Source organism: Quercus suber, unplaced genomic scaffold (genome assembly GCF_002906115.3).
Source record: "Quercus suber isolate HL8 unplaced genomic scaffold, Cork oak 2.0 scaffold_224, whole genome shotgun sequence".
Classification (NCBI taxonomy): domain Eukaryota; kingdom Viridiplantae; phylum Streptophyta; class Magnoliopsida; order Fagales; family Fagaceae; genus Quercus; species Quercus suber.
In genome coordinates, this window is record NW_027069682.1 from 886,219 (window position 1) to 958,307 (window position 72,089).

Genomic DNA, 72,089 nt, shown 5'->3' on the forward strand with positions numbered 1-72,089 from the left:
TTTTATATGCCCATGTATGGTATGCTAAAATAAAAGAAAATATGCAAAGAAAATAAAAAGAAAAAAGACTAAAAATGCTTTAAATATGGTTACAAGCGTGTATTCTAGGAGATGTGGGAGTTATAGGATGTATCTCGAAGGTGATAGTCCCCATCAAACAGTTATGATTGTGTGTGAGTTAAAGTTATTTTCTCATATCTCAGATCATCATAACATGTATACACATATGCAATCTTGCGATGTTTTTCACACACAACACGTAATATTCTTTACTACTCTTGATACATGTGCAGGTACAATGTGATTTGACCATCACAAAGATGTTACATGTGCTAATGTATACTCACTAAACTGTCTTGATTTGTTTTTGAAATATAAAATTGGTTAGACTTGTTTAGTGTGTGCGTGTGTTTTGGGATCTATGTATTTAACATATTTCTTGTTGAGAGATGTGTTTTTTACATGTTTTGCATCCTTCTTTTATCTTGTCATCCATAGCATTTTGTTTCATTACATTCATGCATTTATATGGATTCTTTGTGCCTCATTGATCATCTTTGATCATCTTTATATCTCTCGGGTGAAGCTTTCTAGCTTCTTGTACCCTTTGTCAATCATGACAAAAAGGGGGAGAATTTGTGGAGATATGTGGTTTCTTTTTAAAGATTCTACATGTTAGGGGGAGAAATACATTCCTTTGTAAGGGGGAGATGTGTTTCATCTTGTTAGGGGGAGTGCTTACTTCCTTCTTCTTGTACCTTGGGTCTTGTGACCATTGTTTACATACATTGTGCTTATCTTCTTTATATGCTGATGTATGTCTTTTTCACCTACCTCTATATGTGTTGTTTCTTTTCTATCTTTATACACATGTTTCTTATTCTTGTATGCAATCTATTATTTCTATTTCACACTAAGATGTCTTGATGAATTTTGTTTAAAGTGTTTCAGAAATACAGGTTGTCAAAGTCTACTTGTCGTAAACTTTTTTCTTGCAAAGTTTTTCAAGAGTTTGTGTTAGGATAGATTTTATTGTATTCAACAAGTGAATATGAGTTAAGTAATTTATGACTTCTCTCATATGGTCATTTGTTAGCTGTGGTTTTGTCACGGATTACTAAAGGGGGAGATTGTTAGGACATATATGGTTCACTTGTTAAGAATATATGTCACAATTTTATGTAGTTGGCTAATCTTTTGACAAAACGCACTTTACTTGTATTTGAGTAAATCTAAGATGTTTTTAATACTTCAAGAAACATTGTCTCAAGTTCAAATGTTAAAGCCATGCAAGTCTGTTCAAGAATCAAGTGAGAAAGTGCTGAATTTTAAAGCTCGATAGCTTCACGACACCTCCTCGACACTTGGCTATCTGTCGAGCTCTTCAGCTGATTCTTATCGCAATCTCGATAGCTTCTCGATTGCTGGTCGATCGATCGAGAAAGCTTCTATCCCCTCGACACCTTCTCGACACCTTCTCGATAGCTGTATCTGTTAAGATTCATTAAACCTCGACACCTGCTCGACACCTCTTCGATAGCTGTTATCTATTGAGGTTACGTGAATTCAGATTTCTATTTTTGGGCCAGGCTTTTGTATTTTTGTAGGGTTTCTTTTCTCACAACCCTAGACCTATATAAAGCTTATTTTAAAGGCCGTCACATAAGAGAATACAAGGAGAATATATGCAAAAAGTGACTGATGCCTTATTCTCTCTGAAAGAAGCTATTGCGTCTTTGCGCCTTAGAGTTTTGTAACCAAGTGCTTCTTGATCTTCATTGTTGATGAAGTGAAGAACTTTGCAGCCAACATTCTTCTTCCTTAAGTTGGTGAATGAGTCACATACTGGGATCCGTGCATCATAAAAGGATGGCGTTCGTATATTGAAGAGTTTAGAGGTTCTGAAGCGGTAGAAGGTTTCTGCTGTGAGTTCATCTACGGGGATTGTAGAGTCTAGGGACAAAGGTTTTGTACTAGATCTGAAATTTCTCTTGACTATAGTGGATTGCTTTTCGGGAAGGTTTCCCCCCAGGTTTTTACTGTGAAACTGTTGATTTCATTGGTTTTCCTAAGTCATCATATCTTGTCTTATTTATTTTTTTCTGCTGCATATGATTTTGACATGAGAGTGATGTTTGTTTGTTTTTAACAAGTTTTATTCATAATAAATCTAATTAATAACTTTGGTTTAAAACTTGTTAATTCTATTATCCGAGGTCTAAATTTTTCAACAACATGCAAACACGTGGTAGCACAAACAAATCACCAATAAAGTAATTATGCAGTGGAAAATAAATAACATAGTGATTTGTTTACGAATAGGGAAAACCTAATGGCAAAAATCCCACCGGGTGATTTTTAGGTCATCACTCTCGAAATTCCACTATTATCATAACAAGCGGTTACAAGTAAAAGAATCTCAATACCTTATACCAACCTACAATTGAACCCTTATTCCAATATCCAATTGGACTTGTTCTGTAGTGACAATTTCTCCTTTTGATGCACGGCTCCCAAGTACGTGACTAACCAATGCGCGGATCCTAGTATGCGACTTCAATCACCAACTAGAGAGAGTTGTTGGCTGCAAAGTTCTTCAGTTCATCCACGATGAAAATCAAGAAGATGCTTGATCACAAAACCCAAAGGTGCACATACACAGTAACTTCTTCAAGAATGATGAACTAGGGTGAAACTTTGTCTCTAGTCACAAATTGCTTGAACAGACTTTGCTCAATGCTTATACAACTTGTATATCCTTTGACAACCCTTAAAACAATCATTTTATATGTTTAAGGTTAGGAGAAAAAAAGGCCCAAACACATAAACATGGATCCCAAGAAAACAGAACAGAAAAATTTGTTTTTCTTAAATCTCAACAGATAGGAGGTGTCGAGCACACGGGCTTGAGCAGCTTTCTAAACCTCGACACATGCTAGCTGTCGAGCTTTAATGAACTTGCACTTCTACAGCTTGTTTCTTGGACAGACTTGATGACTTCAACACTTGATCTTGAAACACAATTTCTTGAAGTATTAAAAACATCTAGAACTATCCAATTACAAATAAAGTGCATTTTGTCAAAGGATTAGCCAATTACATAAAAGAATGACATATGTTCTTAACAAGTAAACCACATATATCCTAACACTAAAGTCATGGGTTTGAGTCATGGGAGTGTCATTATAAGGGAGGGATTGTTGGAGGGACCACAATTTGACTCTCTACAACCGCTTTAAAAACAAGCTTGTGTGGTGTGATGTCGAAAAGCATAAAAGATTTTAGTGTGTCTTCCTCATCACCAATTAGTTTTGAAGTGAAATGACAGCTCACGGTCCGACAGCTTGGACAACTTCTAGAAGCATGTATCTAACCTTCTCAATTGTTTTTTTTCTTGAAATAATGCATAGTTATAATCATTCCCTCTAATTTCTCTAACCATTAATATGGTTATTTTAAGCTTCTCAGCACAATCTACCAAACATTAAAAAAAATAAAAAAATAAATAAAAACATAGATAATAAATTTAACTTTGTATTATATGCCTAATTTGAATGACCTATCCCTGCAAAATTCTTCCCACATCAAAAAACCAATGCTTCTTGATGCAAGTAGGGGGAACAAAGGGAACTCATCTGTTAGAGTTGTAAAATTATAGAACATAATAAATAACTTTCATTATAATATAACTTTGTCAATAATATTGGTTAATAAGGTGGGTTCGAGGATCTGAATTCTAACAAATGAAATCAAGTCAAACAAAGAAATTAAATTAACTTGCACTTTGTAACTTTAAAAAATTCAAAAAAAAAAAAAAATCATGCTTAGCCCTAAAACACAGAACAAATGATGAGGATTTTTCTAAACATGCATGTAGTATATATAAACTTATAAAGTTATAGTAAGCAATGAGCAAAGAAGAAGCAGCAATTTAATTAACCCCCCACCCCCACTCACATTTTATATGATAATGATGATATAATAGGTACTAATAGGTACATTCAAAACAGGATTGGCAGTGAAAAATTCATAAGTTACAGATATCTCATTCAAACATGGTTTCTTCATGTGGGCTTGGCAGCAACAAAAGAAGGAAACCATTTAGGCAATAAACATAAAGATAAAAGAAGTTAAAAAAATAAATAAATAAAAAAGTAGGGAAACTATGAACATTAATCTCATGAGCTACTCCTTTCTCCAGATACCAAGGTACTGTAAACCTATAAGGATGATGAACACTGTACACCATGGCGCTTGACTACTCGTAGCACCAGTTACTAGAATGCTCTTTCCATATAGTTATTGCATATATAGAGAACAAAACTAAAAATTAATGAAAGTCGCCTTTCTGAGAGAAATTTGTAAAAGAAATAAGAATTTTGCAACCAAAAAAGATTTTTATAACATAAAGGAGTGTTAGAAAATGTAGTGAGTTTCTCCCTTTTACAAAAGGAAGTCTTTTCCAATGACCTAGAGGGTTTCTATAGGAATATTTTAGGAGTAATGGAGCACCCCAAACTCCCCCAAAATTCCCTTGGAAAGCTATGGTCTCGTTTTAAAGAATAGTAATTTAAAGATCAATTTTTTTCCGTCAGGTGCGTACATTTCCACGAAGAATGGGTACGTATACATGTATTGGAAGCCTATCTTTTTTGAAAGGTCTCTTGCATCATGAATGCTTTGGGTTCACCAAGAGTGATTCCAGCTGGTTCAACAACATTCTAACTATCTCGTTTAAATTTTATCATGGTTCAAAACAAAATAATAATAATAGTAAAACTATTATTAAAAGCAGCACATGTGGCAATTAGATAGATATCCACTTTGCATAACAATAATTTTTAAGACTCAATTTTAATTATAAAAAATATGATTATAGAAAACTTCTGATAATAAAGTCTGAGTAGGCGCCAAATGAAATTACACATACAAACAAGTTAACAAAAATATATATTTTTTTACACTAATTCTATCTATCTTAATATGATAGAAAATCTTTGACAACATACAATTATTTTCCCAAAACTAATGAAATAAAAATATTTGTAGCTTATACCCTATCTATGCATGATATATGTATAAAAAAAAAATTGATTTTTTTGCTGATTTCATAATATTGTACTACATAAATTTTTGAGATTTCACAAATTTACAATTCATTATTGTAATATAATTATTTTGACTAAATTTAAATTCTATTGTATCCTAGTATTATGTATATTCAATGAATGGATTGATATAGAATTTTGTGTAAAAGTAAAAAAATATTTTTTATAAATAATATCAAAATTATCATAATAATTCATAAGTCAATTGAAACTCTAAAGCAACTAAAGTATAGTACATACGTTTATTGAGTCATTATGAAGTATATAAGTTTTATTATATTTATATAATATATATATTATTAAAACAAATATAAAAATTTTAATTTTAATTTTCTTTGAAATCTTTTTTTTTTTTGAAATTTTTTAAGATAATATTTTAGTTGGAGTAGAATATTAAAATTCTTAAAACTTAGTATAATAAAGTTTTACATAAGTTAAAGTATTCTAACAATTTGTAAGACAATATAAATAGAATATTTAATTTCTTAAAATGTAGGTAATAGTATTTTAGTTAAATTAAACTATCACAATAGTTAATAAGATAAACTTATTTAATAATTAATGAGAGTGTAACCTGATAGCCAACTTGACACAATCATGACTTTTATGGCCCAACTTTTATTATTATAACAATTAATAAAATAAATGAAATTTTAGTTGAAATCTATTATTTAATTATTTCTTGAAACTTAGATAATGCAATTTTAGCTTAATTAAACTATTCTAACACTTAAATATAGCCAACAACCTTGTAATTGATAAACTAGTTGGCATCTTTTAATCTTTTCAAGAGATCCAAGATTCAGATCCCCCCTCCCCCAACTATCAATGTGTAAAAAATGTAAATAAAATAAATATAAAATAGTTAAATAAAAAATTAATTTAGTAATTAATAATAGTGTAGCCACTTGTCATAAAACAAAGATAGCCACTAGATACAACCACAATTTTTAAGACCCAACTTTTATTACATAGAATATAATTTAAAAACTGTATTAAAATTTTGCTACATGATATTTTATTTATATGGTAAAATGGAATGCTTCCTTAAAATAAAATAAAAAAGAAGAAAGTAATAGAATTTTTTTAATAAAAAATACAATATGTTTTAGGCTATATTGTATAAATCCACATTAGATATGGGTATTTTTGTACTTTGGACCCGAAACTATTAGAACTTGCAATCACCATCCCAACTTTGAAAAAGCTTGCAAATTAGTTACGGTTTAATCAATTTTAGGCTAAACACAATCAAAGTGTGAATTTACATAATTATCTAATTAATTAACCAAACACCCAACAATTGCATGGACAAACATAATAGAGCAAAGCAATAAAAATCACTCTACAGCTCTTCCCTCTCACAAATTTCATATCCATGAAAGGAGATTCTATCGTTCACCTTAGATACAATATGTGATCTAGAAACTGAACTAGCTTTTTGAATTTGGCAACGCCACCCAATTGCACCATTAAGCCTTCATGGCTAAAAATAGTTAAGCTCCAATGCTTCCCAAATGCCCAAAAAACAATCAAAACTCAATATGGTGAAGAAGGTGAACGATAGAATCTCCTTTCATGGATATGAAATTTGTGAGAGGGAAGAGCTGTAGAGTGATTTTTATTGCTTTGCTCTATTATGTTTGTCCATGCAATTGTTGGGTGTTTGGTTAATTAATTAGATAATTATGTAAATTCACACTTTGATTGTGTTTAGCCTAAAATTGATTAAACCGTAACTAATTTGCAAGCTTTTTCAAAGTTGGGATGGTGATTGCAAGTTCTAATAGTTTCGGGTCCAAAGTACAAAAATACCCATATCTAATGTGGATTTATACAATATAGCCTAAAACATATTGTATTTTTTATTAAAAAAATTCTATTACTTTCTTCTTTTTTATTTTATTTTAAGGAAGCATTCCATTTTACCATATAAATAAAATATCATGTAGCAAAATTTTAANTGATCATCTCAGCCTTAAAATATAAATAAATAAATAAGGCCCATCCGCTCATAATGTCGGCTGGTCAGTTAAGTGGGGTTCACCAAAAGTTGGGCCTAAATCCTGGTCCATTGGCTCATTATTAGGTTTAGCAGCCAACTTAATTTTTAGGGCCCCATCCCATCCAACAAATTAATTTTGGGGTCCAATTTATGAATTGGAATGTTGATTTCATGTTGTGATAGCCTGGGGTGCATGGTGCAATTATGTGTATAGAACCCAAATATGTTTAAGAGAAATGATACGGTCATATATTTTCACATTAATTTTATAACAAATCCTAAATGTTATCCAAAATTAAAAAAAAAAAAAAAAAAATTCTAAATAGTTGATTGTTGCTGATTTACTAGTGGGTAAAAAAGCAATTTTAGTGATAAGTTTAAATTAGAACTAATAATAACTTACCATCTAAAATTTGTTGTGAAAATGTTATAGAGTAAATACTTTTTTAAAAGTAAAAGTGAATTTTTTTTTTTTATTTTATATTTGGGATAAAATACTAAAACTATCCATAAGGTTTGGGCAAATTCCAAGTACTACTAAAAGTTTTAGAAAATATCCTCTCTTTTTTTTTTTTTTTTGAGGAAAAAAAAGGGGACTCGCGTGTGGCAGTCATTGCCCCACGCCCCATGATACAATTGGGTAAGCCCATGGGTACCACCAATTCGAGCTGGAACTTGGAAACTCCGAACCCACACACACCCCAGGCTCTATTGATTTCTGGGACTTCCAGAAATTGCAATTACAGTCCTCGTGAGAACTTGAACCTAGGATGTGGTGAAGCCTCAGCAGTCACCTACCAGTTGTACCACACCCACTGGTGGTTGTTTTAGAAAATATCTAATTTGCTACCTAAGCACAAATATCATTTACCAATTTTTGATAGTTCACTACTCCAACGTCCTTCTATATTTTGGTTGCTATTTATTTAACATTGTTGGTGTAAACACAATAATAATGGAGATAACACAAAGAGAAACTGAATAATACTTTCGAATATTATTAATTTAAAGAGAGAAATTACACAATACTATTTGAACTGAGGCGCGGCACTCGCTCTGTTTAAGGAGATTCAAGCCCTTGGTTGGCTAATCTTTGTAACCGGTGCAGACCTTCTCTGACTTGTTTCACCCAGGATACAACAGCCCAACAAATGTTGTATGGCTAGAACAGCTTCTGCACAGAGTGTTCAAGCCCAAAGCTCCACCAGAAGAACACCTTTCTTTGGCCCGAAATCTCTCAAGTATTTAGGAATATTATTGAATCCACTCTCTCACACAGTATTCTTTGCTTTTAACTATTTCTCTTCATTCACTCTTGATATGAAATTAGTCCATAGCATAGCCGTATATATAGTCTTCCAACCCTTCACATAACCTACATGTTATTTATTAATTTAGAAAACTTCTCTTAATTTATTTAATCTAACTTACATACAAGTAACTCTTTCTTTAACAAATTATAACTCATCTCTTTATTCATCTTCAGTTATTTTGAGTTTCAACATATTTAATTTAAAATGTACTAACAGATAACGATATGTTAAATAACTATTCTAAATTCAAATACATGATTTCATACTACTTTAAAAAAATAAAATATATATATATCTTAAATTTTCTCACTCAAGGAGCAACACGTGCCTTGCACGTGAAACCCTTACCATTCCTAGTAAAAAAAGAGGTCACTTTTAGACCTTAGCAAACTTATATTATATGGTCGCTTTTAGTTCCTAATTTGTCTAGTAAAAAGATAATTTCTTGGCCATGTCACCTAAAAGACCAAAGGTAAACATTTTAAACTTCAAGAATTAAAATTGCTTTATTCTAAAATTTTGAGACCAACCATATATTTTATCATTTTTTTTATTACTAAGTTTGAGATAGAAATTAAACAGTAGGTAACATGATAAAGGTATAAGGAAGCTCCAATGATGTTCGGTGTCAATACTTATTTTATGTATCGGATACCTTTCACAATTTGTAGGTATTCCTTGTGTGGGATCACATGTTGTAAGAATGAAAATCCATGCATCAAGGATTATAAAGACCAAAACGTCAAAGGGTAACAAACATATATGGACAGATTATACAAAATAAACTTTGATGGAGCAGTTTTTAAGGAGCCGTGTACATTAGGCATCGTTAACATCATACAAATGAGCAAAGAAACTTGCTCGCATTGTTAAATTCTAAGAGCCAAGCAATATTTGATGGGGAAGAAGCTGAGATCTACGCAGCAAGGAGAACAATGGAGTTTGCTCTGGAAATGGGATACAAGGTGTGATTTTAGAAGGGGATGCTAGCTCAATCATCTCGGCATTGCAGTAACGGGCAACACACCCGTCCAAGATTGGCTGCCTAATAGAGGAGGTGAAGGAGAAATGGCACGGATCAGAATTAGTTCTGTTAGACTTGGTTATAATGAAAATCAAGTATCACATAATTTAACAAAGAATGCAAGACATATGATTAAAATACCCAGTACTGGTGAATCAACTTCAGTCTAATGTAATGCTTTTTCAACTTCTATGAAATATAACTCCTCCCCTTAGAAAAAGAAGATGAGATATCCATATGCTAACTGCCATCCAAAATATCCTAAGGGCACCCCGAATGAAATTCTTTCTATTTTGGGTTTTTGTGCCATTTATAGTCAAAGTCCAGAGCTTAATACAACAAAATACTCATTTATGTGGTATTTTAACCATCTTCCCACCTTGCTACCAGAGATAGAGAGAGAGTATTAAGGCTCAATATCATGGAGATCAACATTCCATACATAAACACCTCACAAAAATGCTTGCCAAATTGCATGTCCGAAAATTTTGAACTCACATTGTTGTCTCATTGGTGGATCTATATCTAAACTCGAACAACGAAATCCATGTATCTTTTAAGCTTTTAAGCTTTTAAGGCATTTGTTGAATATCTAGTGATATGCCACAACTTTAATTACATCCCTAAGACCTAATCAAAAGATAATTACAACCCAAAAACTAGTAAAAAAAAATCTTCAAAGGTCTTTCCTTGAGGTGTGAAGACACTCATCATTGTGAAGATTCTTCGGCATCTTCAAAGGAAAAAATTCAAGCTATAGGTTTGTACTGCCATGAAAATGAGCCAGTTTGTTTGAAATAGCTAATTCTTGACTAACAACTCTCTTTCTGCCATGGCTTCAATCTTCATATTAGTTGAATTGTGTCTGTCTGTCTGTCTTACTTCATCACCTTGAAGAATTTTCTCAAAAATTTGATTAATGGCATTTCCTTTAGCCTGTATTTAATGAGAGATAAGCAAAGTATATAATTTTGATAAGAATAAGGAATATAATAAGAAAAGAAAATATATATATATATATCCTCTATCTAGTGACATCCATACCTTTACTCCAATAGCGATTGCAGTTTTGAGCTTAACAAGTTCACCCAACCTTAAAGAACCTCCTTTCATATCTTTGACAAAGATAAGTGGAACCCTCCTTGATGAGGCCAAGCTTGGCAGATGCTTTGTCAGCCACCGGGGGTTGCAATCAGAAGCTAACAGTACAGCCTACAAACTCAAAAAGAGAAATTTTGTACTTTTTGGACCCAAAAAAAAGTACTGAGTTTGGTGAACTAAGAAGAGGATAAAAATGGTTATAAATCCTAATAATATATGTATCAAGATTCAGCCACCAATAAGTTGAAAATGACTATTGTTCACTTGTCCATTATTTAACCTTTTTCTCTTGTTATAATCACATATATCCATGAACTTGTTTGGCAACCTTACTACCTTTTTCCTAAGGGGCTTTGATTGATTCACATCCAACTGTGTCCACACTCTTTAACATCATATCCACATTCTTTCAAATCATGTGTAAAATTTAGATATTTGGTGTGAGAATGTGGACATTGTGTGAAACATTTCACATTTGCAAGTGTGAAACAACAATTATCCATTGCCAAGTTCTCGTCGAAAGCTAATTATCAAAAAATCTGCAGGACAATTAATTTAGCAATGACAACTTTGGAAATAAGTTTCGACCAACAATGTGCCTTAGTTAGAACATTGTACACTGTGATTGCCCACTTCATATTAAATGTTAAACAAGACAATAATTGAATACCTTAGAAAAGAAAAAGGACAATACTTGAATATCTACTCACATAATAGTATTTGCAGGACTACTGTACAAACACTCAATAAGAGAATTACATTCACTTCAGAGGACAGTATATCAAACAAAAGCAATTTTGACTGCCACCTAATTTGATATGGAACATATTGTTCAGTCACAGTAATCTAGAGTCCACACTACCAAATCTGCCATCCACAGACTCATAAAATCTAATGACTTGAAACTGGAGTTGAGAACATGAGAAAGATCTAGGATAACTAAGTGCTCCATCAAATTCTTTTGTCAACTACGGAACAGAAACATGCATTGGCAAATGAAATAGCAAAATATGAGATTTATGTAACGAGCGTGTGAGTGAGAATAAGTTGTTATGACAGCAGGTTTCTCAGTTCAATTGAAGAAATTATCTCACAGAAAAATACAACATAACAATGAGGCAACTTACTTGAAGCTGAACCAAAGGCGCTTTACAATTGTTCCTGATTGAAGAGGGCCGTTGAGGAGAGCTTCCCACTTGAGCACTTGGCGCCATGCGTTCAAGGACGCGAGTGACATCATTGACCCCAATAGAGAATTGTTGCTAAAAAAGAGAGAAACCGACATGCATAAGATTTCTTCAATTTAAAACAATAATCATATCAAGAAACACCAAATGGAAAACATAAAAGAAAGAAAACCTTTAACCATATTTTTTCAGGCAAGGAGTTTCCATCCAAGAGTCTCGCTGACTCTATCTCCCTGTTCAACATTACAATCACATTATTAAAAATTCAGCGAATGAGAATCTGAGTTCACAACTCAATGACAAAGTAACTAGTCCAACAAGTTAGTCAGCCATAACTCACATACATTTTGCACAGCCTAACTAGTCAGAACAGCATAAGAGTCAAACCCAATTGGCAACTTTTAGAATGCAACAAAATCATGAAAGTGTATATTGCAGCATCGGCATGAGAATATAATTCCATTAACACAAGTCAAATCAAACACCACCAATAAAAAATAATCGATAACGGATTGAAGTTTCACCTATGCATAGATTTGAGTAGACAAGCGAGACGTTCCCCTTCGTAGCAACTACATATATCAACCCCAACAAAAAGTCATAAATTCATTCAAAACAAAAATACTAATATTGTTGACAACCCCCAAAAAAAAAAAAGTAAACCCATAACAGAAAAGCTCACGTACTCTTGCTCTTGAGGAGGAAGGAAGCTTGCTTTTGAGATTTCTATGTCGTTTTTTGAAGCTTTCTTTCTACTTGGCATGGTTGGCCTTCGGTCTTTGCTTTGCACACCAGGTGTTTGACGAAAAGTCGAAAAAGCTCCCAAGAGATTATAGAAAATTAAAAATAAAATCAAATACTTTAGCCCAATGCTACAATCAAATCCGCCGTTCACATCCTCCAAAAAATTACAATGCTATTGCTTGGAATGAAAACCCAAAACATGACCAAGAACCCAACCGATTTGGAAGATTTGAGTTAATACCCACAATCGTTGACAAACACAAGAGTCCAATCTTCTTCCCTTAATTGTGTTCTGTAATGAGGCCTTGGTGGGTTTGGGTGTATTGTGGCTTTGTGTGATTGGACTTTTTGTGCAACTTTAGGTGAGGTGGTGGAGGTTTTAACTGAGTGTCTTCTGTTTGGGCCTTGGTGGGTGTGGGCTGTGTGGCTACGGCATAGGACTGAGAAAGTCTATTGGTTTTCTCACGGGAAATTAAAGAAAAGGGTTCAAGTGTCCAAGGAAGTGAAAGCCTATTGGGTTCCATATATGGCATAGCATTTTCACGGGCCTTCAATGACTAATTAACTTTCATGTTGTTGAGTCTTAATTATTCCACGTTAGCATTATTTAAATAAAAAAACAAAAATTCTGATTTTATATAGAAAAAAAAAAAACAAAAATTCTGATCCACAATATTAAAAAAAAAAAAAAAAAAAAACACTCAAACACTCTCATGCATATAAACTGTCATAATATAGTCACCGTATGACTTGTGCAATCAAGATAAACAGTTGAAAGGAAGCAAAAGACTTAGAATAGTAAGGAATTTTCAAATGATGTTAGATGACGTTTGTGTTTGTAAAGAGAATTAGATATTTTTGAAAAATCTTGGTAATACCCAGTTTTACCCCAAACCTCACGAGTGGTTATTTGTATTTTACCATTATATTTAAATCCTCTATGAATCTTGTCACGCCATATTTAAGAAAAAAATAAAAGACTTAATTTTGATATGCAAATGAAATCATAATAAAAATTTGTTAATAAATACTATCATTATCAAAATCAAATATATATATATATATATATAAAAGATCAATTTACATTTCACAGCGACTAGATTCTTATCTTCGGTTCACTTATAAACACAATCCAACCTACGCCAATTTCAAAACACGCAAGGGTGTCAACTTGTGATTGGATTAAAACACTTACAAATATGAGCACCACCATACTTGCTAAAAAAAGTGAAATTAGGTATACCAATTACAAAGTAACACTTAAACATGTTGTAAATTTGAAGGAAAATAACAAAAGAACTACAAGTTTGACTACATAAAACTTACAAATTGATATAATAATGAACATGATTGGTGGGTTTCAATGACCTCATATATGAATATTTGAATTCTCTTTTTATGATTTGTGACACATCAGTTTATAAGCTCAATTTAGTACAATTTCTACAGATGAAGTTTTTCTCCAAATTAGTTTAGAAAGAAACCCATAAAACACCTCTTATATCTTTTTATTGGATGAGAATTTAAAAAATCTAACCATTAGATTGCATGTTCTTTATCTTTTTAATATGCATGCCAAATTTCGTTCAAAAAAGATGTTATTTACTATTCGATCAATTAACTTATTTTTTATGAATAATTTTAGATCACAAAAACTTAAAATTTAAATATCTTATTTATGGTTGTAGAGACCAGAAAAACTAGCAGCCCAAGCCCACTTACAACAGTGGCTGGATCAGTCTAATCGTGGCCCAAAACAATGAATTTGTAAGAGAGGGAAGCGAACAACTAAGGGGGGCTCCGCCTAAGGAGGAAAATAAGAAAGAAAAGGAAAATTTTATTAAATGGATAAACCATTTCTCAATACAAGCTGGCCCGAGGAGGCCATAATTGCATAGGAAATGTTACTGTTCACTCTCTTTTTTCTCAGTGTTCTTCTTGTTTCTTTTCTATTTCTTAGTACTTGTGTCTTGAACCCTTTTTCTGTAAACTCTCCTCTTCTTATATACTTCTCCTTCTCTCATATCTCAACCATCCATCCTTACCTAACATACCTCCTCTCATGACACTTGTCTATTTCAGCATCTGAAGAAGGTGGTGGAAGAAGTCTGTTTAGCTGTGAGTTACACTATTCAGGTCACTTCCTCATCAATACAGTTGATAAAACTGTTGCCCACCATTTAATATGGAGGCAACTAGCTACTCCAAACTAAAAACTTCCCTTATGATCATTGATTCTCTCTCTTCATATCCTTCTTTCCTCCTAGAACACCTCTGAGTCCTATGATTCATCCCTTCCTCTCCTCGGGTGACTTCCCTCCTCGGGCCCATGGACCACGACATCCCCACACTTATACTGCAACTCTTTAACTTCATCATCAGTCCTTGGGCACCCACAATGGCATATGTGGGCATAAGCGCCTGCAAATGAGTGGTTTCCTCAACGGGAAGTATGCCTCAGCCTAGAGTGGACTAGGCAGAGGGTGAAAATGGAGTCACTACCTAGATTAAGCCTAAGAACCATATATATAGCCCTTGTGGAAGGATTAATATTTACCATAGCATATGTCCAGAGTTCAGGTATGGGGATGGGAAGGTGTTAGGCACCTAATCCCACCCAACCCATTGGTCGGCCTCCACCCATTGTGTTCCATATCATAATCCCATCAAAGGGTCATCTAATATGTTTATTCTAAACTCACACACACTTTAACATGCATCTAAAGCAAACAACATGGCATATCATCTCCAAACCTTAGCATTCATCCATCAATAACATCATTCATATCTATCCAAGGGCAACAAGTATATCATAAGGTAGTAACATTGATAAGACAACATCGAGCATAATCACTATCCAAACATCATGGCACTCAGCCAAGCATATTATCATAATTAATCAACTCATGTTCAAGCAAATTAAGTGCATGTTCATGTGGCTTATGCATGACTTACCTCACTGCATCACAACACCTATGCATCAATACATGTTCATGAAACCCTAATCACTCATCTAACAAATAAAGAAAACAAAACATGTTATTCTACTAACTCTAAGACTTAAACATGTGAAACTAGACTAAACGGAAGCTAAACATGTGAAAGAAAACAAATAAAAAAGAAAGAAACCTGAATCTGAGTTTTTGGGCACGAGTATGCGTGCGCATGTGCATGAAGCATGCATATGCATACATGCCCAAAACTCAAAACCAGAAACACTAGAATAAACAAATCAAAACAAGAAATCTATCAACATATCATGCTTCTAAAATGGACACAAAGTAAACCTAGGTTAACAACAAGTATATCAAAGAATTAAAACACAAAGGGAAGAAAATAAATAAACAAAGAAGTGAAGAGACAAATTTGAACCTTTACCTCAACATAAGAACTCTCTAGATTTTTTATTTAACCATTCCCCTCAATCAATCTAATCAAGAACAAAACCAAGAAGGTTAGTAAGTTTTAGAACTTAAAGGCCAAGACCAAAATAGTTCCCAACCAAGTAAAATTTTACTTGAGGATGTTTTAGTGTTAAAACTCCATCTTTGATTCACTATTTTTTAGTGAGTCTTGTATATCTTCGTCCTATCCATTGTAAAAGTGCCTTTTAAGGCTTTTATAGTGGTCATAGATGGGTGTAGGACGGCTCCCAAATGATGTGGGATTCACTCTACACGAATTTATATCTAAAAACTTTCCTTGCAGGTATTTTGGAACCCTAGATGTGTGCGCATACTCAGGGCATGCATGTGCATGCCTTAAGTATGCATGCTTAGGGTTTTTCCTGTGCTTTTATTTTCCAAAAATATCTCTCAAGTCAAGATTTTACAAGATTGGGCCCTAAATCAACCTTTGGCCTCTGAGTGATGTCGTTATTAAGGAATGTGTGCTCGGGTCGTAAAGGGTTTAAAATAAGGTGTCTACGACATAGCTATTGATATTTGATCTTCTTGAAATTTTGTAAGTATGGAAGATATAATAAACATGCAATCCAATAGTTAAATTTTCAAAATTCACATTCAATAAAAAGATAAATGAAGAGTTTAAAAGGTCTCTCCAAACTAGCTTAGAGATAAATATTTTCCAATTTCTATTGCCTCTACCATTGCTCAAATTTGAATGTGTATTTTGGGTCTAGATCTTCTTACTCCTCATTCCTTTTGTCTCGCCATGGGAACCACTACTATTTCTACAACTTTTTCCAGCAAACCATTTTCCCACCACGGAAACTGTAAGGTTGAAATTTATCAACCATCTTGTTGGCTTTATTCCGTGCCAATTTGCTTATAATTTAAGTACTTAGTAACCCTATATTTAGGTGGGATTATTGTAAGGGTAGTGTGTGAGAAGTTGTAAAAAAAAGCTCAAGTATGTACAAAGAAGCAGAGCTTCGCGGCTAGGACTTGCGAGTGGCTCGCAGTTGCAAGTCGCCAACTTCAGGCATGTGAGATGCATGCAGGGAAGCTGAAGGGTCGCGCCAGCTGTCACACTACAGGACAAAAGTTCCAGGCTGGCTAGGCCGTTACATCGCGACTTGATTTTGCGACTTGGACAAGCCGCGAGACCAAGCCACCAATTTACCCTGTTTGGCAAAAATCTGTCTCTTCGTATTCTCATATCACCTCACTATATATAGACCCTTATACCCACTAAATGTAGAGAGCTTTCGGAGAGAATTTTGTGAGAGAAAACCCTAGAGAAAAACCAGATTGCCTCATCCCCAATCTTTATCTAAGAAACTCTACAAATTTCTCTACTCTCTTCCTCTCCATTGTCATACCCTTAAGAGGTCTTTTACCAAATCCTTATCTCACCACACCCAAGTCTGTGAGAAGGTTTATTTGGTGCTGAGGGAAGCAGTTTGGAAGGAACCAATATACATTAGTTGATGCTATGGTCAAGTAGCGGAATCCGGGAAGTTAAAGAAGAAATATGTTCGGCGTAACCTAGTTGGAACAAGAAGCTTAAAGGGCTTAGGTACCTGGGTAAATTAGGATTGGAAGGTCTTCTGCTGTTCATGTATCCCAACTACATTCTTTAGTGGATTTTATCACTGCTTGGAGGGCGGCGGAGAGGTTTTATGTTGAGGACTTCAATTTCCTCTTCGATAACACATCGTGTGTTGTCCGTGTGTTTGAATCGTTCTTCCCTTTATCTTTGCCTTATATTTACTGTTGTGGATGTGTTTATATTTGGCTTAAATTTTCTATCAATTTTGTTATTGGCTTATTATCATGTTCCGCATATTAATTGTTTGACATAAAGCTTGAATTGGTATTTTTATTATTTGGGGTCTAAACATTCAAGGGTGTTTCATACCCATATTGAACTTTCAATTGGTATCAGAGCTGGTACACTTGTTGTGGTTTTAATACCTGAGTGTGATTCTTGACCACTTGTTGAGATGGATAGGTCTCAATCTCTCATTGTTCCACCATTTTTTGATGGTAATAATTATGCATTTTGGAAAGTCCGAATGAGAGCATTTTTATGCTCTATAGATGATATTGTTTGGGATGCAGTTGAGATTGGTTGGACCAAGCCGATGGATCCTAAGTCCACTTGGGATATGGCAGCTCTCGCAGCAGCCAATGCTAATAGTAAAGCGTTAAATGCTATTTTTTGTGGTGTGTCTCCTGATGAATTCCACAGGATCTCTCATATGACGGTAGCTAAGGAAGCTTGGGAGATTTTGGAGATGACATATGAGGGTACAAAGAAAGTTAAGGACACAAAACTTCAGATGCTTACCACCAAATTTGAAGAGCTCAAGATGGGGGATGATGAATCATTCGATTCATTCTATGGGAAGCTCAATGAAATTATAATTGCTAAATTCAATCTTGGGGAGAAGATTGAAGATAATAAGGTGGTGAGAAAAATTTTGAGGTCCTTACCGGAGAGCTTTCGGGCAAAAGTCATAGCCATAGAGGAAAGCAAGGATTTGGATGAAATTAATATCCAAGAGCTCATTGGGTCACTTCAAACATATGAGCTTGGACTACCTTCCCACAAGACGAGTAAATCGCTTGCTCTTAAAACCATCACCGAAAGAATGGATAATCCTTCTGAAGAAGATGGAGTAGATAAAGATGTAGCGTATCTTGTGAAAAACTTCCGAAAATTCTTGAAATTCAAGAATGGTGGAAAATTTGGTGACAAAGGAAAATTTCAGAGTTCCGGGAGGGAGAAGAAAGAATTCCGAAGGAAGGATGATAGAGATTCCCAATCACCTCAAAGAATCATTTGCTTTGAGTGTAATGGACACAGACACTTCAAAAAGGAATGTCCCAACTATTTGAAGTCCAAAGGAAAGGTCTATGCCACTACTCTGAGTGACTCAGATTCATCAAACTCTAACTCGGAAGAGAGTTGTGACGGAGAAGGAAATTACTTTGCGTTCATGACCATTGCTCATGTGGAGACCTCAGAGGATTTGGATATTCTTGTGAAGGAGCTTGGTGAGCTTTCTGATTTGGAGTCTATTGGAATAGTCGAGGAGTCTGAAGATGAGGAAGTTGGAGAAGCAGTGGGATTGCAAGAGACTTACAACTCACTCCTTGAGAAGACCGGTGAATATGCTAAGGTGGCTAATGCAACCATTAAGAAGATGAAGAGAGCTGAGGAAGATTACAAAAGTCTCCTGGCATGATACAAGGAGGCAAAATATGAGATTGAAGCACTTAATGGTGAGCTGTCAAAAGCTTACACAAAAGTGAGATTCCTTGAGCAAGAGGTAGTAGAAGCTCATGCCAAGATAGATAGGGTCTCCTCCAGGAAGTTAGATGATGTTATTTCATCTCAAATACATGCCTCAGACAAATCCGAATTGGGATATGCCGGAGGAAGTAGCTCATCAGCAAATGTCATCAAAGAAGTGAAGTTTGTAAAGGCTAAGGAGACGACTGTGGATAGGTCTAATCCTGAGAAAATTAAAGCTGAGAAGAAGAAGAATGTGGCTGATCAACGGGTGTTACATAAGTCCAGTAATCAATCAGAATCCAGATATGGAGCTAGAGGAAGATCACTCCCAAGACAGCAGCAAGGTCCTAGAATGGAGTCTGTTTGTCATTATTGCGGATTGCAAGGACATACCAGACCCAACTGTCAAAGGCTGAGAGCAGACAACAATGCAAGTGCTTCTCGATCACGAGGAAGAAGAAATGATATAAGGACTTGGGGTGGTGAGCAACCAAGAAGCCAAAAACGTGATCCAGGAATGATGGACGTGATGAAGATGATCTGTGCATTCACAAATTGCTTGGAAAGCTTCACACGAAGGTTTGACAGCCCTAACTCTCGTACTCGATCCGTTAAGGATATCACCCCAAACGCACATGACGTGTGGGTGACGAAGGGTACTCATGCATAAGCATTACAATGTGTCCATGCATCAATACTTCCCATGTTTGCGTATATGCTTGGTTGTGTGCATATTGCTAGTTTTTAGATTATTTTTGTTTGTCTTTGGTTCAAATGTTTTACATTGTTCTTTATGTTTTGTTTTTGATCAATCTTTTACTGTTTTTGTGTCAAAAAATCCAAAAACACATAAAAAGTAGAAAATCCAAAAAGTTTGATCACTTTGTTGAGTTTTTGTCTTAAATCATGTTTTGCCTTGTACCTTTGTACTTATAGCTTTGTTCATTTAACGAGCTTAGTTTGTCTCTCATGCACTCATATCATTGTGGAAAAAATTCTGAAATCTATGTGACTGTTGTAAATAGATCTTCAACCTTGTCATGAATGAGTAGTGAATGGTTTTGTTGATCTTGAGACGTGCATAGACTCATGGCTATATATCTTCCCACCTTTTATTTTTTGCTTAAAAGAGCTCTCTAAATGTAAATCTCCAAATGAAAAAGATATAGAGCTGCAAAAGCCTGTCTTACAAACTAGTATTCGACTAGGAAAAAAGAAAAGCGACCAAAATAAAATGTATGAATGATGCCCAAAAAGCCAAAGGCTAACACATCAATTGAAATATCAAAAATTTCAGGCATCTATCTCTCAATGAGATTTTCTTTGCTCAAATGTTGCAAATGATATGTTAAATATGGAGCCAAATGTAAAGCTTCAAAGAATTGTTATCAAGTACTTGTGGGAGGTCATATATGCATGTTTCTATAATTGAGATAGATCACACTATCTAGTGCTAGTTGTGTATGCCTTGATTGAATTGATCATTGAAGCTTCACATTGGACTAAGGACTATCTCATTTTTGATATCCACACACAACACACAAGTCTATGTTCAATGAATGTCATATTCATTTGTGTGATTGTACTTGATTAAATGTGTTTTCACATGCTCAATCTTTGTTGGTCAAACACAAAAAGATTTTTGAGTGTTTTGGTTTGTTTTTGGAAAGTACTTTATTTTTACAAAAATTTCAAAAACAGTGTTGCCCTGTTTTGGCGACTAAGTCACAGGTTAGCCCAGTCGCATGTTCCAGTCGCGAGAAGTACTCAAAGAATTTCGCGGCTAACTGGCGAGTAAATGCTCTAATCGCGAAAAAGACTTAGAAATTTTTTCCAAAATTTGAGTTTTCTTGTTTTCGTGGGTCAATGTGGCGACTGGTTCGCGGGTGGAAGGTCCAGTCGCAAGAAGTACTCAGAGAATTTCGCGGCTCATATCGCGACTATCTCGCGGGTAGACCTTCCAGTCGCGAAAAACACTTAGAGAAATTTCTCAAGTTTCTTCTCTTCACAGTGTTTCACGGCTTAACCTGACGACTTACTGGCGACTTGATCCAGTCGCGAAAAATGCGTGTTTTGCGTTTTAAAGACAAATTTTAAAACTGTTTTTCAATTTTTCCCTCGAAGTTCAGTGTCTGTTCATCTTCTTCTCAAAATTTCTTTCTCAACACTCCGTGGTTCTTTGAAAAAACTCTCATTTTCTACATCATGTCTTCATCAAACATCAAGAATAAGGTATGGGTTTTCTTTCCCTCATTTCATTTTTACTATGTTGACCATTACCTTCTTGTTTTGAACACTGCTCATGTGTTATGCGATATACTGTGTTCATATATGGGTTCGCCTAATATGGTGAATATGTTTGTTTGAGGTTATTGGCTTTGGTTGCTGAGTTTATTTTGTATCTTGTCTGTGCTTCAGTATGCTTGTCTCTTATCTGAACATTATTCGTTTGATAGAGTTTCTCTTTACTCTTTAGACATATGGGTTTGGGGTTTATGTGGTGCATTCGGTATGTGGCCTTGGGTCATTTGTCTATGGTTCTATAGTCTTTAGAGAGTTTGTGCTCCATGGGATGTTTCTGCGCTTTAGTGTGGAGTGTATCATTTTAACCATTTGTTCTCTTAATGTTAATCTGATTCTTGTGTTTGTGATTAAGTGAAATTTTTCCCCACATTCTTAACTGAATCTAATCAAGTTGATGTTAGTTCCCTGTAGTATTGCATCTGGTACTTTGTTGTGTGTTTGCTCTCTTACAGATGTCTCGACAATCCTCTAAAGGAAAAGAGGTTATGACAGAAGAGGACACATTACCTGTTGCAAAAAAAACACGGTTTTCCTCACAGCCATCTACTGAACTCAATATTGAGTTGTTTAGAACTCCTCAACACCGAGATGCTTACTCAAGTATTTTTGACCGGGGAACTATAGTGGAACGGGAGGTCAAATTTGACACTTTGGACACCACTTTTGTCCCTCAGATCTTCGAGGCAAAAGATTGGGCAGCATTATTTGGAAATTTTGTTGATCCGATGATTGAACTAGTGAAGGAGTGTTTTGCGAACACAGTTGATCTTGAGACTGAACTACATTGTCTGGTTAAAGGAATAGAGTTCATCGTTAGTCCAGACACCATAGCTGACCTTCTCAAAATCACACAACCTGCGGATACCGATCTTACTCCGTATGATGATCCTACTCCAATGATTCAGGACATTCTCCAAGTTCTTGGTCCTGACCATGACATTTCCAGTGCTGGCACATCCATTAGTACTACCAAGTTTTCACCTGATTTGACAACATTGAAGCTGATCATGTTTTCAAACCTCTATCCATTGACCAACACGGTGTATATAAACCTTGGAAGGGCACAATTTCTATGTGATCTCATCACAAGCACCACCATTGACATCTGTGCCCATATTTTTCACATCATAAGAAAGACAGCAACCCGAACAGTAGCACGAGGGTGCCTTCCATTCTGTAGTCTTATTATGAAGTTCGTTCTAAGAGAAGGTGTTACTCCTCCCTCAATTGGGAACATGATTGCTTATCCTCGACCAATCTCTATGTTCACTCTACAAGCTAGCAGGAGTCATTCATCCAAAACTCCAAAGAGTGCACATATATTTTCTGCTACTTCTTCTACTCCTGAGCCAGATTCACCTGTCCATGCCATCCATACTTCACAGCAACCAAGCACTACACAACCACAGTCTGCTCTTCAGCCTGACAAGTTGAAAATGTTCTTTGATAACCTCCACAAACATCTTGAGGAAGTGGAGAAGACCCTCAGTGATGAGCAAAGAAAGCAGTCAAAGAGATTGGCCGCTGTGCAAGACCAAATTGATGTCTTGGCAGCTCAAGTTGATGGCATTTTCACAAAATTGCAGCACTGACCTTTTGGCCATTCGTGTCAAAAAGGGGGGATAACTTTTGGGGCAGCTCTTGAGGGGGAGATTTCTTCATCATTTCTTCTTCACTTGTTTTTTTTATATATAAAACTTTGATAACTCAAAATACTGTGGTGGTAGTTGTTTATTTCAGCATTTATATAGTATGATGTTTTCCAGCTTCAGTTTTTTTTTTTTTTATGTTTTTGATTTGTACCCATGTTGCTTATGTAAGTTTGAAGGGTTTGTTTATGCACGTTTATAGGCCTTTGTGGTTTGTGCTATGCTTTATGCAGCCTTTGTGCTTTGTTAAATCAGTACTTCCAACTAAATGTCTTGCATTTTCTTCTAAGTACTGTCACTCTTGTGCTCGTTGTAGGATTGTTCCTAGATGCACATACTTCATGTACTGTGCATTAGTTGAGTGTTGGTCATTCAAGCAATTTACCTTGTGTTTATTGTCTTGAATGTCTGGATGTTCATTCCAAGTGTGAATGGCTATAGTGATTACCTGTTTTGGTCTTGCCATGGTTTATTGCTTTATTCCATTGTGCATGATCGCATTGTGCTTGCTCCATATGCATTACAAGTTTCTGTATACAATGAACTTATTGTGTTGTTGTGTTTCAGGGATTACTTGTTCTTATGGTACTAAAGCTTCGCAGATTCTAGAGTTAGGTGTGAGTAAGTTTTCCAATTGTTCCCAACTTACGCGTTAAGTCTAGAGTTTGTTTTAGGGTTTTGTCACTGAATAGCCAAAGGGGGAGATTGTAAGGTTGAAATTTATCAACCATCTTCTTGGCTTTATTCCGTGCCAATTTGCTTGTAATTTAAGTACTTAGTAACCCTGTATTTAGGTGGGATTATTGTAAGGGTAGTATGTGAGAAGTTGTGAAGAAAAGCACAAGTATGTGCAAAGAAGCAGAGCTTCGCGACTAGGACTCGCGAGTGGCTCGCGGCTGCAAGTCGCCAACTTCAGGCACGTGAGATGCATGCAGGGAAGCTAAAGGGTCACGCCAGCTGTTGCACTACAGGACAAAAGTTCCAGGCTGGCCAGGCCGTTACGTCGCGACTTGATTTCGCGACTTGGACAAGCCGCGAGACCAAGCTGCCAATTTACCCTGTTTGGCAAAAATCTGTCTCTTCGTACTCTCATATCACCTCACTATATATAGACCCTTATACCCACTAAATGTAGAGAGCTTTCGGAGAGAATTTTGTGAGAGAAAACCTTAGAGAAAAACAAGATTACCCCATCCCCAATCTTCATCTTAGAAACTCTACAAATTCCTCTACTCTCTTCCTCTCCATTGTCATACCCTTGAGAGGTCTTTTACCAAATCCTTATCTCACCACACCCACGTCTGTGAGAAAGTTTATTTGGTATTGAGAGAAGCATTTGGAAGGAAGCAATATACATTGGTTGATGCTATGGTCAAGTAGCGGAATCCGGGAAGTTAAAGAAGAAATAGGTTCGGCATAACCTCGTTGGAGCAAGAAGCTTAGAGGGCTTAGGTACCTGGATAGATTAGGCTTGGAGGGTCTTCTGCTGTTCATGTATCCCAACTACATTCTTTAGTGGATTTTATCACCGCTTGGAGGGCGGCGGAGAGGTTTTATGCCGAGGACTTCGGTTTCCTCTTCGATAACACATTGTGTGTTGTCTGTGTGTTTGCATCGTTCTTCCCTTTATCTTTACCTTATATTTATTGTTGTGGATGTGTTTATATTTGGCTTAGATTGTCTATCAATTCTGTTATTAGCTTATTATCATGTTCCGCACATTCGCATTGTTTGTCTTAGTTTTGATATCACTTTTATAAAAAAAATTGTCGAAAAAATTGGTTGCTCCTTTACTTTTCTATGAAAAATTTTTAAAAAGTATTTCCTAAATGAATGCCCCTTAAAGAATTTGTTAATAAAATGCATCTTTATTCAATCATGCCGCTATTTTAGTCAATCTAGTTGCACCATATGCACGTCTACATCATCTTCTTGTTAAAAGCTGCTAATCATACAATATGCTATGTTCACAATATTTTCACAACATTTTTACAACAAATCATAGGTGGTTAGTTGTTATTGGTTCAAATTTGAACATACTACTGATATTACTTTTTTGCCCCAAAAATAACAATCAGTAACAACCTGTCACCTATGATTTGTTGTGAAAATATTGTAAACATAGTATTTCTCATATAATTATATATCACCAGCTTGAATTAAGAAACTATTATACCTAACACAATAGTTTTGGATGGTTGACATTGAGAGCAGAGAAAAAGTAACATTCAATCTCAATCATTAAATAAATAAAAACCAAAAAAATTTATTAAAAAGTAAGATATTAAAAAAATTTGTGAGAGAAAAAAAAAAGGGATAGTTGCAATAGCTTTGAATGGTTGACATTGAAAGTGAAAAAAAGTAACTTTCAATCTCAATTATTAAATAAAAAATCTAATTTATTTATTTATTTTAAAAGTGAGGTATTAAAAAAAAATTGTGAGAGAAAAAAAAAAAGCGATAGTTGCAATTTAGATATTCCACCAAATCCAAATTAATCTCACCAACATTTCTTTTAAAGAGAATTTTAATTTATAACGTCCGCTCCTGATAATAGTTCTTTATTATCAAATTAAGACACCAATTAATTTTTGGTGTAAGTAAAAATTTAATCCTAAATCTCTTATACAACTATCAAAATTTTTACTAATTAAACTAATTAAAACTTACAATTAAGCCCACCAACTTAATTAGCTGTAAGTACGTAGCTTAATTAGCTGTAAGTACGTAGCTTTACATTTTTATGAAAAAGAGGTACGAATAAGTTATTACTTCACCACGGCTCCTAACGACCATGAAAAATTGCAAGTACATAGACTTTTCGAGTGGGCGATAAGCTAGCTACGTAGCTTACTTTTATTTTTATGGCTTTTATTTATTTATTCAGCTAAGGAGTAATGGCGGCATTAAAGCTGTATTTAATAGCATCCCCGGTGGCCCTAGCTTTTAAGTATTTATTTGATATGATTAATTTTGTCAATTTATTTTATTATTCAGTTTAATTTTATTATTATTTATGGATTTCATTACATTTTTTAGTACTATTCATAAATCTCCTTATACTATTTCAGCTAATTTTTACCTTTATCTATAATACTTTTACCAAAAAAAATTTCAATTTCAACAAAATAAACAAATCTCAAACAAACCCTTACTATAAATGGGCAATGGGCTCCTTCAAATTTAGTGAGAAATTATTAGCTCTACCTAATCAACTCTTTCACGGTGCGGATGCGGTATTACATGCAGGTGGGTGCATGGATTTCATTAATGTGAGTGGATACATGTATTTTATTGTGAAACTCATGGCTAATGTCGCCCAACTAACAACCAAAATATTTGACTTTTTGTTGAAAAATGCTAAAAACACAAACTTTTTTATAAATTATTGATGTGGTGAGTAGCTTAGTAAGAAAAAAAAAAAAAAATCTCAAACAAACCCTTACTATAAATGGGCAATGGGCTCCTTCAAATTTAGTGAGAAATTATTAGCTCTACCTAATCAACTCTTTCACGGTGCGGATGCGGTATTACATGCAGGTGGGTGCATGGATTTCATTAATGTGAGTGGATACATGTATTTTATTGTGAAACTCATGGCTAATGTCGCCCAACTAACAACCAAAATATTTGACTTTTTGTTGAAAAATGCTAAAAACACAAACTTTTTTATAAATTATTGATGTGGTGAGTAGCTTAGTAAGAAAAAAAAAAAAAATTTAGTAGCGGGCTCAAATGAGAACTAGTGAAAACCACCCACATCAATAGATTGTGAAAATATTGTAAAATAATTTATGGACCTAACATTACTCTTTGTTATTTTTTCATTCTCTTCGTGTCACGTAGGAAAACAACATTTTAAGTTTTTAACCTTAAATGTACTATTTCAAAAAGTTTAGAAAAACTACTCTTAATAATCAAAGATCTCTAGGAATTTAATAGAAATTTTGAGTATTATTTATTTTAATCGTATATTAGCATAAGTAATGTTGTTATAATAATAAAAGTTGGCTAATAAACGTGCTTGTACTACATAGCTCAATGTTTTACACGTTCGTAATACTATTAAAAATATAACTTATTTTTTAGAAATCATTTTTCACTAAAATTTCTAGAAAACAATTTTATTTCACGCCACTCTAAATAAAGAAAGTTAAGAGGCAATATAGAAATTATTTAAAAAAAAAAAAAAAAAACTCTATTTCATTTTTAAGGACATTACCAAACAAAGGAAAATGAAATAGTTTTCCAAAAATATATATAATAAATGACTCATTTTTTAGAAAACGTTAATTTCTTTGATGTTATATTATTTTAATGTGTTGTATGCTAAAATAAAACTTTTGATACTATGTATATTGTAAAGAGAGATAGTAAAATAAATAAAAAATAACTCTTTGTATTTTTAAAAGCTAAAATTCTAACACCATCACTGTGAATGTTCATAACATATACTTTTCTTTTATTAATTGCAACTTATTTAGTATATGCTTAATCAGTTATTTCTTATACTTATCATTCAATTTTTTATATTAAAAGAATTCCGGTTCAATTAAGAAGTTTTTTTTTTTTTTTTTTTTTTTTTTTTTTTTTTTTTTTTTTTTTTTTTTTTTTTTTATGTGTACGGAGTATTGATTATTCGTAGAAGACCATTATGGGTATTACTAGGGGTGACAAAATTAGACACAACCTGTGACACGATATGACATGAAATTAACAGGTTATGTGTTAAGGCTTAACGAGTTAGTATTTTATTCGAGTAAACATGACTGACCCATTTAATAAATGGGTTGAATTAATGTCTAATCCATGGAAACCGTTTGATATGTCTAACCTGTTTAATTAAATAACAATTTACCAATATACCCTTCAAATCCTAGGTATATAAACTTATTATTTGTTATGTTTTATTTTCTTTGACATATTATGATTGATTATTTGTGATATTGAGATATTCCTTAATTTTGAATTATTATTTGTGATGCAGTTACTCATCAGTTCTAAATTTTATATTAAAAATATTTTTTTATTTTTCATAATTCAATTTGGTTAATACTATTTTTTTATTTTTTCATTTTGATAAAATTTGATAAATAGGTCAACTTGATTGACCCGTTTAATAAATAAGTCGTATTAGGATTGAGGAATCTTAACCGGTTTAATAAACATGTCAGGTTAGTGTTGACTTATACAGTCGGATACTCATAAGTTGACACAACATGAATTCGACATTTGAACACGAATTGCCACCCCTAAGTATTACCGTGTCTTTCAAAAAAATAAAAAAGCAACTTGGGTGGGATTCTTGAAAAAAATTCATAGTTTCCATTTTGTTTCTTTCTAGCTAAAACTTCTAAATTATTTTTGTGGTTCTTGTTTATAAAATAGCAATTTAATTATTGTAACTTAAGTTTTGTTCTAAACTCATTCAAAAATATTATACCAGCTATAATTGTGCTTTGTTTTTTGTTAGGGACATATTTGATGTAATTGGTTAATCTTTTGACAAAACACACTTTACTTGTAATTGGGTAGATCTAGGACGGGTTTAGTACTTTAAGAAACAAGTGTTCAAGTTTAGTATTGAAACCATGCAAGTCTGATCAAGAAATAAGTGAATAAAGTGATGTTCATTAAAATTCGACAGCAGTCTCGACAGAAAGACTTCTATCGCGAAATCTAATGTTCAAGCTTGGCAGAAGCTCAACACAAGTTGTATCTGTCAAGAATTGCGAAATCAGGTTTTCTAGATCTGATTACACGCATATCCTTAAGTATTTGTGTAGGGTTTCTTTTCTCACAACCCTAGACATATATAAGGATTATTTTAAAAGCCGTCACAAATGATACAATGCATTGCAAAAGAATAATCCATGCATATTGTGACCGGAAGCAGAAATTGATTTGCAGTCAACAATCTTTCTCAAGTTGGTGTGTTAGTCACATACTGGGATCCGTGCATCATTAGTTAGTCACATACTGGGAGTTGTGCATTGAATTGATAGATTGCCACTACAATACAAGTCCAATTGGATATTGGGGTAAGGGTTCAATTGTAGGTTGGTATTAGGTAATGGGATTCCTTTTACTTGTAACCGCTTGTTTTGATAATAGTGGATTCCCGGGAGTTGTGACCTTAAATTCACCCAGTGGGGTTTTATCTCGGTGGTTTTCCCCATTCGTAAACAAATCACTTATGTCAAATTTATTTTCCGCTGCATTTACTTATTTAGTGATTTGTTTGTGCTACCACGCTATTGCATGTTAAATTGACTTAATTAATTAACTTGGATAATTAATTGATTATTTACCAAAGGAGTCAATACATTTTTGGCCTATCATTTTTTATTCCCAAGTCTAATTGTGCTAATTATATGCAACTATTGCAATACTTTTACTTTTGCAATAAATATATTGTTCCAATGGGAGTGTGCTCCCTGTTTAATGTGAAAAGTCATTGTAAATTGTATTAGTATATAATCTATAATTTGGGTTTTTATTAGTTCAATTGGTAAAGTTGCTTGTCATCGAATAAGAAATTTTAAAGCTCGCTTTCCATTTATATTAAAACCAATTGGTGTCTTGATTTGTTTATAAAGAGCAATCATCAGAAGTACTAGATGTCATAAATGAAAAATTATCTCTTAAAAAAACAATAATCTATAATTTATATAAAAACAAATTTCATATTTAGATAAAAAAAAATTAAGAAATCTTGTGTTGAACTTTTCAATGCAATGCATGGTTTCTCACTAATTTATAATTTAAATGCATCCATGAACATTATTACTTTTTTATTTAATAATTTATTTGTTGGCCTTTTTATTGACTATTTTCTTGGATGGTATTTGAAACATGACAACTTGGTAATATCCATATATGATATATAGTGAGTGAGTGAGTCATTCATTATCCACCTACTCAGGTAAATAAATCAGGGGAGTTAATTTCATACTAGATGCCATATTGGTTTAGCCATGAAAAAATATATTTTGGTGGACCGGTTAATACTAGTATGTTTTGGAATTATCGTTAATTCTATATTAATAACAATATCAATAATAAGAATACAATTTTTTTTAAGTTAATATTATTGTACTAGTACAATATGTGTAGTTTATTATAATATAATATTTATATATAGAAAAGTGTTTAAAAATTGTCGTAAAAATAGTGATTTAGAAATTATTTTTAAAAATATTTTTTTGTGAAATTGCTATATATACTATATTGTACCTTTTTTTAAAAAAAATTCTAAAGATCAGAATGGTACAATTACCCAGTTAAAGGGAAAAAAAAAAAAAAAGCACCACAGGCCACGTGAGTCGGTGACCATTTGAATGGGTGAAAACTGAACGTAAAGCCTTGTCTTTTACCCTTCCATCACCGAGTCACTGACCACAAGTTTCAAAATTTGTATTGAGATTCACAGACGGATTAAATAAGGAAAAGAGGGGAAAGAGCAAAAAGTGAGGCAGTAGGTAGAAAAAAAAACTTAAGAAAGAAGTAAAAGAAAGAGAAGAAGTTAGAAGGTCAGGAGGCGACGTCAGTCGCGGTTCTAAAACTTGTATTTTTTATTTTTATGAAATTTAAATTATATAAAATTTAATAAAAATAGAAACTTCATAGATTGATAATAAATAAATAAATAAAATGCAAATATATAAAATCTTGAAATCATTACATGATAATCTCGCTATCAATGTTGTCAGCTACATCTTTTTCAAAATTTTAGTTTTATAATTTTTTTGTTGAGCTTTTCCTTTTTGTTTATAAGGGGCTAATATATTATTAAGAGGACCAAAGTTTAAGGACAAATTTTAACTACAAATTTAGCATAAAGCTACAATTCTCACTAAACAAATTCACATATCTATATATTTTAAAAATAAACATGTTGAATTGCATGTTTTTATGTTTTTAAAAAAACATTATATCAAATTTCATACTAATCAGATGTTATTTACTATTCATTTATAAACTAATTTTTTATGTGTAATTTTAGACTACAAAAACTCGAAATTTAAACATTTAACTGATGACATAGCTATTGATTTTTTTATCTTATTGAAATTTTGAAGCATGAAGGATGTAAGAAGAAAATGTAATCCAATTGTAGATTTGTCAAAATTCACATCCAATAAAAAAAAAAAATTAAGTGGAGTTATAGCCTTAGTCTACAACCAAGTCTACAACTAAATTTGTTGTCAAATTTTGTCCAAAGTTTAATTATGTTGGGCCTAAAGAAATTAAAGCTGGTCACAAATTTTTTTTAAGGTAAAAAATTCATAAAATTTTTAAAATTTATATATAATAATTATTTCTTTTCTAGGTCAGAGGGGTCCTATGACCATCCTAACTTCAATGTGAAATTGACTCCATTAAAACAAATACTTTATTTTGTGTATATATGGTCCTAATTGTTAAGACATATGTGGATATTGTTAGAGACATATGTTATGTAAATTGGTTAATTCTTTGACAAAATGCACTTTAATTGTAATTGGGTAGGTCTAGGATGAGTTTAGTACTTCACGGAACAAGAGTTCAAGTTTAGTATTAAAGCCATGCAAATTTGTCTAAGAAACAAGTAAAGAAGTGCTATTCATTAAAGCTCGATAGATATCTCGACAGATCCATATCCATCGAGGTTTAATGCTAATGCTCGACAATAGCTCGACAGAAGCTGTATCTATCGAGAATTACGAAATTCAGATTTTCAAATCTAATTTCATGCATATCCATTTGTATTTTTGTAAGGTTTCTTTTCTCACAACTCTAGACATATATAAGGATTATTTTAAGGGCCGTGAAAGGTGATGCAAAGTGATGCAACTCAATGCAAATTGATTGTGCATGTAAATTATGACCGGAGAAGAATTTGTCCTAGTTCATCATATTCCTTGTAGAAGCTGCTGCGTCTTTGCGCCAAGGGTTTTGTAACCAAGGAGTTTCTTGATCTTCATCGTTGGATGAACTGAAGAAATTTGCAGCCAACATCTTCCTCAAGTTGGTGTGTTAGTCAAGTACTTGGATATGTGCATCAATTAGTTAATCATATACTGGGAGTCGTGCATTGAAAGGAGAGATTGTCACTACTTACAAGTCCAATTGGGTATTGGGGTAAATGTTCAAATGTAGGTTGGTATTAGGTATTGGGATTCCTTTTACTTATAACCGCTTGTTTTGATAATAGTAAATTCTCAAGAGTGGTGACCTTAAATTCACCTGGTGGGGTTTTGCTTTGGAGTTTTTTCCTATTCGTAAACAAATTATCTGTGTCAAATTTACTTTCCACTGCATTTATCTTAGTTGGTGATTTGTTTGTGCTACCACTCTTATTGCATGTAATTGAATCTAATTAATTCACTTAGCTAATTAATTGAATAATTTACCAAAGGGGACAATACATTCTTGGCATATCAAGTGGTATCAGAGCAGGCACACTCTGATTAGGGTTAATCTTTATTGTGTAATCCATTGACCCTTGTTTGTCATGGATAGAGAACAAACCCTTATTTGCACTCCTTTACTTGATGGCACTAACTATGCATACTAGAAAGTATACATAAGAGCTTTCTTGCAGTCTTTAGATGAGAAGGTGTAGCAAGCTATGTAGATTGGCTGGACTAAGCCAAAGGAAGCATCGACTGATTAGGATGATGCCAAGATCAAAGCAGAAAGCTTTAACAGCAAAGCATTGAATGCTTTATTTATTACAGTCACCAATAAGGATTTCAAGAAGATATCATCTACTGAAACTACTAAGGAAGCATAACTATCCTCCAGACAATCTATGAAGGGACTAAGGCTATAAAGGATTCAAACCTTCAAAGGCTTACCATGAGATTTGAAGAGATTAAGATGGAGGAGGATGAGTGGTTTGACGAGTTCTATACCAAGCTAAAAGACATACTTAACTTTACCTTTAATCTTAAAGAAACTATACCCGAACCCAAGGCTGTGAGAAAGGTGCTTAGATCTTTGCTTGAGAGATTCCATGCTACAATCACTGTTGTTGAAGAAACAAAGGACATTGAGAAAATTCCTTTGATAGAGCTAGTTGGCAACTTGCAGACCTATGAATTAGGTTTAACTAGAATAAGGAAATTGAGCAAAAGTAAGAGCATGGCACTGAAGGCCAAAAGCAATGAGACCGATGAGTCTTCTAATGATAAAGAATGCAAGATGAAATCCTACATCACCAGGAAATCCAAGAAGTTTATGAAGAATGCCAATGCAAAAGGATTTGACAAGGACCAAAAGCAATCCAATTCTTCTCATTTCAAGAGCCAAGACAGAGGAAAGAAGGATGCTAAGGAAGGCGGTCAGTATGCTGTTCCCTCCAGACCAAAGTATTTCAGATGTCAAGGTTTTGGACATATGAAACAAGAATGTCCAACATATCTCAAGACTATTGGAAAAAGCAAGGCCCTTGCTGCTACCTTGAGTGACACCGACCCTGGAGATGATTCAGATGATAATGATGACGAAGGAATCTTGAATGCCTTCATTGCCATAGTGAATCCTACTGAGGGATTGTTAAAGAGGTAGATGAAAAAGAGGATTTAGTGAAGTCTAAGTTTGAGAAAAATGGATGAACAAGATGATATCCATATAGCCTATGCTAAGTTGTACAAGGTTTCTGAGAAGCATGATAAACTTTATAGGCTGGCCACCAAGAAACTGAGTGATGTGGAGCTAGATCGAAAGGAGCTCTCTACGAAGGTTGATGAAGCAAATCAAAGCATTGGAGCTTTGTGGTTCGAGAACAACTTCCTTGCTGAAAAGACTAAGAAGCTTGAAGCAAAATTGTTACAGGTTAGAGCTCAACTGGAGAGGACTTTTAGTGCAAATCTCGATGAGATGCTTAGCTTTCAAAAATCTGCTTCTGATAGAATCAGTTTGGGGTATGGTTTCTCTTTTCCTAATATTGCCTTTTCTAATACTACTATGCTTGTCTTACCTGCTAATAATGTTAATTTTGAGAACAATGAATGTAAAACTGATATAGCTAGTGAAAATGTAGACAATGGCAAATCTATTCTACGAGCACCCCTAAGGTTGAAATGAAAGAGACTAGAAACCTAGGACTAAGAAGGTTAACAACAAAAAGTCCCAACCAAAGAAGCCGTATCTCTGTCATCATTGTGGAGCTTCAAGGCATACTCGTCCAAATTGCTACAAGTGGTTAGTCACTCAACAAAACAATAGTTTGCTCTCGTCCAAAAACCAGAATCAGTTTCCATCCTCTTTTGCTCCTCTTAGAGATCTTCTTAAGGCCTTCATGTTCCTTTTGAACTTAAACAATTTCAACTCTTCTCCCTCACCACTAAATCAAAGGTTCACTCAAAGGAAATGTTTTTCCAAGGTGTGGAAAGAAAAATCTCTAAGTGATTTAGTCACTTTTGTCTCTCCCCTTATGGTTTTTGCATTACTTGTGTGTTTTTTTTCTTGTTTTTGAGTCAATCTAGTTTTATGCTTTTTTTTTTTAAAACATGTTTTTGTTTGTTTATTTTCAGTTTTTGCTTTATTTTTTTTAAAAAAAAAAAAAAGAATTGAAAAAAAAATACAAAAACAATGTGTGTACGTGTACATTGGTACTTGTGTATCTTAGATGGCCAGTGAAACAAAATTTTATAAACTTTGTATCTTTTGTAGCTTAGATGAGCATCTCTATGCACAACTAAGCAAGTGAGCTTTGTGACTCGTGTTTGTGATGAGGATGATTAAATAATCTTTTGTACTTAACACTCATATCATTCTTTTTGACAAGAATGACTAAAAAATCCTAAGAGAAAGGCATAAATAATCATCTCACCACTAAAACCTGCCAATCATATATAACATCTTTGTGCTTTGGCATAGCAAAATTGTGATGTTTGTGGCTTAACATAATTGGGTATTTCTTCTCTCTCTCTTATATGCCCATGCATGATATACTCAAAAAGAAAAAGAAAATATATATATATATATATGCAAAGAATATAAAAGCAAAAAGAATCAAAATGCTTTTAAATATGGTTGCAAGCGTGTTTCTAGGAGATATGGGAGTTATAGGATGTATCTCGAAGGTGATAGTCCCTATTAAGCAGTTATGATTGTGTGTGAGTTAAATTGATTTTCTCATATCTCAAATCGTCATAATATGAGACACTTATGTACTCTTGCTATGTTTTCACACACAACACACAAATTATTTGCTACTTTTGATGCATGTGTAGGTACAATGTGAATTGGCCATCACAAGGGATACATGTATTATTAAATGCTCACTAAACTGTCATAACTTGTTTTTTGAAATATAAAATTGGTTAAACTTGTTTTTTGTGTGTGTGTGTGTGTGTTTTGGATCTATGAATGCTTTGCATTGTTTTTGTTGAGAGATATTTTTTAGAGCTTAACATGTTGATTGGATCTATGTTTGAGTAGCTTGCTTGTTAGCATTCATCTCTTTGTATTTTCCTCTCTTTGAAAAACTCTTTTTTATCAAGCTTGACAGCTTCTCGATAGATCCTCGACATATTCCTATCTATCAAGCCCCTTGGACTTCTTTTCTCAACAGATCTTATTAGATATTCGATCCATCGAGCATTCTGGACTTTGTCTCAATAGCTTCTCGATAGCTTCTCGATCCATCGAGAAACTTTCTATCTGGTTGATAGATTCACGACAGAATCTCGATCCATCGAGGAACTATTGCCATCGACAGATTCTTGACAGCACCTCGACAGATTCATATTTGTCGAGATTTAGTGCTTGACAAATCTCGATAGCTCCTTGATCCATCATGGCATAAAACACTAGTTTTACGCTAGTGCCTAACTGAATGTTTACTCATATAGTATATAGTATAGTACTCCTATTCTACTAATACAAAGTAAAAGTTAAACGGATCCAATAACAAAAGTACAAAACACAATATAAAAAAGCTAAAAACGCAAGATTAAAAAAAACAAAACAAAACTTCACAAGCCCATAAGTAAAGTAAGCCCACAGAACAGCCACAGCCCACAAAAGTCCACCACAATGAAACAAAAACAAAAAGCACTTGTGAAAATTCACAGTGCACTGAGGAAAATTGAAAAAAAAAAAATATTTTAAGGAGGGAAATAGTGAATAAGAGATCTAAGGTTCACTTTTTGTCTACACAAAAATTAATTGGTATATTAGTTTGATGATAAAGAGCTATCATCATGAGTGGATGTCATAGGCTGAAACTTTTTCTCTCTCTCAAAAAAAAAAAAAAAAAAAAACTATATCTCAAGTTAGGTCCTTAATGAGATCGAAAGAGAAGTAGAGTTGAGATAGAGAGAGCAACTGTGGGTAAATTTTAGGGATTTTAGATTTTTAATTTGTTTTAAGTTGTGTGTAATAATTTTAGACTATTTTTTCTGGTTGAATTTTGGATAATCTAGAGGTTAATGATGTTATTTTTGGGACAATTGATTTTCTTTAGAATTCTTTGCTCTTTGGTTAAAAGAATGTAGTAGTTTTTTGGAGTTTCACTTGGAAGCCAAACTTTTTTTTTTCCTACTACCCTTTCTTTTCCATTTTTTTCCCGCTACTCCCTTATTTTCCAAAATTTTGGGGCCCCCTTCCTAGTTGGGGGCCTTAGGCAATGGCCTAATTGGCCTAGTGGAAGGGCCGACCCTATATATATGTGTAGTATTGTAACTATTTAGTATAATATTAACCATACATAATAATTTAGTAATTCTTTCAAACAAAGAAAAAAATGTGCTATTATTTATTATTTAATTTATATGAATTATTATTGTACATTTGTAACATTTATTATATATTATTACTATTATTTATTTATATGATTAGTATGACAAAGTAACATGTTACATTTTTCTCAAAAAAAGAAAAGAAAAAAAAGTAACATGTTACGTAGCTATTTTCCTTTATAACAAAGTTCATGAAATACAAATATAAGCCCAAAGGTTCCAAAAGCCTAAAAGCAAAAAACACACCCCAAAAGAATGACTTGAAAATTTGCGTTTTGAGTTTAAAATGAAGTTTGTAAAAAACCTACAATGAATTGTAATGGTAAAACAAAGTTTTGGGTTTTAAAAAATCTCTTTTAAGGGTTTATTTAAAATCTGCTTATTTTACTGAAATAAATTTTTTTACTGAAAATACTGTAAATAAGTATAAAAATTAGCTGAAATAGTACAGTAGAATCTATAAATAGTATAAAAAAATATAATAAAACTTATGAATAATAGTAAAAATAAGCTGAATAGTTAAATTATGTGATTTTTTAATTTAGAACCAAACACACGCTAAAATCTTCCAAAGGGCCTAGCTCAAGAGGCCTTCCAACAAAACGGCGCGTTTAATGGGGCCATGTGCGTCTCTTAATTTGGGGGGAAAGATTGAAGAAAAAGGTTTGTCTCAGAAGTCAGAGAAAGTCACACAACACGGTACCGTTTTAAGCAGCTGCAATTAGAGTTTGAACTGAAAAGAAAAACACAAACAAGTTTGAGTTTCTCAGAGAAAAACCCTCGGAGGAATTCAAAAGTACTAGGTAAGTGTCTTAAAACCTATTCACACACAATTTTTTTTTTTTTAATTCTTTTCATTTTTCTGAGAAATTCAAATGTTTGATCTATTCGGTAGCTGAGCAAATTTCACTTTAATTCTCGTATAAGTTCGAGATTATATGTATTATATGGAGTTTGAATGATGTTATAACTTTAAAAAAACGCTAAATGGGTTGATCTATGGCATATCAGTTGTTTACTTGAGTTCCTTGTTGTTTTCGGATTCCATAAGGTTTTGGAAAACCTCCTAGAATTGGTGTTTGAAAACAGTGGAAGATTTTGTATGTTGTGTTAGCATGTCTGATGATTTTAGCTTTGATTTTTACTCTCAGCATTCGAGCTCTTTCGTGCTGATTTATATTCTTTGTTTGTACATATATCTTCGAATTCTTGTTAAATTTTGGGTTAATTTGTGGTTTCTCCTATTAACTATAGTTATAGTGCATGCAATGTTTCCCTAAATTTCAAAATCGAGCCATGTCCGCCCTTAACTGTCAGTACTAAGTATTTTACCCCGGGCTAGAGAATTTCTGTCAAATTTAATGGGATGGAACGCGTGTATTAGAAATTTGAATTTTCAGTTAAATTTGATGGAAATCCTAACTTTAGTGGACAAAGTGCTTATTTGTTTAGTTTTGTAGTTTAGGGGAACATGGTTGTGGATGAAAATTCTACTATTATATTCTTGTTCATTCTTATTCTTTTTCTTTATCTGTTGCATGAGCCTGTCATATGTATTCGCGTAAGAGTATAATCTTCGTGGGGCAAAGAATGTGTAGCTTGCGAAGGTGTATATTTTATTGATTTAATTTCAATTAGCTTGTTCAAAGATTTAAAATCTTAAGATAGCTTTGCATGGACGGTTGCTTCTAGAGCAATTGTTATTATTTTCGTGTATTCTGCTTAAGAGCAGCTTTCAGCAAAACCATTGAATTGAAAACCTTCAACTTTCTTCTACAGTCTTACCATTTGTTTTGTTGTAATGAATATTTATACTCCATAGAGCAGTGAAATGGGAGATCACTTGTTGCTTTCTTTCACCATTAATTCACTTTTTATGCAAATACATACTGGTGCACACACGCACACATGCACATTTTGTTGCTCTTTATGTGCAATTGATCTGTTCATGTTTGGTACAAAATTTTAGTGACTTGAATTTGACTTCTAGCTGTAATTTTAATGAAATTTTTTGGAATGTATTTCTTGATAGAGAGAACCTTCGGTCAGGAGCTGGTGTAAAGAGCCTTTTTTAGGCCACCAATGAATAAATGCCACCTCATATTTCTATTGAAAATCCAATACACTCCAGCACACGTAATTATAACTCAATTAAACTCAAAATCCTCAAAGATGTATCAGACCTGAAGAATAAACGGCTTCAACATCTAATAAACCCATTTCACCTCCTCCTTTCCTCTCCTCACAATCTTATATTTGCTTTGTGTGCTATATACCAAGCAACATAAAGCAAATAAAACACCCACAACAGAAAATAGAAAAGCCATAGAATAGGAAAGAAAGACTCAAATTTTCCCCCTACTATTCTAGATAACACGCTCATATAATACATTCATGTCAAAACAAGAACAAGTAGTCAATATATGACCAAGAATCGCTCAAAATCAAGAACCATATTGCCAAACCAGCATCGTAGGTAGAAAAACAAGCCCTGAAGTAAACAAAAAGAACAATCACAAATTGATAACAAATATACACCCACATAAGAAATCAATGTTTAGAAGAGAAAATCAATAACAAATCAATACCCAGATGAGAAAAAGACAAACCCATAATGTTAACAACAAGTATAGAGCCAAAAGAATCAAAATAATGAAGACCCATTAAGTAAGAAACAGAGAAGAATCAAGAAAAAGGGGTAAACCTTGAACAATGAGGTGGAGCTCCAGTGCGGCAGCACCAGCTCCTGACTGACGTGTGCAGCAGCTTCAGTGGCGGGGTGGAGGTCTCGTGGTATAAGGAGAGGAGACGGAATGGGTTTAGGCGTTGGAGCTGTTTAGTTCTTCAGGTTTGATACATGTTTGAGATTGAGTTATAATTGTGTGTGTTGGGAGTGTATTGGGTTTTCAATAGAAATATGATGTGGCGTTTATTCATTGGTGGCGTAAAGAAGGCTCTTTACACCAGCCCCTGACAGAAGGTTCTCTCTTCTTGATAATTACTTTTGCAAATTATTGCGGTACTTTAAATTATGACCAATTTAAGTTGAATGTTTGATACAAGTCAATTTGCTGTGGGCTTATATGTTGAGATACCATATGAATATTGGATAAGAATGTTGTTGGAATCCCTTGTGTAGGTTATGGAATACTCAGAATCTGCAAGTGCAGAAAGGGAGCAAACACAAGTCAATGCTGCTTCCAGGAAGCCACGGATTCTACTTGCTGCTAGTGGAAGTGTAGCTGCCATAAAGTTCGGGAATCTTTGCCATTGTTTCTCAGAATGGGCAGAAGTAAGAGCAGTCGCCACAAGGGCATCTTTACATTTCATAGATAGGGCGGCACTTCCTAAGGGTGTAGTTCTTTACACTGACGAGGATGAATGGTCTAGTTGGAACAAAATTGGCGACAGCGTGCTTCATATTGAGCTGCGCCGATGGGCTGATATCATGGTTATTGCTCCATTATCAGCCAACACACTTGGCAAGGTAATATATTTGAGAAATTTCAGAAAAAAAATTTCCATCTTACTTTGAAATTTTACCAAGTGGCAACAGGATGATAGAGGTGAGTTTATGTTACTGGAAACAGCAAACATTACTCAAAAAAAAAAAAAAAAAAAAAAAAAAAACTCTTGATTTCCACAAAATTTGGAAACTTGTACCTGACTCCTCAATTTGGTTCTTGAAAACAGTGCATTAAAGGAAAAGAGAAAGTGTTTCCTTTTCTTACTAATATATTATTTGAAGGAACCAAATGGATTAGCAATCTCTGGTTCATCAGTGCAACTAGGCCAAGTCATTCATTTTGGGCCATTCAGAGCACTCATTGAAAATTAGTTATTTCATTGATTTTCTGATTGAGTTGATACATAAATGCATTTTTTGAATGGGTGGCATTGACAAACTAGAATGCCTTCTATTGCTTCACAAAAGGAGTTTTAGAAATTGATGTATTAGCATGTCTTGAGAGTCTGAAATTTATATTAAATAAGCACATTAAAATTATTTTTTGCTATGGGATACAAAAAAGTACTGTTTCATTATGCCTGCTTCAGTTCTCGTTGGGAGTAATTCTGTTTGTCAGGTTATATCGTGTGTGCATTGAATTGTAAACCTTTTGTGTGTACAGAATCCCTTTTTAGCGCTGTGAACTAACAGGTTACCCTAACTCTGTTGTAGGCCTTTTTTCTGCAGTCATGCAAAGGTACTAGAGTGCGATAAATAATGCTCGTCTTGTTGTCTTTGCTGATTCTTGGTAGTCTAGGAATGCAGACTATGCAGTGACTATTGACCTAGACTCATGAATGTGGGACTCAGTTACTTTCCACATTGTCTTTTTCATTTTGGTGAAGTAATAAAGATATCTATTAAAGAAAGAAGATACTCGATACTTATAGGATGTATACAAGATTCTTCTAAATAATTTAAATCTAGGTCTAAAAGATCTCAATGCAAAGTTTTGTGTTACTATTCATCTGGTGAGTGTCTATCCTGTGACTTTATCAAAGCAACCTAGTGAAATGGGACATGGCATTCAGCTCATGTACGTATAAAGTGAGGATGGCAAGTATAAGTTCTCACTTTTCTTTTAATTGTCAAGTTACATATACACCCAGTAGGTTTTGAACCCATGATCCCTGGCCTTTTTTTTTTTTTGTAAGTTGCACATGTATCTAGTAAATCTTGAACCCATATGACCTCACCCTCCATTCCATTATTAAAGGAAGAGAAAGTGACACTTGAGCTTGAACTGAGCTAGAGTTTAATGACTCACCCTCCACCCATTCTCATTTGAGGAGGAAGTGTCATTAGCCCAATTCATAGAAAAGTTCTCAATTCTTTCCCAAGCAATGAATAATGTTGGGAATTTGTGTAGGCCCCTGTTTCCAAGAAAAAATAAAGGGAAGGAGCATACTTATGGTTGATTGTGGTATAATATTAATTTTACTGACACACAATCACACAAATGTGGATGTGCGGATGTATGTTGAAGTAGTAGAGGGTGTGACTGTGAGAGACATTCCCCATTTTCTGTGGTGCTATTTGGCTTTTCTCTACTTCCTTTTTAGCTATGTATTTTGTTTGTCATATGATTTGAAATAATCAAGAGCATAATCTTACTCAATTTCTGAATATGTTTTAATGCATGTACTATGCTCTTATTGTAGATTGCTGGAGGATTGTGTGACAATTTACTGACTTGCATTGTGCGAGCATGGGATTACAACAAGCCACTCTTTGTTGCACCTGCAATGAACACATTCATGTGGAACAATCCTTTCACGGAACGACATCTCATGTCAATTGACGAGCTTGGAATCTCTCTCATCCCACCCGTCACAAAGAGGCTGGCATGTGGGGATTATGGCAACGGTGCAATGGCTGAACCTTCTCTAATCTACTCAACAGTTAGGCTTTTTGTGGAGTCGAAGATTCAACAAGGTGGCAGCAGTAATATTCATTAACAAGTGTTGTAAAGCTGGATTTTTTAGGGACAAGGGAAGGGTTGGTTGACTTGGTATGATTAACATGCTGATTTGTTGTGGTCCTATGTTTGTATCAGGTGCATTGTTGTTTTTTTCTTGCATTTGGTCTCTTTATGTGGGCATATTGTATGTACTATGTACATTTTGAATATGCTAATTATTCTTAACACCATGATTAATGTATGCATTTCAATTCTTTCTGCCTCACTAGGATATGAACTTTCTTAAGATGATTGGTGTTTTCCTCAGAAAGTTATATATGGGTTTAAGAAATTGAATCCTTTATTTTTGAAGGAGTTGTATTCATTGTGTTATAGTGGCCGGTGAATAGTTGTGTCATTTTCAATTCCTCCCAAACCTAACTTGTAAACGTGTATGGTGTTGCTGTGTCCTAATAAATGCTTACCTAGGGCGTGCGCTTTGGCTTCTAGTGTTGTTTTAACGTGTGGAAAGAGGAAAGAAACGATGAAAAGGCAAAAAAAATTTTGGGCAGTAGAAAAGGCAAAATTTTAAAAACAAACAAAAAGGAACAACCTATTTTTCTCAGCCAACAATTAATGAGTCCAAAAAAAAAAAAAATTGTGTATTAAAAGAAGCTCTATTTTTTTTAGAGTTTTAACTTATAGCACCATTTCTTAATAATAATTTACATGTAGTATAATTTATTTTATCATTCTTTAAGAATTATTATGATTTTTTAATGAAATTTGTCGTGTGGTCTAGTGTTAGAATATTATTTTCTCTTTTGTGTATATACATGTATGTTTGTTCCTTAAAAAAAGTCATAATTTCTCAAACTTAAAAAAATATTATTGACAAATGTCTTATGAGTTAAGACATGTTTAAAGTTGACAAGTATGAGTACCAATCAGTTTAGCAAAAAAAAAAAAAAAAAAATTGAGTACCAATCTTGTCAAGTGATAATTTGACAAGTATGCTACATTTAATGTTGTAGACTAACTTCCACTAAAAAAAGAACCATTTTTTTTTTTTTTTTTTTTTTTTAAAACAATGCAAAATAGTCAAATAGATATTACTTTTAAAAAAAATTTAATTAATTATTTTATGTTAAATATCTCTCAATATTACACGTGGCAGCTTGTAAGACATATGGGGTGCACACCTTAATTTTTATAGGGTAGATAAGAGCTACTATTTAGAGCCACACTCAAATTAGAGTACATGCACAAGCCACACTAAACTCAGATTAAATGCAAAGGGAAAAAAATTGAACTCAACATTTACAAATTACCTTAATACGTTTCTAATCCTTTAACTTTGAAGATGGATTGGGTTGACCTTCGGCTATGGTAAGGGTTATGGTGAGAGTTTTGGGTGTGGGTTTGGGTGTGGGTTTGTGTTGAGCTTCGGCCTAAAGGTAGAAATAAGAGAACTTGAAGATGCGAACTTGGCTTTGTCTACTCTAAACGGATTGAGGGTGGGAGACAGAACGGATTGAGGGTGGGAGATAGAACGGATTAAGGGTGGCTACTGATTAGACTGAGGGAGGGAGACAAACTGTTTTGGAGATGTTACATTCAAAATTGCAATTTATTCTGCATATAACTCAGTTTCCCTATTGCCGAGTTATAAACAGTTATGTGGGAATATTATATTGCCCAAAAAAGCCACGTTGGATAGCCACTGTGGCAAGAACTTGCCAAAAACTCGGCTTCTTTATTGTTGAGTTATTTAAATAACTCGATTATTGGGTGGTCGAGTATCAAAATAGGGGCACGCCCTTATATAGTTTGAAAACAGGGACATATTGCCAAATATTTTGCTCAATAGGGGCAAAAGGCTAGAATCTCCCAGATTTGCATATAAAAGAGAAAAAAATTGAACAGTGAAGTTAGTCCATCGTTTATGGGTTACAATTGAGCCTTGTGTTATTCGAGCTTTATCTTCCTTTTGTGTTGGTCTGCTAGACCAAAATGAACCTATAATACTCTAGTAAGTAGTAATAATGCTTTAATTATCAATGAATCATATATTCATATGGTTGAGTTTTCAAAGATATACTTTGTAGCGTCAGATAGCTTACAAAGTATTTCTTTGAATGATTGGCTAAAACAAACAATGGCAAATAACAACTTTAACTCGCTAGATTCTCTTTATTTGAAATGGTTTCATTTCATTATTTAGATTAAATATTACAAATTTAGAAATTGATTCATGTTATGACTTTGGTTGTATTGATTTGTGTTGTCATTTTAATATTAAATAATTAAAATGAATAAATGTTATAACATAAATGTAAAGATGTGGGAGTGATTAGGGAAGATGAGGAGTTAGTGAAAATATTTAATCCCACATTAAAAAGGAGAGAGACTATTTTGTTCTTTTTAATTGTGGTGATTAATGGGCTAACATGAACTGTCTCAGATATTGGGCTAGATACATGCGCAATAGGGAGATGAAGGGTGGAGATGTTAAAAATGGAAATGAATTAGCCGACGTCAAAAAAGGGGAAACCCAAATAAAAATTACAATAAGAACCAATGACTCCCTTCACAAGATCAATTTAATAGATCTTGAATTTGTCCCGTAGGCCAATATAACCGAAGAGCCTTTTATACATCAATATGGTGCAAGGGTTATGCTTGTGATAGAATGTTTAAATTGAATGTTGAGAATAATAAAGCATCTACCAGTTCAATTTATATGCTTTATTCTATTAATTTTTGGCATGCTCGTTTGTATCATATAAGTAGTAGATATGTGGGAATCATGAGTAGTTTATGATTAATTTCAAGACTGTCAAAAGATTTTGAAAAATGTGAAACTTGTAGTCAAGCTAAGATTACAAAAAGGTTTCATAAAAGTGTTGTAAGAAATACCGAATTGCTTAAGTTAATTCACTTTGATTTATGTGAATTTGAGGGAATTTTAACTCATGGGGAAAATAGATATATTATCACTTTTATTGATGATTTCTCAAAATATACAACTGTTTATTTATTGAAAAATAAAAGTGATGCTTTTGAAAAGTTTCAAGATTTTTTTAAAAGAAGTTGAAAATCAATTTGGTAGAAAAATAAAAAGAATAAGAAGTGATAGAGGCCGTGAGTATGAATCAAGTGTATTCAAATCATTTGTTCAGTCTTTGCGAATTATCTATGAAACTATTGCACCATATTCACCTGCTTCTAGTGGTATGGCTGAAAGAAAAAAATAGAACTTTAATTGAGTTAACAAATGCCATGTTAATTGAATCTAGTGCACCTTTACATTTTTGGAGTGAAGCTATTTTAATTGTAAGTCATGTTTTGAATAGAGTGCCACATAAAAAGTCACATACCACAATTTTTGAGATGTGGAAAGGACATAAGCCAAATTTAGGATATTTGAAAGTATGAGGTTGTCTTGCTTATGTAAGGCTAACTAACCCTAAAATACCTAAATTATGTATAAGGGCTACTACCTGTACTTTTCTTGGTTATACGATTAATAGTGCAGGCTATAGATTTTTTGATCTTGAAAACAAAATAATTTTTGAATCTGGTGATGCAATTTTTCATGAAGAAAAATTTCCTTTTAAATTGAAAAATAGTGGGAGTGAAGAAAATATTTTGTCATAACCTAGTTCTTCTAATTCACATTTACAAAATCAAGAAAATTTTGAAATGGAACCTAGAAGGAGTAAAAGAGCTAGAGTTGAAAATGATTTTGGTCATGATTATTATGTTTTTAACATTGAGGAAAATCCCCAAAATTTAAAAGAGGCTATAACATCACATGATGCTATATTTTGGAAAGAGGTTGTAAATGATGAGATGGAATCTCTAATTTCTAATAGAACTTGGAAATTAGTAGATCTTCCACCGGGTTGTAAGACCATAGGTTGTAAATGGGTCCTTAGAAAAAATTTGAAACCGAATGGATCAATAGATAAGTTTAAAGCTACACTTGTTGCAAAAGGCTTTAAACAAAAACCTGATCTTGATTTCTTTGATACATTTTCTCTAGTAACAAGAATTACATCTATTAGACCGTTAATTGCTATTGTTGTAATTTTTTATTCGAAAATTCATCAAATGGATGTAAAAATTGCTTTTCTAAATGGGGACCTAGATGAAGAGATTTATATGGATCAACCCGAAGGCTTTGCAGAGCCTGGACAAGAAAGCAAGGTATGTAAGCTAACTAAATCCCTATATGGCTTAAAACAAGCACCAAAACAGTGGCATGGAAAGTTTGATTCCTGTATAATTGAGAATGGTTATAAATCAAATGAATGTGATAAATGTATTTATTTTAAATCATGAAATAATTTACATGTTATTATTAGCCACTATGTGGATAATATGCTGATTTTTGGCTCAAATATACATGTTATAAATGAGACAAAAAATATGCTTAAAAGCCATTTTGATATGAAAGATCTTGGTGAGGCTAATTTTATTTTGGGCATGAAAATTACAAAAACATGTGATGGGATATTTCTTGATCAATCACATTATGTTGAGAAAATATTGAGATATATAATTAGTTCCAAAAACTATGGCTTATTTTATAAAAAGTACCCTGCTATGATTGAAGCTTTTAGTGATGCCGATTGGAATATTTTGTCAGGTGATTCTCTCTCTATCACTGGTTATATTTTTACCTTAGGTAGTGGTGCTATTTGTTGGAAGTCTAAAAAACAAACAATAATTGTTAATTCAACAATGGAAGTTGAATTAATAGCATTAGCTTCAGCTAGTGAAGAGACAAATTGGCTTAAAGATTTGTTATATGAAATTCCACTTTGGGAAAAGCCAATTCCACTTATATTAATTCATTGTGATAGCACTGCTGCAATTGGTAGAGTTAAAAACCATTATTATAACGGTAAATCCAGACCTATAAGAAGAAAGCACAGTACCATGCGATCTTATTTGAGTAGTGACATCATAACTGTGGATTATATTAAATCTAATGATAATCTTGTAGATCCATTTACTAAGGCCTTGGCAAAAGATAAGGTCTAGAATACATTGAAGGAGACGAGACCAAAGTCCATAGAATCATGAGCCATGTATGAGGATACCCAACTCAAGTACTAAAGTTCCTGAGAATTGGGTTCAATGGGAAAAACAAATCATATGATGGTCATAAGAAATGCAGTATTTATTCTTTTAATTATTTATTTTGTAAATAATTTTTTAATTATGCATCCCTACGATGTAAGTGCATTAATCCTGTAATGTGGAGAGGTTGAGTAAAAAAACTCTTAATAAAATTTATAGCTCATATGAGTGGGGTGTCAGAATTATAGGAGCACCTTTGACAAAATTTCACTTATGATATTTGAACTTAATCTCAAACATACTCATGAAACTAGGATCAGCACACGGCCGTAAAGTGTTGGCTATAAAAGCTCATGCCAACACCTATGTTGTTATGTGTAAGCAGTGACGCTTAATTTCCCTAAAGCAGTCCTAGTTCAAGTCAGAGACCACTACGACTCTGGAGTTGAGATCGCTATTTTACTAAGTGATGGTTCAATGCAGAGCACACCTTCATGATGCATAGTGACCCATCTTTGCCTGGTAATATCTTTTTAACTAAAATTTAATATTAAAATGAGTGGGGGATTGTTGAAGCATTTTAATATTAAATAATTAAAATGAATAAATGTTATAACATAAATGTAAAGATGTGGGAGTGAATATGGAAGAGAGTTAGTGAAAATGTTTAATCTCACATTGAAAAGGAGAAAGACTATTTTATTTTTTTTTTAATTATGCTGATTAATGGGCTAACACGAATTGTCTTAGATATTGGGTTAGATACGTGTGCAAGGGGGCGGTGGAGGTGTCAAAAATGGAAATGAATTAGCCTCTTGGATCCTTCTACTTGACAGCCCATTCAGAATAATTACCATATCCGTTGGTGAGTAAATAGCCCGAATTAATACTCAATTTTTTTTAATGGAAAATGAAGAGCCATTAACCCACTTAATGGACTATCTGTTTGGGCCTTTTCATTCTTTAGAAACTCCTTATCACCATTAATGTATAACTCTAGCCCATCAGATTAATATCCAACAATTAATCTTGTAAAGCCCACTACATCAGAATAATGGATCTAATTAATCAGATTAATTTGGGTAGCAATTTCATGAGGCACATTGAGCTTATAAATAGACTGATTCAAACCCAATCCAAGTTACTGCAATATACACTAAAAAAATAGAGAGGTCCTTAGCAAGGAAGGGTGTTCTTTCTGGTGGAGTTTTAGGCTTGAACACTTTGTGCAGAGGTTTTTCTAGCCATACGACACTTGTTGGGCTATTGTATCCTGGGGGAGACAAGTTAGAGATGGTCTGCACCGATTATAAGGTTTAGCCAACCAATGGCTTGAATCTCCTTAAATTTACACAATTCAGAAGTATTATTCAGTTTCTCTTTATGTTATTTTCATTATCATTGTGTTTGCACCAACAATTTGTGTTGGCAAGAGAACACTTGGAGAGACTCTTGTTGAGGGGTTGTTTGGTCCAAACTATGTTACACATTTTTTTAAAAATATTTTGGATGAGAAAACTATGTTATACTTGATACCATTTTTTTGGGGAAGAAAACGCATTGGAGAAACTCTAGTTGAGGGGTTAATATAACACACAAGAACACCACTTAACCTAAAAATTTAAATAATTTGAGTTTGGGCTTAACTATGTTATATAATTTATATATTAACAATTCTTCAAAGTTATTTATATAAGAAAGTGAGTTTCTCTGTTGCTGGTGAATTTGGTTTTCCAAACTTCTCCTAGGCAGTAGAATTTTCAGTCCCTTCTTCTTGAAGGCTAGATTGTCCCATTAGCAAACCTCTGTTTGTTTAAAGGCTAGTGGGGCTTTTTTCCGTGGGATTAGGGAAACACACCTATCTTTCAAATGGAAGAAATCACAGAAGGTTGGTCTTGTTTATCACTTTTGGGTTTGGAGGGGGATGGTTTCAGGCTTCGAAATGAGATGGGTTCGGTTGAATTCATTTTGGTTGCAAAGTTTTACACTAAGAGAGTCCTAAATACCGACACCATTGCGAGAAACTTTGAGTAGCTGTGGCAATCCTGAAACGGTTTCAAGGTTAAGGATTTGGGAAACCATATAGTTCTCTTCATCTTTGACAATAAGCTTGACACGGATAGGATCCTGGCTAGCCAACTATGGAGCTTTGACAAATACCTTGTAGTGTTACAACGATATGAAACTCACATGCATGCATGGGAATTATGCTTTGACATGGTGCCTTTTTGGGTTCAAGTTTATGATATCCCAATCAGATTCAGAAATAAAGCAGTGGTTGAGGGCATTTGCTCAGGCATAAGGAATGTTGTCTCTTGTGATCTCGCGGAGATGGAAGGGGGAGATTTTATGCGAGCTCGAGTTATTATTGATATCTCAAAACCACTTAGCCGAGGTCGCAAAATTACATTGGATGATGGTACACACGGCTGGGTTTCTTTCAAATTTGAGCGGTTGTCGAATATTTGTTATCGGTGTGGGCGTCTCACACACAATGACAAAGACTGTGATTTATGGCTTAACAACGAAGGTAATTTGAGCAATGAATCCAAGCAATACGAGGCATGGATGCGTGCTCCACTTTTTAGTCCAGCAAAAAATTCTACGGTGGTCGTTGCTGGGTTTTATGAGAAGAGGAAGACAACTGATCGTAAAACTAGTTTAGCTGCACCACCTCCGGCTTAACAGACACCAGAGAGCAAAAACGCCGGCACCTCCCACTCATAAGGTAACTCCTAACCCTACGCCCATATTTAATGAAAATCTATTTTCTGGCACAGATTCAAGGGATTGTGATGATGTGCCTCCGAGTTTTAAGGGTCAACAAACTATAAAAAGAAAGTTTGCGTAGCAATTGAACGAAATTGATACCGAGTTGAATAAATTCGAGGATATGGAGGGGGTAGTAAATATCCTAGTTGTCATTCCTTATCAGGACTATAGTGGTTCGAAATCTTTAAACTCCTTTGACCAGCAAAATACTGCAGCATCTCTGATTGATGAAAATCTAAGTTTATCCAAACCTTCCTTAAGTAGCACACTAAATCACTAAGAGGGTCCTACACTCAACACTTAGCCAGCTGTCGCAAAATGGACACGTATGCCACGCACTGAAACAGGGAGTTTGGAAAAACTGGAAGTCCATGCAGGTGAAAAGAGAGGATCCAAGTCGAGGTTAGAGCATCCTGAGTTACCAAACAAGAAAAAGTTGGTTTCTAACGATGGTCAGGGGCACATTGAGGAAATGGCAGTGGCTGGCTCCTAGCCTTGCCAAGAGCCATGAATCTATTATGTTGGAACTGTCGGGGACTTAGGAATTGACAAACAATTCAAGAGCTTGGGGACATAGTCTGGGCACAAGATCCTATAGTAGTGTTTATAGTCAAAACATGGCTGGATAAAGCAAGGCTAATTGGTATTCGAGATTCATTAAAATTTGGTCATCATCATGGGGTCCCAAAAATAACTCATAGTGGCGGCCTAGCTCTATTTTGGAAGAAGGACTTTGATTTATAGGTTATCTCTTCTTCCAAAAATCATATTGACGCCCTGATAAATAGGGGGAAAGATAATGGATGACGCTTCACTAGGTTTTATGGAGAACTTGCTACGCATCTCCAAAGTGAATCTTGGGACTTGATCCGCAATCTACATAGGCAGTTCAGGGTGCTGTGGTTGTGTGCAGGGGATTTCAATGAACTCCTAAAGTCTCATGAAAAATTAGGAGGGTGTTTAAGACCGTATGGACAAATGCAAAAGTTTTGAGAAGTCTTGGATGAATGTGGGCTGTTGGATCTGGGGTTTGTTGGAAACAAGTTCACTTGGTTTAAAACTTACCCAAACGGGGGAGTGTATGGGACCGGTTGGATAGGGCAGTGAGCATGGTGGAGTGGTATGAATTGTTCCCAGTAACAAAGGTTCGAAATTTGGTTTGTGGTTCATCTGACAATAACCCGATATTAATTCTACCTGAGGGGTTCACAGTAAAACCCCAACGCCGATGGAGATTTGAACAGATGTGGCTTGATAAGGAGGGATGCCATGATACGGTACAAGGGGCTTGGAAAGCTATCTCTCCGGGTTCGTCGATGGTATAGGTTATACATAAGGTTGAAGCTTTTCAAGTGAAACTGAAACAGTGGAGTAAGCATGCGTGTGCAACATGTCCAACATGTTAAAAGAAAAAAAGAAAAAAAAACTCTCTCTAAAGAAAGCCGAAGCTGAGGCAGTCAAGGATGGAAGCATGGACTTCTTTCTTCAACTCAAATCAGAAGTTAATGATTTGTTGAGGATGGAGGAGCAGATGTGGCAGCAACGCAACCGCGTACACTGGATGGTCTCGGGCGACAAGAATACGAATTATTTTCATAACAGGGCTTCACAATGCTTTCGCAAAAATAGTATTACTGAGCTCCAAAACTTGAATAGAGAGATGATTGCTGGGGATGAGAATATTTCGGCCATGATAGTTGATGATTACCAAAAATTATTCACTACCTCCAATCCAACTGACTTGGAAGAAGTTGTGCAATACACTAAAACAGTAGTAAATGATGATATGAACTGTATGCTAACTAGTGAGTTTACCAAGGTTAAGGTTGAATTTGCTTTGAAGCAAATGGCGCCGTTAAAAGGACCTGGCCCGGATGGCATGCCACCTATTTTTTTCTAGGACTATTGGGACAACATTGGTGATGATGTAGTCAAGGCCGTCCATTCATGTCTGAACTCAAACAAGATTGTGCTAGGTTTAAACCACGCTTATCTCACCCTTATTCCCAAAGTAAAAAGGCTGGAATATGTTATTGAATTTAGACCCATTGCACTTTGTAATATTTTGTATAAACTTGTTTCTAAAGTTTTGGCTAACAAATTAAAAATAATTTTGCCTCAAGTTATTTCAGAATCTCAAAGTGCCTTCCAATCAGACAAAGCAATCTCAGATAATATCTTGGTGGCTTTTGAGACTGTCCATCATAAGTTGAAGAAAAAAGGAAAAAAAAGGGGCACATGGCTTTGAAGTTAGATATGAGCAAGGCCTATGATCGTTTAGAGTGGGCTTTCCTCCAAAGGATAATGGAAAAAAATGGGTTTTCATTCAACTTGGATTGGCTGGATTTCAAAATGTATTCGCTTCGCTACTTATTCTGTGTTGGTAAATGGAGAACCAAAAGGCCATATTACCCCAACTAGAGGTATTCGCCAAGGGGACCCTCTCTCCTCCTACCTCTTTCTTTTATGTTCAGAAGGTTTAAATGGTTTAATTGAGCATGCAGTTGATAGAAAGCATATTGAAGGTTTCTCACTTTGTAGAAATGGACCTAAAATATCTCATTTATTTTTGGCAGATGATAGCCTCTTTTTTTGTTGTGCAAGATTGGAGGATGTCTAGAAAATTCAAGAAATTTTGGACAAATATGAGAGGGCTTTGGGGCAAAAAATAAATTCTGCAAAAACTACTCTCTTCTTTAGCAAGACTGTGATTGATTCTTTAAAAGAGGAGATTAAAAACTTGTTGGGGGTTCCGAAAATTAGATAGTATGAAATGTATTTGGGCTTGCCAACAGTGGTAGGGAGGAACAAAAAGGCAAGCCTAAATTTTATAAAAGATCGAGTATGGGGAAAACTACAAGGGTGGAAGGAGAAGCTTATTTCCCAAGTGGGATATGAAGTCTTATTGAAGGCGGTAGTCCAAGCCATACCCACCTTCACTATGACCTGTTTTAGGCTACCAATGAGATTATGCCAAGATATAGAGATGTTGATTCGCAAATTTTGGTGGGACCAAAGGGGAGATAGAAGAAAACTTCATTGGAAAAAATGGGAAGTTTTATATTAGCCAAAGACGGATGGAGGCCTTGGTTTTAAGGACTTATGCAAATTCAATGAAGCAATGTTGGCTAAGCGGGTTTGGCATTTGAGCCAGGATAGGGACTCCATTTTCTATCGAGTGTCCAAGGCAAAATACTTCCCAAACTGTTCAATTTTTGAAGCAAAATCTTCCTCTGGCTAATTTGCGTGGAAGAGTATTTTATGGTCGAGGAAATTGATTGAGAATGGATCTAGGTGGAGAATTGGTAATGGGAAATCGACTCGGATCTTTAAAGATGCTTTGTTGTTAAACACAGAGGGAGGTAAGGTACTTTCAAACCCAAGTGTTTTAGCACCCGATGCAACAATAGATATGCTTATTAATCCTCAAACGGGCTAGAGGGATGTGCACTCGATTGATCTATGCTTTTACCCGCCTGAAGCGCAACTCATAAAATCTCTGCCTCTATACACTACCCACCAGGCCGATATCATGTTTTGGCCAATGGAAAATTTTGGTATTTATTCTATCAAATCCAGATATAAACTTCTCTGTGAACCCCAGAATGTTGAGGCGAGTAATCGGGTAGAAGTTGAATCACAGAAACTGTTTTGGAAGAGTATTTGGAGAATGAATGTACCGGGTAAGATCAAACACTTCCTTTGGAAAGCCTGTACAAACTCTCTGCCTACAAAGGAAAATTTGGTGAAACGAAAAGTACTTGAGGAGTCCGTGTGCCAGCATTGTCTACATGGAAACGAGGATGTCATACATGCGCTTTGGGGATGTGACAATCTACAATCTGTCTAGTCAGTTGACTTTAGTTGGGTGGATAGGACACGAGTGCAATCTAGTTCCTTCCCTGAGCAGCTAAACTTGATCCGTGAAAAGCTTGCTCTACTTCCCTTATTTGCTGCTACTGCTTGGTCTGTGTGGTGGCACCGAAACAAAACTTGCTTCTAAGAACAACCTTTGCCTCTGGATAGAATCTCAGTTTTTGCTAAGGAGTATATTCGAGACTTTAAAAAACAGGGATCCAATATTTGCAAAAGCCAACATGTTGTTGCAAAAAAGTGGTCTCCACCTGCTATAGGGAGTGTAAAATCAAACTATGATGGCGCAATGTTTAGTGAATCAGATGAGGCGGGGATAGGAGTGGTCATTCGAGATTCTGACGGTGCTGTTATGGCAGTCCTCTCTGAAAAGATCATGAAACTGCCCTCAGTGGAAGCTTTGGAGTTGCTGGCAGCAAGGAGAGCAGTAAGCTTCATCGTGGAAATAGGTTTCACATCTACTATCTTTGAGGGAGATTTTGAGTCGGTTGTAAAGTCCTTACAACGTCGGGGTATGGAACATTCCCAAAGGGGACATATTATAGAAGACATTTGGACTTATGCAAACTCTCTACAAAGTTTTTCTTTCTCTTATGTTGTACGGCAAGGTAAAAAAGATTCTCACGCCTTAGCTTAAAGAGTAAGGGATAAAATAGGTAATTAATTTTTTTTTCTAACTATCTAGTTAATAGTTAAAGTTTTGAAACTATATTTTTTACTAGTATTTCGAGTCTAAGAGACTCGATTTAGGATCTATAAATCAAGTTTTTGAGACTCGAATTTCATGAGTTGTTCACGTCTGATGTGGCATTTTTTTCACGTGGCATCTATCTGAAAATTGAGTTTTTAAGACTCGATTTATAACAAAAATAATTACAAAATATAGACCCAAAACCCAAAATACAGAAACGCGGAGAGAGAGAGAGAGAGAGAGAGAGAGAGAGAGAGAGAAGAAGAAGAAGAAGAAGAAGAAGAAGAAGAAGACATGCAGATCAGCGCTGCCTAGCCGCCAGCAGCTGCGCGCGGCCTGGCCGCGCTGGCCCACTGATCTGATGGGTTTTTGGGTTTTTTTTTTTCAGCCCCATTTTCTCATTCAGGGTATCTACACACCCTAATATCCTAAATACATTCACGGCACACTGAGTAGGAGCCAGGCGAAAATGCCTAAGGTAATTGAGAGTTACTGGCCTCATAGGGATTCTCATCCCCCCTTCTACAAAAGCGACTATTGGATCACAACTTCACCCTCTCTCCTCTTAAGGTACCACTCCCCTTCTTCACAGTACTTCAAACTCACATTATTGGTATTCCATAGTCGACAATGAATTTGATCATCATCTCGTCGGACTCAACCAACTTCTTAAACTTACCCATTCCCCAAAGATGACTAAAAGTTCTAAGAAGAAGAAAGGATGAATAAAATCAAGGAAATTTGGGGTCGCTAGAAAAAGAAGACTTACAGAAGTATGACGATTCTCTTCAGGAAGAGTGCAAGTTGAACTAGACTTAAGTCATACGCATCAATGGTTGTAAGCGCGAAAATGATGAAACCAGGCGGTTCAAACAGGTACTTATACTTCCCCTTAAGTCCCCAAATGTAACCGCTTGTTCATAAAAGCCAGAGATCATGCCGTTGAAAGTGGGAAACGTGGTGCTGCCAAAATTTAATGTGGACACCCATTAAGTCTTGAAACGCTAAAAACGCGCATCGGGCAGTCAAAAAGCCGCTAGCATTAACACGAGCTGAAGCGGGGCGACTCGTCTAGAGGGCCCGCAGGTATCAAAACCCTCCTCCCCGTCCGAGGGAACGTGTGCAGCAGGTTTTGAAATGTTATTGTGGGGCCCGTGGGCCTGATAGCCTCGGCCCGTCGGGTAGCAGGCCCAAGGCCATGCCGAGGAACACTGACTAGTCAAGGCTAAATTGGGGAAAGCCTCTTTTCCCAATCCACGCCGAGGACCTCCTCATCCTCGGCCTGACAAGGTGATTTTGGAAAGACCAGGCCCAAAGTAAGTGTCACCCTCGCATTTAATGCATTCACCTAACCCCCCTGGCCGCATTAATGGGGATATAACCCCTTAGCAGGGCAACGTTGATAGAGTGAACCACTCGAGTACTGATAAGCCTCTGATGGGACGGACGGCCAGAAGAGAGGCAAATGAATGATCAACAGATGGAATAAGGAGATAGGAAGATGAAGACTATATAAGGAAAGCAAGTAAAGTAAAAGAGAGGAGGAGGAAAAAAGAGAAAAAAAAGGCTTCCTCGGCCCTTGCCGAGGAGAATCCTTCCAGTTGTATAGACACTCTGAATATCTTTTTACAAATAAAGGTTCATGCTTGATGAACGACGGCCAGCGCTTAAACCTTTGACCCACTCTTTATAAATTTATTGTTTGGGCTTGATTGGGCTGAAAATCCATTCACACTCAGGGTCAATCCAAACTGAGTCCCTACAATTGGCGCCGTCTATGGGAAGGATTAGGGTGCTGGCCGGCGCACCAGGCGAGTGTTCTAAGTAGTCGTTTTACAGTAAGTTGAAAAATCTCTTACCAGTCACCGTTTTAAGTGAAATAAAGAAGATACTATCGTGAGTTTAAATTAACTCAACTAGTACTCATCAGAGAGATCATCAATGCACTGCATGATTTTGTACCAGGGCATGGTAGTTTACCTTCTGATGTACAATTCACTTTCAGTGATCTTTCTCTTTCTTTCGGTTGAAAGTAGTTCAATGCATTTATTATGGCAATCTGACAACCATATCGTTAAATATGTAGGGCACATTTAAGGATAACACCAAAGCAACCCCAAAAGCAGCCATACCCTTGCCCACGAACTTGCCAGAGTAGTAGGAATTCTGGTGCTTCATAGTTTTGGAAAAGGTCTTTCTTACCTTTGTTGAGCATTTTATTCTTGAGGACAGTTGTTTGTTGAGCATATATCTCATCCAAAAAAAAAAAAAAGCAACAATGAAGTTAATGCCGCAATGGAAGATTTTTTAATATCCAAAAAAAAAAAAAAAAACNGTAACAAAGGTTCGAAATTTGGTTTGTGGTTCATCTGACAATAACCCGATATTAATTCTACCTGAGGGGTTCACAGTAAAACCCCAACGCCGATGGAGATTTGAACAGATGTGGCTTGATAAGGAGGGATGCCATGATACGGTACAAGGGGCTTGGAAAGCTATCTCTCCGGGTTCGTCGATGGTATAGGTTATACATAAGGTTGAAGCTTTTCAAGTGAAACTGAAACAGTGGAGTAAGCATGCGTGTGCAACATGTCCAACATGTTAAAAGAAAAAAAGAAAAAAAAACTCTCTCTAAAGAAAGCCGAAGCTGAGGCAGTCAAGGATGGAAGCATGGACTTCTTTCTTCAACTCAAATCAGAAGTTAATGATTTGTTGAGGATGGAGGAGCAGATGTGGCAGCAACGCAACCGCGTACACTGGATGGTCTCGGGCGACAAGAATACGAATTATTTTCATAACAGGGCTTCACAATGCTTTCGCAAAAATAGTATTACTGAGCTCCAAAACTTGAATAGAGAGATGATTGCTGGGGATGAGAATATTTCGGCCATGATAGTTGATGATTACCAAAAATTATTCACTACCTCCAATCCAACTGACTTGGAAGAAGTTGTGCAATACACTAAAACAGTAGTAAATGATGATATGAACTGTATGCTAACTAGTGAGTTTACCAAGGTTAAGGTTGAATTTGCTTTGAAGCAAATGGCGCCGTTAAAAGGACCTGGCCCGGATGGCATGCCACCTATTTTTTTCTAGGACTATTGGGACAACATTGGTGATGATGTAGTCAAGGCCGTCCATTCATGTCTGAACTCAAACAAGATTGTGCTAGGTTTAAACCACGCTTATCTCACCCTTATTCCCAAAGTAAAAAGGCTGGAATATGTTATTGAATTTAGACCCATTGCACTTTGTAATATTTTGTATAAACTTGTTTCTAAAGTTTTGGCTAACAAATTAAAAATAATTTTGCCTCAAGTTATTTCAGAATCTCAAAGTGCCTTCCAATCAGACAAAGCAATCTCAGATAATATCTTGGTGGCTTTTGAGACTGTCCATCATAAGTTGAAGAAAAAAGGAAAAAAAAGGGGCACATGGCTTTGAAGTTAGATATGAGCAAGGCCTATGATCGTTTAGAGTGGGCTTTCCTCCAAAGGATAATGGAAAAAAATGGGTTTTCATTCAACTTGGATTGGCTGGATTTCAAAATGTATTCGCTTCGCTACTTATTCTGTGTTGGTAAATGGAGAACCAAAAGGCCATATTACCCCAACTAGAGGTATTCGCCAAGGGGACCCTCTCTCCTCCTACCTCTTTCTTTTATGTTCAGAAGGTTTAAATGGTTTAATTGAGCATGCAGTTGATAGAAAGCATATTGAAGGTTTCTCACTTTGTAGAAATGGACCTAAAATATCTCATTTATTTTTGGCAGATGATAGCCTCTTTTTTTGTTGTGCAAGATTGGAGGATGTCTAGAAAATTCAAGAAATTTTGGACAAATATGAGAGGGCTTTGGGGCAAAAAATAAATTCTGCAAAAACTACTCTCTTCTTTAGCAAGACTGTGATTGATTCTTTAAAAGAGGAGATTAAAAACTTGTTGGGGGTTCCGAAAATTAGATAGTATGAAATGTATTTGGGCTTGCCAACAGTGGTAGGGAGGAACAAAAAGGCAAGCCTAAATTTTATAAAAGATCGAGTATGGGGAAAACTACAAGGGTGGAAGGAGAAGCTTATTTCCCAAGTGGGAAATGAAGTCTTATTGAAGGCGGTAGTCCAAGCCATACCCACCTTCACTATGACCTGTTTTAGGCTAACAATGAGATTATGCCAAGATATAGAGATGTTGATTCGCAAATTTTGGTGGGACCAAAGGGGAGATAGAAGAAAACTTCATTGGAAAAAATGGGAAGTTTTATATTAGCCAAAGACGGATGGAGGCCTTGGTTTTAAGGACTTATGCAAATTCAATGAAGCAATGTTGGCTAAGCGGGTTTGGCATTTGAGCCAGGATAGGGACTCCATTTTCTATCGAGTGTCCAAGGCAAAATACTTCCCAAACTGTTCAATTTTTGAAGCAAAATCTTCCTCTGGCTAATTTGCGTGGAAGAGTATTTTATGGTCGAGGAAATTGATTGAGAATGGATCTAGGTGGAGAATTGGTAATGGGAAATCGACTCGGATCTTTAAAGATGCTTTGTTGTTAAACACAGAGGGAGGTAAGGTACTTTCAAACCCAAGTGTTTTAGCACCCGATGCAACAATAGATATGCTTATTAATCCTCAAACGGGCTAGAGGGATGTGCACTCGATTGATCTATGCTTTTACCCGCCTGAAGCGCAACTCATAAAATCTCTGCCTCTATACACTACCCACCAGGCCGATATCATGTTTTGGCCAATGGAAAATTTTGGTATTTATTCTATCAAATCCAGATATAAACTTCTCTGTGAACCCCAGAATGTTGAGGCGAGTAATCGGGTAGAAGTTGAATCACAGAAACTGTTTTGGAAGAGTATTTGGAGAATGAATGTACCGGGTAAGATCAAACACTTCCTTTGGAAAGCCTGTACAAACTCTCTGCCTACAAAGGAAAATTTGGTGAAACGAAAAGTACTTGAGGAGTCCGTGTGCCAGCATTGTCTACATGGAAACGAGGATGTCATACATGCGCTTTGGGGATGTGATAATCTACAATCTGTCTAGTCAGTTGACTTTAGTTGGGTGGATAGGACACGAGTGCAATCTAGTTCCTTCCCTGAGCAGCTAAACTTGATCCGTGAAAAGCTTGCTCTACTTCCCTTATTTGCTGCTACTGCTTGGTCTGTGTGGTGGCACCGAAACAAAACTTGCTTCTAAGAACAACCTTTGCCTCTGGATAGAATCTCAGTTTTTGCTAAGGAGTATATTCGAGACTTTAAAAAACAGGGATCCAATATTTGCAAAAGCCAACATGTTGTTGCAAAAAAGTGGTCTCCACCTGCTATAGGGAGTGTAAAATCAAACTATGATGGCGCAATGTTTAGTGAATCAGATGAGGCGGGGATAGGAGTGGTCATTCGAGATTCTGACGGTGCTGTTATGGCAGTCCTCTCTGAAAAGATCATGAAACTGCCCTCAGTGGAAGCTCTGGAGTTGCTGGCAGCAAGGAGAGCAGTAAGCTTCATCGTGGAAATAGGTTTCACATCTACTATCTTTGAGGGAGATTTTGAGTCGGTTGTAAAGTCCTTACAACGTCGGGGTATGGAACATTCCCAAAGGGGACATATTATAGAAGACATTTGGACTTATGCAAACTCTCTACAAAGTTTTTCTTTCTCTTATGTTGTACGGCAAGGTAAAAAAGATTCTCACGCCTTAGCTTAAAGAGTAAGGGATAAAATAGGTAATTAATTTTTTTTTCTAACTATCTAGTTAATAGTTAAAGTTTTGAAACTATATTTTTTACTAGTATTTCGAGTCTAAGAGACTCGATTTAGGATCTATAAATCAAGTTTTTGAGACTCGAATTTCATGAGTTGTTCACGTCTGATGTGGCATTTTTTTCACGTGGCATCTATCTGAAAATTGAGTTTTTAAGACTCGATTTATAACAAAAATAATTACAAAATATAGACCCAAAACCCAAAATACAGAAACGCGGAGAGAGAGAGAGAGAGAGAGAGAGAGAGAGAGAGAGAAGAAGAAGAAGAAGAAGAAGAAGAAGAAGAAGACATGCAGATCAGCGCTGCCTAGCCGCCAGCAGCTGCGCGCGGCCTGGCCGCGCTGGCCCACTGATCTGATGGGTTTTTGGGTTTTTTTTTTTAAAAATTTTTTTATTTAATTTTATTTTTAATCTGGATTTTAGGTGGTTGTTGGATAGATTTGGTTAGATGTTTTGTATTGGCTGATCTGATTGTGCTGTTCTTGGATTTTTTTTTTTTTTTGGTATTTCTGGGAATGGCTGAGAGACTTGAGACTTAATTTTTTTTTTTCTTTTGCTTTGTAAATCGAGTCTTAGATACTCGATTTCCATGTAGACATCACGTGGAAAAAATTGCCACATCAAATGTGAACAACTCATGAAAATCGAGTCACAAAAACTCGATTTATAGACCCTAAATCGAGTCTCTTAGACTCGAAATGCTAGTAAAAAATATAGTTTCAAAACCTTAACTATTAACTAGATAGTTAGAAAAAAAAATTAATTACCAATTTTATCCGAGAGTAAGACTTTCTTTTCCTTTACTAGTGTGGATGGAGTGTGTTCCACTAAATATTTTACTATCTTCTAAGTCTGATTTCCCTTACTCTTGATTAATAAAATTGAAATTATTTCCCTCTAAAAAAAAAATTTAATTTATATATTAACCACCCGCTATTATTATTATTATTATTTAATGTGCAACTTCACTTATATATATATATATATATATATATATATATATATATGTATATTCAACAATTTACTTGTCCAAAATGAAGTCATTATAAACTAATAATGCTTTAATAATTATCAAGTAGATAATTTATTGAAGTAATTCAATTCATTATTTAGATTAAGTATTCCAGATCTAGAAATAAATCCATAATATTATGGACAAATAATGCTTTAATTAATTATTTTTATAATAATGCTTTAATTATTGATATATCATATGGTAGAGGTTTTTAAGATATATTATTTAATAGCATGACATATTTACGAGTTTTTTTTTTTTTTTTTTTTTTTTGTTGAGAAAGACATATTTACGAGTTTTGTTTGAAAATTTTGAAATGTTATTGTGGGGCCCGTGGGCCTGATAGCCTCGGCCCGTCGGGTAGCAGGCCCAAGGCCTATGCCGAGGAACACTGACTAGTCAAGGCTAAATTGGGGAAAGCCTCTTTTCCCAATCCACGCCGAGGACCTCCTCATCCTCGGCCTGACAAGGGTGATTTTCGGGAAAGACCAGGCCCAAAGTAAGTTGTCACCCTCGCATTTAATGCATTCACCTAACCCCCCTGGCCGCATTAATGGGAAAAAAAAAAAAAAAAAACAAGAAGAGAGAAGAAATAAAATTTCCCTTAATTAAATTTAAGTTAGGTTAATAGATGTCTTTAAGACAATAGTTAATAATTTATTTTAGAAAAAATTTAACACTATTTTTATAATAAATAAAAAAATGTGAAAATATTAATTAATTTTTTTTTCTCATAAAAATTTTATTTAAATAAATTATTAACCATTATATTAAGAACATTCATTAATATTTTCCTTAAATTAATTGTCCCCTTCTTCACTATAATAAAATCACAAGGATAGGCTAAATAGCAGTTGAAGTAGGGACAAGCTCATTTAAAGCCCCAACTAATTTCTTTCATTAATCAAGAATTTAAAGAAGAAAAAGAAGAAAAAAGAGGACATTATAGTCACATGTTCTAGTTTCTTCCACGTTAGTGCTACTATTTTTTATATCTCGTGAGGGCGGTTGTTTTTGGTGAACAGTTGAATCATAAATGGGACAGATTTAATTTTGAAGTGAATCGAAATATTATTACATGGTTTGAACATGTGCAGATATGCTCACCAATCTTTCTATAGAAACTTCTTTTTTTTTTTCTTTTTTTTTTTAAATTTTAGAAGGGAAAAAAGGTTATATTAATAGGTATCCTTAATATAATAGTTATTAAGTGATTATTATCACAAGTAGGTAGTACTTGTTGCAAACAACTTGTTAGTTGTTACACACAGATTTGCCTACACTCTATTTCTGAGTTGAAACTATGACTTGAAGTCATAATTTCAAGTTTAAAAGTTACAATTTTAATTTAAAAATAGGGTGTATGTAAAAGTTTGTGTGTAATAAACACAACTCTATTATCATATATATTTGAAGTTGTTTGGATGACCTAGGAGTAAATTACTAAATTTATTACATCACAAGGTATGGGTGCAAGGGAAATTTAGTAGTTTAATACTATTGAGATGTGTAGTATACAATAAAAATTGAAGAATGCTAAAATTACAAATTATTTTATAATTTATTTTACAAATTATTAATATGGTGAGTGATTATTAGTAAATAAAAAAGTAATGCTAGTGATGCGTCCATATGAAAATCTATAAGAATTTAGCATAATAATAATTTATAAAAATATTATAAAATAATTTGTAGAGATAAGATTCTTCATAAATATTTATTCATAATGAATTCACATGAGAGATACCTAGAAGTCTTCTTTCTTTCATTTTTTTTTTTTTTTTTTTTTTTTTTGGAGATAAGGAGAGACACCTAGAACTAATCACAAATACGTTGCCTCTTTTAATATTTGCTCAGTATATATGGGCTCCAATACCAATAGCTCCCAAGTAAAGCTTTGAAGACTTAAGAAAAAAAATGGTTTCCCATTTCACATCTCACCACTCTCATCAATTCATCTTCATCACCCTCGCTACCATTTTCATCCTCACTTCTTCATCTTCTGCTGCAACAGAAACACACCCACCACGTCCATTCAAGAAGATCTATGCCTTTGGTGACTCATTCACTGACACAGGCAACACAAAGTCTGTCACAGGCCCCACTGGTTTTGGTCATGTATCAAACCCTCCATATGGAATCACTTTCTTTCACCACCCCACAGATAGGTACTCAGATGGAAGGCTTGTGATTGATTTTGTAGCTGAAACACTGTCTTTACCATACTTGCCACCTTACCGTAAAATCAGAGGCAAAGTTTCTTCTTCTACTTTTGGTGTTAACTTTGCTGTAGCTGGTGCTACAGCTACAAACCATGCATTCTTTGTTAAGAACAACCTTACACTTGATATCACACCTGAATCTATCCAAACTCAGTTGCATTGGTTCAACAAGTACTTGGAAAGTCAGGGGTGTAAAAATGCATCTGCATCAGATTGCAAAGAAGCCTTCGATGATGCACTCTTTTGGGTTGGTGAAATTGGAGTCAATGACTATGCATACGCTGTTGGATCTTCCATACCAGATGATACCATCAGAAAGCTTGGCATCGCAAGCTTTACTGGGGTTTTACAGGCAAGTATTGAATGGTTTCCAAAACTTTCTAAAATTATAAGTACATAGGTGACCACCAAAACTTTCTTGCATTGTTTGTTTCCTTTATGACCTTTTTTTTTACTAGCTAAATACTAAACCCTTTTAGGTTTATTTAATTTTCATAATTGCAATTATTTGAGCCCCAATTTTCACCTTCCAGCCCTTCCTATTGCAAATGGTTTGGAAGCCTTATGGTTTTCTAGTTTTTACTTAGGCTTTAACTCTACTTGCTGGATTAGTTTTTTCTGAATTGCTGATTTATTAAAAATAGGTAAAAATAAAATTATATCCATAAAAAGTGAGATTTGATAAAGTAATACATAAATAAATTTTAAAGCTAAAAAATAATCCAAATATATCCAAACCAAAGTCTTCCCCAAACACCCAGAAGACCAAAAAAGAAAAGAAAAGAAAAGAGGAGAATGAATCTATAGATGTGTCTTGTTACATAAATTGATATGTTCTCCTGTATAATGCTAATAATAAATAAATAAATAAAAATCCTATTTTTGCTTTTTGGTCCTTGCCATGGTAGAATCTATTATATATAATCCAGTTTCAAAGGTGGAAATTTTTTTTAGACTTAATGAGGCGAATATGTTGCATAGAACAGCCAAGGTTGCCTCAATAAAAGTCTTTCAGACTTGGAAGATGGCGTTACTAAAAGCTTTACTGAGGCAACAAGATTTTGAATATGTCTCCTGTACGAGTATCTTTGTAATACTCCTATTGCAGAGTGTTACCAAAAGCCAAATGATATGTATATTCTTTTTTGTAACGTCACTTTTAGTTATGTTACCAAGATATGAGTAGAGTCCCCATGTGACACTCATTTTTTCACCCATATTCACATTCTCATGCCTAAATTCACACTATGTATTAGTGTCAACTTAATTATTTAGTGTCAAGTCATAATTGGTGCATAATTAAGTTGACACAACATGTTTAGGTACCCGTGGTGGACTCACATAAAAGTGTTGAAATCTAATTATGAGTTGACACATAAGGAAGGTGTAAATTTGAGTGTGATAAAGTATGTGTTTCTGATATTATTCATATCTGTTAGGGTGAGATGAGTCACCTTAACAAACACATTACAGTAAATTTTCATTTTAGTCCTATTTTTTTCCATTGCATTTCATTGAACATTGAACAATAGGTGAAATTAACGATTGAATATTTACATTGGCTTGCAGACATTGCTAGAGAAGGGTGCAAAATATGTTGTTGTCCAAGGCCTACCCTTAAGTGGGTGCTTACCATTGGCCATGTCACTAGCTGCTGAAGATGATAGAGATGGCATAGGTTGTGTTAAGAGTGTGAACAACCAGAGCTACATCCACAATGCTGTCCTCCAAGCAAAATTGCAAGAACTCAGGAAGCAATTTCCCAATGCTGTCATTACCTATGCTGATTACTGGAATGCCTACCGCACTGTCATGAAGAGTCCAAGTCAATATGGGTTCAAGGAATTGTACAGTTGTTGCTGTGGAAAAGGTGAACCATACAACTTTGATGTGTTCACTACTTGTGGAATGGCTAATGTTAGTGCCTGTGCAAACCCTTCAAAGTACATCAATTGGGATGGTGTGCACCTCACTGAAGCTATGTATAAGGTGGTTACAAAGATGTTCCTCAATGGGACATTTAGTCACCCTCCATTTAGTTACTTGTTGGATAGAAAAATCAAACAAGGGTGACCTGTTTGTCACTACATTATGTTAAGTATTGTGATCTTAATAGTTGAGCTATGAATTGGAAATATGTGTGACAAAATTCACATAATAATTTTATGCTACAAGTTTTTTATTTTTTATTTTTATTTTTTACAACTGATGGCCTCTCCAAACTTAAGCAAATATTTAAAGAATTTTTGGATGTAAATTTTTGCTATATAAGCTTATTACTTATTTGCTGAAAGTTAGTTAAAATATTATTACATATCATGGTCTAAGTGACCCAAACCTATTATAGTATACTTGCAGAACAAGCATACTAACCTTGGGTTAGTTTATTATTATGGTTAGCCTACAGTCAGTATAAGGTTCTCTAGTATATAAAACCTATGTTATTTTCATTGTGGCTGTTAAGGGCTTTTTATTGTGAATATAGGTTGTTAGGCCGAACTATATAAACCTTTGTGTTTACTATATTTTTTATGTTTTCGCTCACCACCAACAATCGTGTAACAACCCTAACAAGTATAATTGCGTATTAAAAAAAAATTGTACGTAACCAAATGAAGCAAAGGAGAATGCTGTTGGCAAACCCATTTTATGATAAGTGGGCTGAATTGAATGTTTTCCCCTAGAATGACATACATTGCTATCAGGAAAATGCTACCATTGTTAAGGAATTGTACAGTTGTTGCTGTGGAAAAGGTGAACCATACAACTTTGATGTGTTCACTACTTGTGGAATGGCTAATGTTAGTGCCTGTGCAAACCCTTCAAAGTACATCAATTGGGATGGTGTGCACCTCACTGAAGCTATGTATAAGGTGGTTACAAAGATGTTCCTCAATGGGACATTTAGTCACCCTCCATTTAGTTACTTGTTGGATAGAAAAATCAAACAAGGGTGACCTGTTTGTCACTACATTATGTTAAGTATTGTGATCTTAATAGTTGAGCTATGAATTGGAAATATGTGTGACAAAATTCACATAATAATTTTATGCTACAAGTTTTTTATTTTTTATTTTTATTTTTTACAACTGATGGCCTCTCCAAACTTAAGCAAATATTTAAAGAATTTTTGGATGTAAATTTTTGCTATATAAGCTTATTACTTATTTGCTGAAAGTTAGTTAAAATATTATTACATATCATGGTCTAAGTGACCCAAACCTATTATAGTATACTTGCAGAACAAGCATACTAACCTTGGGTTAGTTTATTATTATGGTTAGCCTACAGTCAGTATAAGGTTCTCTAGTATATAAAACCTATGTTATTTTCATTGTGGCTGTTAAGGGCTTTTTATTGTGAATATAGGTTGTTAGGCCGAACTATATAAACCTTTGTGTTTACTATATTTTTTATGTTTTCGCTCACCACCAACAATCGTGTAACAACCCTAACAAGTATAATTGCGTATTAAAAAAAAATTGTACGTAACCAAATGAAGCAAAGGAGAATGCTGTTGGCAAACCCATTTTATGATAAGTGGGCTGAATTGAATGTTTTCCCCTAGAATGACATACATTGCTATCAGGAAAATGCTACCATTGTTGAATTAATTCCTTTGCTTGAAAAGTGCATTACACCTACTTGATTGTTCATACAGTGTCAGAGTGTTACTCTGAACTATTCAACTTTGCTGCAATCAGTTGTCTTTTGCTGTAAGTCTACAAACATTTACCTTCATGTCTGGATTTACCCCTTGGCCCCTTGGCATTTTACAAAGCCGACATAAAATGGACCTGTTGTTGGAACATTAATTGCGTCATCACGAATTGGTTAGGTTGATTTGTCACCAGCGCACTTAGCATTATGGCAATCACCAAAAATTCAATCACTTTGGTTTGGTACTTCATTCATGATGAAAAGAAATAAAGGTTGGCACCTGTGCAATAATCATCAAGGGGGCCACCATTAATGAAATCAACTATTTTTCTTTTTTCTTTTGCAGTTGATGGGTAACGTCAGAGTTATTTTTAATTATTTCTTTATATTAATATATTAATAAGAGTCATTTCGTAATCATGTTATAAACTTTAATATAAATATATGTTAAGGTAAGGGTGATTGATTAGGCTCGAAACTTTCTTTTATCTGTTTCTCTTTATTCACCTCTTTTTTTTTCTCTTAACCCTAATTCAGTAATTTTTTATATTTTAGTATATTCAACTTTGTATTAGAGCCAATGATCTCTTGAGTCTTGAACCCATTAGCTTGACGTTACAAGGATTCTCTATTGTATGTATCTTCTGCAAAAAAATTATTGCTTGTCATTTTGACATGACACCACAAATCCCCAATAGATACATACTTGGAATAATATAAAGTGAAAACCAAATTAAACTTCTTTTATCCAGTGCGGATGAGACTGTTTGCACAAGAACTGCCAAAAGTTTGCAGATTGATATAAAACTTGTCATCTTATTCTATAAAACTTTCCCCTTTTAGACAGAAAATTCTTCTGTTTCTTCTAGGACTTCTTGGATCAACCACTACTTACCATGCAAACACCCTTCAAGAAAACACAATCAATAATTAATTTAGCTAGATTATAAATATATCCATAGAATCATGATTCTTTTGCCTTCTCTCCCACAATATATCCATTATCTATAAACAATATGGCAAGCGTGTGCCCAAGTCTTCAAAGAACAAACTACACTCCGAGTTTCAATTAATATATAATCCAAAGGACAAGACACTATGCTATCCCACCATGCTGATGCACATTTGGAGCCCTGAAGTTCATAAAGGTTGTCTGTAGGCCAATTGACCTGATCAAAAAAATATGATTGAAGCTAAGTAATCGGCCATAAAGGCCTCCCAGTCATGTTTTTTCATGAAGGAATACCCTTAAACATCTTAGTGCATTCAAACCCACACCCCCCCCCCCCCCTTTTTTTTTTTTATTTAAATCGCCATAATGCACAGCATCAGAAGAATTCCAGAAAATTTGTGGAAAGTTCAGAACTAAAACTCATTCTTTCCCAGACATACAATCATTTTGAGTTTTAACCTTGGGCAGGAAGTTCAGATATGCAACCAAGATCTTTACAAATAGATTGCCAAGTTACACAGATTTCACCGGTCAAATAAACTGGGGTATTTTTTTCCCCTGTTGGAATAGCAACATAAGAAATTGCAAGAAGACTGCATCATGAAACTGAATAAAGTTTCTATCGTGGAGGTTTAACAATCAAATGAAGCTTGAAATGCATTTTGATTCAATACAGAAACAGTTAATTTTTAGAGTGCGCAAGACAATGATTAAGGATAAACACTGGCATTTCTTTATAATAGCATTGCAAAACTGCAAACTAGCGTATCTCAGGTATACAACATGTAGGAATTCAATTTAATTTTCTTTGGAATTCTAATGAAAGACATTTTCAGGCTTGTTGAAACTCAAGCAAATATAGTTTCAGAAGCTAGAGAACATGTTTGAAAAGCTTGATAATAGTATAATACACAAATCAAGCAGGACGAGTAGTACACATGAGCTTCTCCAAAAAGGGAAAATGTAAAATATTAGCTTTTATGATGCTTATCTATAATTACTTGCTTCATTTGTCAATTTTCTTGTGATTACAAGTATAACTATGATCTTTTTTGATTCGTGCAAGGCATTCAAAAACATGAGAACTAGTACATGCCCAAACAGTTTCATATTTTCACAAGCTGGCTGTTGCTTTTGTACTGTGCTAAACCATGGTTACTTGCAATATTAGAGAGCAAAGAGTCACTTCAAGGAAAAAAAGAAAGAAAAATAAATAGTAAGAAGGAAAAGTAGTTCATGAGTGTCATTTGATCATTACCTATTCAACAAGAAGTTAACTAGCGTTGGTGTGTGCGTGTGCTTTGCCGACGCCAATGAGCTTCTATTTGTAATGTGAGAAATCACAACACATAGCCTCAACATCTTATGCATTCTCAACCCATAAAAACACAAATACAGTATTTCTAGCTGGAAAAAGGGCAACATTAAAATTAATAACCGGGTCTCTTCAACAGAGGATGTACATTATTCTACCCAAATATCAAGTTGGAATGAATTTTCTACGTGGAAACCTTACCAGACTCTATGGACAGGTAATGGTTGGCATATTTCCTTCCTGTACATTGTTCTTAACGTCGGTTAGATTAAAATAAGTACTCATAATACATTAAGAACAGAGCATCAGGGATATCCTTAGGCAGGCCGTTTATATAAAGATAGAACCGCAACATATCCTCCTTCAACACAGTTTGAGTGTCAACCACATCGCTGCTGCATGTTAGAACCCACAAGTCCCCTGATTTCACCCTCTTCAAACTTCCCCGGCAAAATGGGCAAGATTCGGACCTTGTGCTCCTATAACATGTAGAAAAGAAATGGAATTTGTAACTGTTAAAAATTAAGGCTTCTCTCAGTTATCACAAATCAACAGTAGGCTAAATTGGAAATGGAAGGATGAATTTGATAAGGTTATAAATACCAGTCATGGTAGCAATTGATGCACATGGAGTGGCAGCAATTAGGCAAAACCATTTTAGTGCAGGACTCCAAGCAGATCCCACACTCATCTTCTCTATCCAAGTCCATATCTGAAGTCTTCCTCTTATCGTTCAATTTCTTCCTGACAATCATTTCCGTGCCGTCATCTTCCTCTTGACTAATATCAAACTCTGATGAGTTACAATTGAGATGCTGAAGAGATGGCAATATAACAGCTGCAGTCACAAGTTAAGGACACATGGTTGACATAAGATGACATAAGAAACAGTGAAGCACATGACCATCAAGCCATTTCTTTTTCTTTTACTGTTCTTAGGGATAGTTAAAAGATTATAGATATGAATATGACATTATTCTACTCTAATTTCCAAAACATATAAATTATAGGTGTCCTTAAAACGAATTGATTAAAAAACATTGGAATTATATCATCTTATTATACTAATAAAAGGATAAGTGCTACATTCTTGATAATCTTTTTGAATCAAACACAACCGTTTTCTTCTATGTATGATGGCCAATAGCCCTCTTATCTTAAATATGGTAAATACAGAATTGAAGATAATTTACATACTGTAGAATTCTTTAATAGTAGCTCTCCTTCCAATTGAAGACATTCTCGGCTTCCCATCAGAGTGCACCTAAAGAAATAAGAGATTAACATACATATCAAATTTCAAGAGCTTAAATTTTACAAGTATATACAAATATGGATATATGATGTATTAGAGATATGGTAATATAAATCATATACCATCTAATTGGCTGTAGTAATGCATAAGCAAGGAAGTGGGAATTAACCTTGTATACAATTATGTGAAAAAGGTTTAAATAGCTTGAAAGTAGACAAGTACATGAGCAATCCATCCACTGAAGCAAAAGCAATATAATGGGTGCCAAATGATTGTAAACCAATTTCATTTGAAGGCAGGCACCACCCTTGCCTCTTGGAATTGAAGCTGCCCTGCATACATATTCAAAAGATCAACTAACCAAATCTTGGTCTATTAATTCAATGATGCATTACAAGGCTCAATAGCAAATTCAGAAATATATATATATATATATATTCACTAATGGCCTTTGAAATTTGAAGGGGTGTGGACTAACAAAAATTACAGGTTTTTCAGCAAACCCCACATTTTCTTGTATAAACCAAACACTTACGATCATAAAACAACGAAATTTACAATAAATCAAAGCTGAGCCAAAACTTTCTATATATACCAATATACCCAAGTTCATGACTAGTTTTCAGAAGTTCCTAAAATGCATGTAGCATTTAAATTTTTTTTAGTTATTTGGAAAAAAGAAAGAGGAACCCAAAAAAGAAAAAGAAAAAAAAGAAGGAATTTCAAAAACAAAAAACAAAAACGAAACACAAAAAGGAACCAAACTCAAAAATTCCCATTAAAGATGTGAGCTTTCTGGGTTTGGCAAAGTATCCAAATCCTCTGCAAGTGTCAGCCTCAAAAGCAGTATGAAACAAAAAAGGCAAAATCAAAATCATGCTAACAGAAGCTTATCAGTAAATTTCAAAGAATCTCAGTCAGGTTAGTTAGCACACCAAACAAGTCCCAGTTACACAACTGAACCTTCACACCACAGCAAAGAAACCAAAAAAAAAAAAATGCCCGCAAAGAGAGAAAGAGACAGAGAGCTTACAGCATATTAGCATACTGAACATCACTCTCAAGAACCATAATGGAATCATGGTAAGAGGGCTTAGCAGCAAGCTGCTGATAGTAATCCAACATTTCTCTTCACTCTTTTTTTCCTTTTCTCTTTCTACTATGATAATTTTTGTTAAAATTATGGAATATAAGA

The 72,089-nt window shown here is 34.7% G+C and overlaps 5 protein-coding genes across 7 annotated transcripts in view; 3 read left to right on the plus strand and 2 right to left on the minus strand.

The window, feature by feature from the left end:
- Positions 1 to 9,851: 9,851 nt before the first annotated feature.
- LOC112004945 (uncharacterized) lies at positions 9,852 to 12,864 on the minus strand. Its single transcript, XM_024037185.2, has 6 exons — positions 12,425 to 12,864; positions 12,263 to 12,310; positions 11,911 to 11,971; positions 11,679 to 11,813; positions 10,495 to 10,662; positions 9,852 to 10,386 (listed from the first exon to the last, which is right to left on the minus strand). The coding sequence occupies exons 1-6, from the start codon at positions 12,499 to 12,501 to the stop codon at positions 10,252 to 10,254; spliced, it is 624 nt and encodes a 207-aa protein (XP_023892953.1). The 5' UTR covers positions 12,502 to 12,864; the 3' UTR covers positions 9,852 to 10,251.
- A 5,394-nt stretch (positions 12,865 to 18,258) lies between these two features.
- LOC136070307 (uncharacterized) lies at positions 18,259 to 19,857 on the plus strand. The gene is made up of 2 exons (XM_065780099.1): positions 18,259 to 18,946; positions 19,304 to 19,857. The coding sequence occupies exons 1-2, from the start codon at positions 18,259 to 18,261 to the stop codon at positions 19,855 to 19,857; spliced, it is 1,242 nt and encodes a 413-aa protein (XP_065636171.1).
- Positions 19,858 to 37,499: 17,642 nt separating this feature from the next.
- Positions 37,500 to 42,567, plus strand: LOC112007123 (phosphopantothenoylcysteine decarboxylase). Of its 2 annotated transcripts, XM_065780086.1 has the most exons (4): positions 37,500 to 37,676; positions 38,906 to 39,721; positions 40,013 to 40,360; positions 42,043 to 42,567. In XM_065780086.1, exons 3-4 carry the CDS (start codon positions 40,016 to 40,018, stop codon positions 42,337 to 42,339), a joined length of 642 nt encoding a protein of 213 aa, XP_065636158.1. In that variant the 5' UTR covers positions 37,500 to 37,676; positions 38,906 to 39,721; positions 40,013 to 40,015; the 3' UTR covers positions 42,340 to 42,567. The 2 variants fall into 2 exon arrangements, with proteins under 2 accessions (XP_065636158.1, XP_065636157.1); XM_065780085.1 differs by lacking the exon at positions 38,906 to 39,721 and having other exon boundaries at positions 37,501 to 37,676.
- A 20,780-nt stretch (positions 42,568 to 63,347) lies between these two features.
- LOC112000019 (GDSL esterase/lipase At3g48460) lies at positions 63,348 to 65,894 on the plus strand. Its single transcript, XM_024032124.2, has 2 exons — positions 63,348 to 64,064; positions 65,282 to 65,894. The coding sequence occupies exons 1-2, from the start codon at positions 63,408 to 63,410 to the stop codon at positions 65,783 to 65,785; spliced, it is 1,161 nt and encodes a 386-aa protein (XP_023887892.1). The 5' UTR covers positions 63,348 to 63,407; the 3' UTR covers positions 65,786 to 65,894.
- Positions 65,895 to 69,162: 3,268 nt separating this feature from the next.
- The window catches only part of LOC112000041 (E3 ubiquitin-protein ligase AIRP2), a 3,111-nt gene continuing 184 nt past the window's right edge, over positions 69,163 to 72,089 (minus strand). Inside the window, exons 1-6 of one of the 2 annotated variants that reach the window (XR_010631579.1) lie at positions 71,928 to 72,089; positions 71,064 to 71,226; positions 70,837 to 70,903; positions 70,243 to 70,477; positions 69,841 to 70,118; positions 69,163 to 69,731 (exon numbers count right to left, since the gene is read on the minus strand). The exon at positions 71,928 to 72,089 is cut by the window's right edge and continues 184 nt beyond it. Coding sequence is in view for 1 of the 2 variants with exons in the window: in XM_024032145.2 (XP_023887913.1) it covers positions 69,908 to 70,118; positions 70,243 to 70,477; positions 70,837 to 70,903; positions 71,064 to 71,226; positions 71,928 to 72,019 (768 nt within the window). In the remaining variant the exon portion in view is untranslated. Of the gene's footprint in view, positions 70,119 to 70,242; positions 70,478 to 70,836; positions 70,904 to 71,063; positions 71,227 to 71,927 lie in introns of both variants that reach the window. The other variant, XM_024032145.2, reaches the window with a different exon arrangement.

Excerpts from the sequence above, each read along its gene's own strand:
- LOC112004945 (XM_024037185.2), bottom strand. The coding sequence starts at position 12,501 with ATGCCAAGTAGAAAGAAAGCTTCAAAAAACGACATAGAAATCTCAAAA. Across the intron at positions 12,311-12,424 it reads CTTCCTCCTCAAGAGCAAGA|TTGCTACGAAGGGGAACGTC; the intron begins GTACGTGAGCTT and ends TGATATATGTAG. Across the intron at positions 11,814-11,910 it reads CTGAAAAAATATGGTTAAAG|CAACAATTCTCTATTGGGGT; the intron begins GTTTTCTTTCTT and ends TCTCTTTTTTAG.
- LOC136070307 (XM_065780099.1), top strand. The coding sequence starts at position 18,259 with ATGGGGGATGATGAATCATTCGATTCATTCTATGGGAAGCTCAATGAA. Across the intron at positions 18,947-19,303 it reads TATTCTTGTGAAGGAGCTTG|ACAAATCCGAATTGGGATAT; the intron begins GTGAGCTTTCTG and ends TACATGCCTCAG.
- LOC112007123 (XM_065780086.1), top strand. The coding sequence starts at position 40,016 with ATGGAATACTCAGAATCTGCAAGTGCAGAAAGGGAGCAAACACAAGTC. Across the intron at positions 40,361-42,042 it reads CAGCCAACACACTTGGCAAG|ATTGCTGGAGGATTGTGTGA; the intron begins GTAATATATTTG and ends CTCTTATTGTAG.
- LOC112000019 (XM_024032124.2), top strand. The coding sequence starts at position 63,408 with ATGGTTTCCCATTTCACATCTCACCACTCTCATCAATTCATCTTCATC. Across the intron at positions 64,065-65,281 it reads GCTTTACTGGGGTTTTACAG|ACATTGCTAGAGAAGGGTGC; the intron begins GCAAGTATTGAA and ends ATTGGCTTGCAG.